Source organism: Dinoponera quadriceps, unplaced genomic scaffold, assembly GCF_001313825.1.
Source record: "Dinoponera quadriceps isolate SergipeBrazil2010 unplaced genomic scaffold, ASM131382v1 scaffold717, whole genome shotgun sequence".
Lineage (NCBI taxonomy): Eukaryota > Metazoa > Arthropoda > Insecta > Hymenoptera > Formicidae > Dinoponera > Dinoponera quadriceps.
The window spans coordinates 397,549-464,842 of record NW_014555639.1 but is presented as its reverse complement, the minus strand read 5'-3'; the positions used below and the strand labels follow the sequence as shown (position 1 = coordinate 464,842).

Here is a 67,294-nt window from a genome sequence, read left to right as displayed (position 1 = left end):
AGTTATTTCTTTTTTTCTGAAGCAATGTTGTGCCAATATGATTTCAAAATCATGTTCTACACATTCAAACCCCTAAATGTATCTTGTTTCAATCACTAATTCAATTTAAATCTTTAATATAACGAAATATCTCATGATGAGAATATTCGAAAAATTCTCATTTTTCTGACAGCCGTATCTTTTTTTTCGGAGGCAACATTTTATAAATCAGATTAAAAAATTGTGTTCAACACACATGAAAATTCCTAGTTACAAAGTTGATACGGGTTATATTATTAACCCGCTCTGTATTACCAAAGTTTAATTCATATGGTAAAAACTTTTTACCATATGAATTAAATAATCATGCAGTTTGATTTGACAACTGATTCATGTAATATGTAAATTCAATTCAATACGTATTCAATATTAACATTTTTGAATCTTCTACAATACAGATGCAGGAAAAAATGCACCACGTTCAAACAAAAATTTTTAAATTATATTAGAAAATTACATTGCATATTTGTACAAATATTTTCAAAAGAATTCTTCTCATCGTGATAGCACTCTTATCATCATTCGTATTGCCATGCTTAAATGCAGGATACGTCAGCCGTATTACGATTAAACAAATTTAATCGTCTTCCAAGTAATACATACACGTTTCAAAAACATTTTATAAGCGTTTTTCCGAAACGTTTTATAACTGACATCTAGATACGTTTCTTACGAATTAAAATATCCATTCGGAAAACGTTCACTGAGACGTTTCTTTCCCGACAAAAGGGCGTTTTAGAAACGTTCTACCGTCCATTACTAGAAACTATTTTAAAATTATTTTTCTTAAGGATGAAAAAAGCTCCCAGAATTTCCAGAGACAACTGCAATCTATTTATAATACAACAAAGAAACAAAAGAGTCACTTCATACATTTACATCGCTCTGTGGTTTCGATCCCGATCGACGGCTGGTCATTGATTTACTTCCTAACCACGGATCTCCTCGCCACTTTATCTCGGTGGTCGGACGGATATCAATAATTCCAATATTTCTGACGACACATCTGTAATTCATATGATGTATCCTTACTTTGCTCAAGTGATAAAAGTGAGTTGAGGATATAGGTCGTCGAAGGAAAAGGATTAAGCAGAGATTTAAATGTAAGCGTCTTGAGACTGCACACTGACGCGGTTTTAGCTATTTTATAGTACAACATAGCGGTTCGTAAACCTTGTTTCGATCGGCTCGAGATGTATCTCGGTTAGGTTATTACTCGGCGTCGACAGCCGACTATTCCAAAGAGTCGATTATGATCGAGGTAAGTATGTCGTAACAATATATTTGTTTTTCCGCTGTTTTCCTCTCCGCTTCAGCGCCCATCCATCTACCGCGATACCGGCGCGACATCGTCGAGCAACTTCCACTTTTGACACTGTCGACGATTGAGACTCACGCGACCCACTTACTACGTTCCTCGTGCGCTTCGTTTTGAGCACGTTCGGCAACGTACGGTGCCGCGTAACGGACGTACGCGGGACGTAAAATTAGCCATATTGAGCGAAATCGGCCAATAAAAGTCGTACGATAGACATTGGCCGCGATAATTACATCTAACAGTAGGGGAATGCTATTCTTCGACCATGTAAAGCGCGTGCCGGCGGCATATTTCCGGACGCGGAGTGCAAACCGGTAGTCAACAGTCGGCATAGGAATATCTGGACGCAATATTCTTTATGAAGGGAAGGTGGTATTACACAATTAATAGAAAAAGTCTCTGTTGATGTAATCGAACAAGAGTCAGGCGGAAATTCGACCGTGACCGAAAACATTCGTCTGAACGGTCAGCTGTGCCGAAACTCGGTAGTTCAAAACAATCGACTGAACGATAATCACATATAATAAAAATTCTCCCACGTCTAAATCTCTTCGTTCCCACGATCGAATCTTCCGTCCGGTCTCTGTCATTCCCAGAATCAGCCGAAAATTCAGTTGCACTAACGGTATTATTTTCCCCGTGCGTGGAAACAATCTCTGTTCGGAGATTGAATAGGGGCGAACATTCGGTGAGAAATACTTCGTTGCTTAAAAGAAGACAAGTAAACTGAGTGTAATCGCTTTAACAATAGTAACGGTAGTTTCCTTTGAGCAAAGAAAACGGGGAAAAACATCGTTTGTCTGGCCGGCAGGTCTTCCACGAGATCCCGACGAGCTCGCTCCTCCTCACGAACTACGACCCGTTCTACTCGCCCTTGCTGTCGCGCCTCGACGCCGTGTTCTCGCGCCTCGGGCACAACACGGAGGGCTGCAGGGAGTACGCGGTGTGCGCGATGTATCGGAGCCCGGCGCGGTACGCGCCCTACTCGAACCTCGTGTCGGCCCAGCTGTCGAGGGAGCTGAACGAGCTGAGGAAGCCCAGCAGCGACAATCCCGATGTGCTGCGCTTCTTCAGGTACATGAAGGCCGCCAAGGACGGTCAAGACGGTGTCAAGTGCGAGGAGCTCTACGCGAATTGCGCGAACGCTCGCGAGGATCCGAGCTTGAAGCAGAATCAGGCGATGCTGGCGACCTACCAGGACATCAACAAGCTCGTGCAGGCTCGGAAAATCTGAGAAGTCGCGCGCGGATCTTCTCTTATTCGTGTCTTCGATGTCCTCGAGACGTGGATGTGACGAAGAAGAAGAAGAAGATGAAAATGTGCGATCGTTTTTCCCGCAGATATCCTCTGTGTATGATAGTCGGAACGATCGGATGCGCTAGCGCAGTTGCTGAGCTACCTCAGCGTCTGCTCTAACGATTCAGCATCCGTCCGTTCGTAGACGTTCGCTCGCGCGAAGCGGAAGTTCACAGTGGTGGGTCATCGTGGAGTAACTCGCTCGAGCCGCCGACCCTCAGGGTGGAAGAGAGACAGGCATCGATCAGAGTGCGTTCCAGCTTTTGAATCCGTCCTAATCTGCTACTGTGCGAGCCTTCAGTTTCCGTGACCGAATCTGTACTCTTGATGTATCGCGTACAGTTTTCTAAGTTATCGTCCGTGGTACGGAAGAATTCCTTCAAGTTTCAATACTCAGCTGGTATCAGGTTCCGCTTGAGATTCTAAGAACTTTTATTGATCTTCTTTTATGGAAATTTAGCGATTAAATAAGTCCGTATGAATAATAGTTGGAACACGTGAATTCGCGCAGGTTGAAAATTGCCACCACGCGCAAGCTTCCCGAGGCCTAAGAACTTTTATCGATCTCCTTCGCGAAAATCTGGCAATTAAATAAGACAGTACAAATAATATTTGGAATATATGAATTCGTGCAAATTCATTGAAAAATTAACCTCAAGGTTTGTTCTCAATTCGAACTTCCTTTTCTAGAAACACGGTTAAGAACGGATACGCTTGTCATATATAATTTAGTGGTTGCTAATAGTAAAAGGACGACTAATCAAGCATATCCTGTACATTGCATCCTGTGCAGAGAAGTCAGCCGATGGTGAGCGTGTCAATTATCGTTATCATTTTCTAATCACAAACCTGGACACACCAGCGGGAACTGTATCGATACGATCTAAAGCATCGCGATTTATCAAACGTTCGGTTTTGAGCTTACGAGAGGGATATGTGTGATTCGATTTAATTATGTAATTCAGTTTTCATGTAACAAAGCGACTTAAAAGTGGAAATGAGATCTAATTATCGTTCCGATGTGGTAATACGCAGCTGAGGGGGGATCCATTCCCTTCTGGAGATATGTTTCCTAGGAAATTATATCACGAACGCTCGGTAATTGAATTCTATAGAATATTTATGCGGCGAGCGTATTCTCTGCACAAGATCGAACCGAGGAAAAAGATTCCCCGAAGGAAAAATGTACTCCTTTAAAACCCGATATTCGTGCGGACGAATGAACGGTTAATAATTTAATGACGTAAATCAATTAATATCGACAAGTCGTGTAGATATGGCGGATAGAATTATGAAAGTACTATATATATTTAATTAATAAATTTATTTGGGTATTTTATTCTGTATATGATCAGCCATAAAATAAGTTGCAACTCTTTTCTCTTTCGATGAGTCTCGCAACGCATCTCGTGTCCAATAGGAAAATGTATCTTTTGAGAAATTACGAAGAAACAAACTCTTACAGTTTCGAAGGCTCAGCAAAAATTCAATTCTTTTCCCATTTTTGCCGGCTAATTTCTTCGGTTTCCTTCCCAAGGGTGGAAAATTTTATTTAGATAAAACGCACGCGTGTTCGGTTAAAATCTGTCATATTAATTCTTTTCGTAAAAGAGATAATTGCGTGCACTTAACTAAAGTTAAATGAAGTCAATATGTTGTATGTTAAATGAGATCCGCGGGAAGATAAAAAAATTGTTTTTTTGTACAAATTCTCTTATCGGCCATGGGAGTACGAAATTTATGAAAAAAGTATTGCAATCTTTTTGTGACGGACTGTATACAAACATATAGGATTTAATCTTGCGTGACGAGTGATTGATTCCGGATATTATTTATTTTGGTGTGACGTGTGAGAATGCAAATATATTAATTTATTCAACGCGAGCGAGAAACGCGTCGCGCTTGTGGAGTGCATGTATACTTGGATTGAATTCGATTTCATTAGTAAAAATTGCAATTTCCGTTGCGTTCATGGTTTATCTGTGAATTAATGTACAGCGTGCGCACGTCAATAAAAGAAGAAATGGTCCATGACGTCAACCACGAGGGTTTCTCCAGAGTGAGACTGCGCGTCGTGTCACGGCACATATATTATATAATCGTGCTTTCTTCATGGAAATCTTGTAATTTCGTTTGAGTTTCGAGGCTATGGATAATATAGCGTATTGTAAGTTCGAATCGCAGCAATCATACAAACTCGACGTCTCCGAACCTGTCGAATTTTTTAACGAGTGAAGTCACATGACACTAAAGTGTCCTTAGACTACACAGAGAAAGATTTCTTTGGATTTAGTATACATGCTTGTTTGATTTGTGTTTGTTTAATATAAACAATATAATAATTTAATATCAAATATCATTTTGTTTGAGTGAAAAAGTTGTTGTTTCATCTAAATAAACTAATTAAATAATTTAAGTAACCTAGTGAAGTTATTTGATAGAAAGATTTTCATTAAATAAACTTATTAGTAATTAAATAAAATTGTTTGATAGCAAAAAACAATATTATTTAGAGGAAATAATATTTGTTTCGATGAAGAAAAATGATTTCATTATATATTAAAGATTATTCCAAAAAATAAAAATCTTTAATATCTTTCTAACATAATGTTACTTTTTTCAAATAACTTATTATTTATGACAATTATTAATCATAATGTTAATAATATTAATTAATGTTTGGGTGAAAATATGAAAGAACTCGTCAAAGGAGAGGAAAGAATTGTATTACTTGACGTAAAGATATTTATCGTTTGAAAACAAAATCAATCAACAATTCTGTTTGTTGAGTCAAATATCCGTTTACTTACTCCATTTCAAAAGACAAATCTGTTTCAACCAAATAGATTTTATTCAATCCAAAGAATCTTTTTTCTCTATGTGTGGGTGTCTCGAGATAACGTTGTAAAGATACTTGAATTTAACGATTACATTAACAAATGAACAAAGGACAGATCGGGTATGTATGAGAAAGTAATTTACAGCGCGAGAGGGCCGTATCAAAAAGAGATCGGCGAAAGAGATGCGGGGAAATAAATCTGGTGTGTAAGACGATGACGCACCTCGGGTCGCAAACCGGAGAGAGAAGTACGTTGACTTCCTCTCTCCTTGCGCTGATACAACCCGTCTTTGTCCCTTCGGCTGGTTCCGGCTCTTGTTCCGGGCACGCCACTTTCACTCTCAATTTTTGTATATCCTCCCATTCGCCATTCATGGGATAACTTGCGGATCCTTCCCCTTCCCTGGACAAGGTGGTACGCTCATATAAATACGCCGATTGTGCGTGGGTCAAGGCGTCACATCTCTTTCGGGTCGAACTGGAGTGTTCGATTCCTGACGACGCGTTCCACGGTATCGATCAAGTTTTAAGAAGCGTCCAATTTTGCAGTAGACGAAAAAGTAATTTCTCCTTCGTGAGATTTCATTTCTAATCGGCAAGGTAAGTTGCGCCCCTCTCTCCCCCCCCTCTCTCTCTCTCTCTCTCCCTTTTTTAGTCTATACGATTTTCCGTATTTGTATTTTTCTGTAAAATATCTTTCACGTAATTTTCGATAATTTCCATGGTCATTTCTGTTATATTTTATTCATTCACTTTTACGATATTTTCACTTATTTTCCGGTCGTCCGTATTTGAAGACCCATCATTTCCGCGCTTTTAATTCCGTTCCGTTAGTTCTTACTCGAGTAATTTAGGGTAATAAAAATAGAGCCTCATTCGGGCTCCGGTCTATTCATTGTTTACCCGAGTGAGTCGATCCTCGTCGGTTTAGCCGAGAAAATTCACGGCCATTACCATCGTGACCGTTTCGCGGAGCGAGAATTGCCCTCGCAATTTCGCAGTCCGGCGGTTCGGCGGAAAATTTGCGGTCTGGCCGATGATTAGAAATGCGAAGGCGCATATTAACCGGGTATCCATCGGGTGAAATGCGCGCGCGCGCGATCAGAATTCCGAATCGGGAACCTGCTTCTCCTCACGTTTCTGATTGGTGCGCTCATCTAACGGCACTTGGTGAACCAGCGCGCGCCGACTGCCAACAGTCGATCTCGCAGACGTCCGAGCGCTGCTCGAGGATCATCACCACGAGCACGTTTTTTTTCACAAGGATGTCTCGTAACGAACCACTAATCGCGATTATTTGATAGTGCTTGGTGAGAAAATATCATATTTAAGGCCCTCGCTGTTGACAAAGAACCGTGTTGATCGCGCGAGCGTTACATTATTGCGCTTTGTCACGATACGGCTCACGTACGTGCGTGAAAAACGTGTTGACGCGCGTCTTAATGTTATCACACTACCGAATGAAAATTAATATAGACCCAGTGTCGTTAAAACAAGAAGGTAAATTGAGCGTAACGCGATTGGACGAACAGTTCGCCTCTCGAAATCCCGCGGTACGTTGTCCGACAGACAGTGAATCACGCTGTAATGCGGTGCGTTAATGAATAAATGGTGCCGCGATGCGCGTCTCCTAATGTTACGTTCCGTCGTAAAACGCGAATCGATAAGGACGAGTGCTTACAGGTGCAGAGTACCTAGACGAAGAGGAAGGATGCAACTGCAGCGATTGTTGGTAATTCTAGGAGCCGTTTTTACTGCGTCGTCGCTGGTATGCTGTCAGTCTGCCGGCAAAGTTACGTTCCAGGATGTCGTTCCAGAGGGCCAACCGGATAACCAAGGTACGATGTTTCACATTCACGGGTTACTTACACAAACTGATTTTTTAAACTAATTTTTAACAGTTATACGTGTTATAAGGGGAGAAATCACTGTGACGGCCGAAAGAATGGCTATTTTCGTGAATCTTTTTCCGCGGAAAATAATAAATAATAAATTTTTTTATTCATGTTTCGGAGTTCACTTGAACTCTCATGAGAGAGTGGCCCAAATTGCGTGATACATTTCATCCACAGAATTCTGATGTCTGCGGATGACTAGCCCATAAAAAATATATACTCAAGAATTCCTAATATCTATTCTATAACTAGAGGTATCCGAGCTACAAAGAATCCAGCTCACCACAAATCGGATCTTTTGTAGTCTTATCGGGACATAATAATCATAAAACCAGTTGTCCCGGCAAGCAGGTAGGCTGGAGCGCCGAGCATCTCCAGGCGCGCGGTCGGGTGCGCTATTCCGTCACAATTACTATAGTGCCGTTACGAATTTCAACATAATATTTTAGGAAAATATTTTTAAGGCCCGAAGCATTACAAAAATGTAAAAAAGGAAAAGTCGAAATTTTAAACCCGTCTCAGTAGTTTCCCTCCTTAAATCACTTGCGTATTCGCAAAAATAGGTTTATTCCATTTTTTAAAATATTATTTATGTTTATAATTTAATAAGCGAAGAAAACGCCGCTCTCAATTACTAGTTTACTGAAAAGTTAATGTTGATTCGTGAAAAATGATAAAATTAGGAGAAAATCAGGTGAAATGTAAAATTGTGAGAAGTATAAAATTATGTATAAGAGAAAGATAAATCATTTCTTGCGCGTTTATTTTGTCAGCTTTTAAAGTATCGGTATTTAATTTGACATATAATTAAAAATGTCAAATAAGGTTGCCTAACTTGAATTTACAATTTCAGAGGGTCCCGAAGAAGTTCCGTCGCAACAGAGGGGATTTAATCCCGCTCAACACGTGGGAGATTTATTTGAATATATCGGTTTCGGAACAGGACGAAACACGGATCCGTATTTGGCGAGAGTCAACGAACGTTGCATAACCGGCGACCTGGCGGAATGCTTCAAGTCCCGTGCTTTAAGCTATTTTTCGGATTTTTTCGACCATGCCGAATACTCCCTGAGCGACTACGTCCGAGTTAAGCGGATGTCTCACGACGTGGTGACGGAAGTGTACCATCAGCCGTACGAATATTCCAACGAGCCTAGGTATGTCGTTATTTTCGTAGAAGTAGAAAATAAAATGCCTGTACGCGCGTAGTTATACATTTTCTACGTGTGAGAATGATTGCGCGGTTGAAAAAATTGCCAAAATTCCTTATCAATTTTCGAATGTTGGAAAAAGCGTAGCTCGAATTGTTCGACGAAGATCATTGCGCGCTTTTTGGATTAAAGTATGTATCCAATACAGGTCTCAGGAATCGGAATGGGATCAACTGGTGAACTTTATGAAAAGGAAAGCGGAGAGATTTATCAAAACAATGTCCTTTGAATTAATTATACCCACCTCAGAGACTGGTCGCAACGGAGCTTACGAGCCGAGATTTTTGGACGAAATCGCTGAAGAGATTAATACTCTTGAAAACAAGAAGGATACTCTATTTTGTGAGTATCTATGATACTCTAAGATGACAGCATAAAAGAAGCTTCCCAAAAAAATATCTTAAAATTTGAAAATCGCCCTTAATATCACAATATGTATTAATCTCACGACTTATTTTCATTTAATCTCGACAGAGCTAGATTTTTTGCCAAAGGTTGAACTAAATCAAGTCTAAAGAATTCAATGAAATTAGTTAATTAAATAATTTTGATAACTGTTTTTTGATAACTGTTGATAAAATCTTATTCTACTTGCTAAGACGAATGATTTACTCTCTTTTGCTCTTTTAGCTCGCCATAAATTCAGGAAACTCTTGATACCGATGCTGCTTGTCATAAAACTCTTCAAGCTGAAACTGCTGCTTTTCTTGCCGTTGATTTTGGGCCTGGCTTCGTTTAAGAAGTTCCTCGGATTCCTCGCGATCGCCATACCCGGTCTGATAGGTTTCTTTAAGCTCTACAGGCCGCAAAATTATTATCCGCCAGTTTACACCAAGAACGGTATCGGTCACCCTCAATACGGAGTACATCCAGATATCGATTATCACGAGGATCATTACGGAAACGTAGGATCCTATGGTCAGGATTTGGCGTATCAGGGTTACCAGCATTATAAGCCGTAATTAACTTATTTATTTTGTGTCATTTTCATGTTAGAGAAAGAAACGACTAAACAGACAGTCATATTTTCGGGTGGTTCCCAAATAACATTAAGACATTGGAAAGACGTTTTTTGACCATAAGTCGTCTAAAGGATGTCTTCAAGATATCTTTTAAACAGACGTGTTGTTTCGGTTACGAAAATCACATATAAATATGACGTACAGTTTTATCGTTTCTTACGCGCGCGTGAGTTATTATTCGGATATGCTATTTTAAGTATACTTATTTGTTGTATCTGATTGACTCGAATGTGTTGTACATATTGTTAAAGTGTGAATGAGTAAATTCTGACGTCCATTTTTTTAATACAAATTTTTAAAATAAAAAGCGCAATTCAAAGAGGAACTTGTTGCTTTTATTCTGACTCACGTTAATCTTACATATAGACAAAGATTTGGTTGTAACCAGATATTCAAAGACCACTCCGGTTTATATTGATTCGATGTAAAAGTTAATTCCGTTCTTTAATCAAAATATAATATTTATTTATTTTAAAATACAATCAATCAGTTAAATGTGCATCGTTTTATTCGACGACCTGCCACCTTTTTTGGTAGCTGTATGATCTGCGTCTGTATAAATTCAAAAATTTGTGAGCGATGAAATAATTAAAAAAAAATGGAACGAACTTTTGCGTCAATCCAATATTTGCGCCTTATGGAAATGTTTAGGACGTAATGATGCTTGCAATTTAAATTAAAATTTCATTGCGTACATTCATACATAGTATCGTATGGTCGACCTTGCTATTATCTTTTTCTCTGCTTATCGTTTTCGTTCCACTTTTAACGTATTATAGATATGTGCGCTCACAATTTTGCGAATTAATATATAACATGTTCACGTGATATAACAATAATAATAATGATAATAATATCAATAATAGTACTAGTATGTTTTTTAAAAATCCGCTTTTCCATTTTTGCCTGGAAAAAAATCGCAAAAGTTCGTAGAAAATTGAAAAATCCGATTTTTTTTCCTACTTTTTTCATTTGTCGAATGAAATTTGTCTGAAAGAAACCAAAAAAGTTGCGAAAAATAAAAAAATCCGGATTTTTTCGAGCTTTTAAAACTATAGATACCAGTAATAATAATAATAAAAATATAATAAAATTATAAAGAATATTAAAATGGAAGAAAATATACATATTCCCATTTATAATGGTTCTGAAATTGTAGTTGACAATTAGCATTCAGTTAACCAATATAATAAAAAAATATAAAAATAATCATAACAAAAACAATCATAATAAAAAAATCTTTGCTCTTTTTGTTTTTATTAACTTAAAACTTATAACTTAAAATGTAATATAGTTCGTAGTTTTTTCAATGGTAAAGGTTTTTGATATAATTTGATGTGTGCTTGACAAATCAAATTTTATCAAAAACAATAATAATAATATGATAATAATACGCGGATCCGCCAGAGAAAAATTTTTCTCAACCATACGGAGAAAATATGCAAATTACCACAAAATTTTACAATTCTGTGCCATACCAGAATTATGACTGAAATTATTATGTGTGTTGTAATTTTTAATGATGTATGTACAATGAAATATATCACTAAAGATTACGACACATCATACTTTCAGTTATAACTTTAATATGGTCCAGAATTGCAAAATTTTGTGGCAACTCTTACTACAATATTTTCTCCGTTTACGAATTTGCCGAGAAATCAGCGGACGATACAATGTTAAGCCGCGAGGGTATGCTGTGTAATAATTTTTAACACTTAATTCGGGTGAACCGGAAATTCTGGAATAGAAACTAGGATATGCGGCAGTTTTCGCGAGGAAAGATTAGTCATAATCAACGATGTTTATAGCTCTTACACGACTTTCTACGCGCATCGTCGGTAACTCAAGATCGTTTAGACATTAACACATTTTATTATGCCATTACACGCATTTACCGTAATAATCGCCTTCATTTTGGCTAATTAAACGGATAAACTGCTGCCGAGCTGCTAATAAGATTTTCCACGTCGCAGGAATGTGTGTAATTAAGATAATATATTGCTGATGCAATTACATATCTGGGAAGGAGATTACAGGTATTTTTTCTTTTTTCTAAATTATTTATGCGCATGATAAAAATTAAAGGGGGAGATTGTCATAAGTATTTCGTAATTTTGAGAAGAAAATTACACAATTTCACGAGAAAGAAATTTAATAAATTTAGGCGTCACAAACTTGGTCGGGAATTCTGTTAGATCGTTGCTTCAACGCCGATGAAGTAACTCCGAAATTCGGAATCCGGAAGAGGAATCGGAATTGCGCGATGACATAAGAAATGTAAATTTATCGTCCACGCATCTCTCGATGCGGGAGCATCGTTTGGAAATACCGGTCGCATTCCTGACCATTCGTGCGACTTCCCGCGGACCCCTCACGAGATATCCGCTTATTGTCGCAGCTTCTCTCTTAATGGCGTGAAAATCCTGTGAGTGAATCCCCGTCGCTTCTCTCTCTCTCTCTCTCTCGATGCGCAACGAGGAACTATCTTATACACGAACCGGTCCGATACGATTCTCACTCGCGATCCGGAGAATCGAACGGAACGGACCCGTTGACCAAGTGGCCTCCTTTGCCGAGAAGACCGGAAACGGCCTCGCGGCGATACATGGAAAGCAACTCGGCGGAAACCCGCGTTGCATGCAGCATCTGACCCTTCGGCCGTCGCGTCGAGTTGCTTCTGTGAACGTTGACGAAGAGGAAACACGATGTGCCGCTTTCGTTATTTTTCGTTGAAATCGATATTATGAATTTATCAAGACTGCTATCTGCTATTTGCATTTCATACGGAATGAACCGATGACTGTTACCGCCTTGGATATCTTCGAAATATGATATTAAGAGGTACATTTATCCAACCGAAATTGTATAGACGCGAGCTATAATTTTATTATCGTTACTTATTATCGCTTGTACATCTAAATACGCTTACAAGAAAAAAATTAATAATCAATTATTATTGTTAGTTACGTTACAGTAATTATTATTAGTCACCTAATTTGATAGATATTTCCATATAATAAAAATGTTTCGACGATTCCTTTAGATGAATTCGTGAAAAAGCCTCAATTTTGATTTTGTGAACCTGAACATTCCGCACCGATCTGTTTTTAGATACGATGTGGCTTTGATTCTTCGAGCTATCTGATATGATTTCTGGCGCATCTGCGTGTGTAAAGCTGCGGTTTGACGGTTGAGATGAGGAAAGAAAGAAAGAGAGGAGGTCGCATCGGGAGAAACTCTTTCGTTATCCGGCGAATTTCCGTTCGCACCGCGCCCATAGATGCTTCTAGGCGACAGTTGATACATGATAATAAACGCAATTAATCTTTCTCCTTGCGATGACCGCAAGTGAAAGGAAATTCGAGCCGTGACGTTACAATACGACCGTTTGACCGTCTTGCCGGCGGAGAAAACGCAATAGTGCGTGTGAACTGGTGCGTTTATAATTACATGATTTCTTCTCTCTCCCTCTCTCTCTCTCTCTCTTTTTCTCTCCCTCTCTCTCTCGCTCTTCCTCTCTTTATTTCTTTTCTCTTCTTTTTCTCTAAAGACACACGCACATTATTCACCGAATTGCCGACGATACGGCGATTAGTCGTTCATGCCAGCTGGTGTAGCGAAAGCGAGGACGATGCATAAAAATGAGCCGTTCGACTTTTCGGCTTTTCTATACTTTCTATTAAATGGCCGGAAGCACGCGGGACACCAACTCGGATACTTTCCTGCGTGCGTCCGTTTCTCGAATTTTATCGATTCCCTCTTGAATTGATTTCTCATTTATAGTCAAATTCGATCGCCTATATTTCATCGGATTAGTGCGCGTTAAAGACCGCAACACATCGAGTATTCAAATGCAATGGCATAACATAAACACTTTCCGAGTCGAAATTTTGATCCTATGTTAAGCCTTGAATTCTTGAAATACAGTTGGAGCTAAAATAGCAAAATAAGTTCAATTCCAATGATATGATTTACTTCGGTGATGTTTTGAATTTTCACACAAAATGCTTCAATTTACACTAATCTTAACAAGATAAGCGCGAATTAAAGCACTCTAGGTGTCGCTTCTGCTTTGATACGACGAATTAAAAATTTCAGTTTTGTCTACAACTTTCATCTAAAGGTTAAACTAAATTAAGGTCGACGCAATTGGGCTTGAGAGCATGAAACATCCGACTGTTCTGCCTAAATGATAATTATAATTATCGTATATTTAAAACGCTCGCATATTTGTTTCCTTAAATAACTGCTCCGAGCCTTCAGCGCGCACCGATCTGACGCAGCGCGGGTGATCGAATTCGCTGTTGGTTGATCGCGCGGCCGCGCACGAATTCCGCGCGTCGTCCGTAATCACTCGGGCCGTCCTCTTTTCCCCGGTAGAGTCGCGCGCTATCCGTTCTCTCCATCGCGACGCACAACGGTGCTGAATTAATATCTCGTAATATGAGTGTGGGATCCAGCCGGCTGATTCGCGCTACGCGTACATGCAAATTAACGCAGCCAAGGAAGGTGGGCGCGTTTGCGCCGAACTCCATGCTTCTTTCCTTTACCGGGTCGTCTACCTCCAGGAATACCTCGCTGCTGCGAAACGTCGAATATCCGCTGCTATATCGCGCACACGGTAACTACGTACGCGGAAAAAAGTCTCGGTCCCTGCAACTGAATGGGGATCAGACGAAAATTTGGTTACGAGGAATGGAAATTCGATTGACAAGGAATGACGTCTACGTTACCGCGATTGTGTAAACATTCAGCTGCGTTAACTTTAGTAGCAACACGTCAACCCGGGAATAGTCACTCGGAGTCTTTTTAGACACTTAGTGGTCAGGAAAGGAAGTTCACGTCGCAGTGGGTTTTCTTTACTGATCGAGAATGAATAGTTACTTTTCATTTCGACATTTAGAGACCTAATCTGTGCAAGAAAAATTGTCTGTGATTCGTTTTATTTATAATATAAGACTGTAAAAACTCGCTGGGGTACAAAATGACCCAAGGTGATCGTTCACGTTACGAAATTAGTCAAGTATGATAAGAGTTGCGCGCGCACTTTCCTTCGGCTTGATTGCGCTAATTTGCATGCGCGTGTAGCGTAGCGCGAATTAGCCCATGTGTGACGCTGGGCTCTCAATGAAAATCGGTGTGTCACACATATGTAACGTCGGTAGCGAACGTGTTAACGAAGTTGTTTTTTTCCGTATACAGAGAAAGAAAGATTTCTTCGGAATAAAATATTGTCTTAATAAAATTTCTTCAATTAAAACCAATCTTTTGAATTTCTTTAATTAAAACAGGTCTTTTGAATTGGAGCAAACACGCGAATGTTTGATTCGACAAACAAGATTGTTTGGTTTCTCAAATCACAATTTTTCTATATCTTTATATATATCAAATAATATATTTCTTTTGTACTTTCATCGAAACGTTACAATAGTTGTCACAAGTAGTATATTATTTGAAGAAATAACATTATGATAGAAAAATATTAAAGAACTTCTTTGTTTCAGTGAAGTGGAGGGAGGAAGAGGATAGCATTTAAGGGAATTTTCGAGGTTTAGAGTGATCAAAAATCGATTGTTCTCCTTTTTTACATTTTCTGAACCCTTTATCGAAAATAAAAGAATTTTGTAAAATTTAAAATATTTTTAGAGCTATAAGATTTTGGACATAGCGAGGCACAGAATGAAAACATCGGTAAGTTTGTAGCGCAGTTGTAAGACGGATGACTTTCTCGAAAAAAAACGTTTATCTCGAGAGCTTATGATAACATCAAAGTTATTCCTTATAAATATTTATATCTGTAGATTGTGTATTGTGAGAATCATGCTTGCACCGAAACACTTACACTGCGGGAACCAAGTCGTTGAAATTGCAGCATATTTGGTATCATGTATTTTTAACCCTCTCGGTACATTTGACGAGTGAGACTCGTCATCTGCTTACTTGGGCATAAAATGTATTACTTTTACATATTAATCCATATAGCGACAAATTAAATCCGTCCCGTAGGCATAAAAATCTTAAAATAATTCAGTACTCAAAGGGTTAATGGCGGATTCCTTGCAATTTTAAAGATAATGAGCATCTCATAATTGGGTCGCAAAATTGAGGACACGGATTGAAGTGAACTCAAATTAATGAATAAATTAATTCATTCTTCGTCCCTGTTTGTCAGGGACACCCTGTGTAAAGAAATACATTTTCTTTTCTTAAAAACCAAATATTATTTCCTCTAAATAACACCGTTCTTTTTTATCAAATAACATGATTTGCTCTCTACTAAAAAAACAATATTTTTATTTAAACGCAAGATGACGTTTGATATTAAATTATCTCGTTTACATTAAACAAACCCAAGTTAAACACCTAAACTAAAATTGAAGATACCTTCTCTGTGTACTCGATACAAAGTGTCCGCGAGAGGAGATTTCACATTGCAATTTTCGCCAGGATTGCGCGCGTGCGCGCGGAATTTAGGTAGGACAGATAAGCGCAATTTCACGATTTCTCTCGAAGCCTGTCCGCGCTAGCTCGTAAGGTCTCGAGTTAGCGTCTTTAATATAAAACGTGATGTACGCTTCGATCTGAGTTCCGAACAAAGCGTTACGTCACACTACATCCTCATTTGCGAGGCGCGTGTGCGTTGGTTATCCTGACAAAACGCCCGTCCGGAATTCGACGTAACGGTGGGCAACGAGTTTACGAAAATGCTGGTCTCCGTGTCGTTCCTGCGGAGTCTCCGGCCTCTCTCTCTCTCTCTCTCTCTTTCTCACGGATTGTGTGCGGTCACTGTGCGCGCGGACGAAGAGATCGGATGACGAGTACGGAGCGAGCTTTCGCAACGCCGGGTCATGACGTTAACCTCTGTGCCTGGCTGGCTGGTTGCCTACCTACCTACCTACCTATCCACCGCGAAAGTCAGCCGCTCTTGCGAGAAAACGCGCTGAATTCATGAACGGGAGAGGCGGATACACGGTCATTTTCCTCGATCTTCTCTCCACGCCCAGTCATATCCATTAGTTAATGGTATGCGTTACAAGAGGCACTTGGCGCGTTACAGCCGCGGATACCTTTCACGAGGACGCGTCGGACGCGCGAACCCACCTATCGCGGCTATTGTATTTCCTTATTTATACATAAATGCGACGCGAGCCCAGGCAAACGAGGCCGTGAACCGGAACGCGTGCGGTCGGAATCGTGAAATCTCTATCGGATGTTTCATACGTTGGGCCCAATGTTTCCGCGCGATTGTCAGGAAACCGAAACAGACGCGGTTTGCCCTCTTGTTTTCCCGACTTCTTCTCATACATCAGCTATTTATTTATTATTATCCCTGCGAATCCTCCGGAGGAAGGAAGTAGTCTTTCTTCTTTATTTTTACTTTGTATCTTGCCGCACTTGGAGGTACTTGTCTCAAGAGGGCGGAGAATAAAACGCATCTTTCTTTATCATTATGCATCCACAAACTTTATTGCTATTTCTATTATATTCTCAGAGATTTGCCATTGGTATAAATTAATTTGACGGGTGTTCCTTGCAAAAAAGTATTAGTAGTCGTGATAAATTAATGACTGAAATTACCGTTGCTTAGTATTTTATCACTCATACGTGTAACACTTTTTTGTAAAGGATGTACCAAGTCATAGCAAATACCTTTTTTTTATTATCGACTATTTTTATTATGTTATATATTATATTTTATATTAACAAAATATACTCGTATATGATAATATTATATATTATATATTTTATATTATATAAAATATATATTACTACTACTACTACTACTTCTATTATTATTATTATCGTTATTCTTTATTGTTATTGTTATTAATATTATCTTTTCGTGGACTTATTCATGATTAATTAGACGAAATTCTAACGTGTTCACATTACGGGCGTAAATTGGTGCTAATATCTTTTCATAGATCGCACACAACTTCGGTACCAGTTCGATTCGACGTGGAAACGTTGAAAGATGCGTTCTATCAGGCAGATTTGTAGAGAGATTATTCTACGCGTTACGGCTTAATTAATCCTCTTGCTTAATTAATCCTCTTGCTCCGTGTCTCGTCGTTAATCAAACGATACCGCGCGTACGACTTGGTTAATCGTCGGTGTAACGATATTAATTATTTATATATAATTCGGCGAGCTTAAGTATTTCATAGCTCCGTGCTGCATTATTAATTAATACATGTTGTCTACCGCGAATTAACCGATCAAGAAGGATGGGTCGTGACTTACGGTTAGATGATGAATAGTTCTGCGGAGAAGGCGAACGATTAGTCGATTCTCCTAGCATTCATCAAAAGCGTGAAAACGCACTTTGGATTAATCTTTACAGCGCTCGAGGCGATCTTAATTGATTTCGTCGTAGCTGTAGCGCGATTTCAACGCAAGTACAAAATGTTTTTTATTGGTGTAAGTAATATCTGAGTAAGTAAGTAATATCTGAGAGTTTACTTGATATTTCAGTCAAAATACCTTAACTTTGCTGTGAAATATCACTTCACAGAATATAGTTGAAGCTACCAACTCATTGATTTCCCTTTGTTTTTCTCGTTAATTTGTCTAAGATGGGCGAAAAGAAGAGGTCAGGGGATTTCTTTCGCATAAAGAACGCGACATACAACGCAAAATTTTTCAAGTTTTTAATAATATATAAGTTTAAAGACAACATGTAGGGATGTGTAATAAACGTACAAAACAACGAAATTTCAATGTTTCTATTATTTCCTTTCCTTCAATAATTTCATATAGATATCGCGGGTATGTCGATTTTGGGAATTAATTTCTATAAGCATCAGTCCTCAATCATCTAAAGGAATAGTTATTTGCAAAAAAATATGTAATAATTTTTCACAACACTATCATACATCATTTTAGAGAAGTGTTATTAATTCACACCCATACAAACATACACGTAAATTGTAATTTTACGCCTTCAACGAGGCTTTGGAGCCTAAAAACAAACTGGTATGTCGGTTTTGGTGTTTCCCCTCGACATCTCCGTTCGCTCGCTCACCTCTTCGCCTCCCTTTACTTTCCGCGGGATTTTTGCGAGCAGCCGCGCTGCCGCTTTCTACAGGCGAGCGCCTCGGTGCGCGTCTTTTTCAATCGAGTGACGTAGACAGATTTATCAGAGAGCTAATGAATGACGCGTGCACCGGCCGGCCGGCCGATAGTAGTATTCCTCCCGTCGGCGCCTCCTCGGCGTAGATACGCGCCGCGATATCGGGAACAACGGAAGCGACATAATCGTCGCATCGAGAGTCGCTTGATTGTGCATCCAGATCGCGGTAACGTGTGATTAGGCGTAGCGTTGTCTGCACTTAGGCGCACGCACACGACGACGTGCGTACAACGTCAGCCGGCGATACCGGCTCGCCGAGAGAGTTTCTCCGTGACACCCTGAATCCCTGTCATTCTGGAGCAAACGCGCATCCGGTGCATCGGCCGATCGTCGGTCATCGAAGTATGTTAATTCGACGTGACGTCGCTGCCTCTACGGCCGTGACCGCGTCCCGCCGTTTCGCGACTTCGCCATTCAGTTTTTGGAAAATTAATACTTAGGACTCGGATGCGAGGAAAGGAATAAGGAACGAGGGATTAAATCTAGGGAATTAGATGCAAAGAATTAAATTTCTACGTAGGGACAATCATGCTTCAACCCACAATGAAGGAATGGGAAACTAGGATCAGGAACGTTATCGAAATGATATTCATTATAGTTTGTATATTTATCGAACTTAGAGATTTATTGAAAGTTAACTTTGAAAATGTCTAATGATTATTAGTGTACAGATAAATGTCAGTTTGGATCTCTCGATAAATATCGAGAAAATGATAAAAAGTATTAATGATGGCAGTAGAAGTTCGTTAGAAAATATAATAAAAGTGGCCGAACTCGTTTTGAAAAAAAAACGTTTTTATATCTTATACTTTATTCCTTTTATTGTTCTTGAAGCTGTATCTTATTTCTAATATCTTATTCTTAATTCTCTATATTAATTCCTTGTTCCTTATTCCCTTTATTGTGCCTGAATTCTTAGACTGCCCCGTCATTCATATATGGGCGAAGGGTTTTAATAACTGAAATAGGAATAATTTTATAAACTATTTATGTAAAGATATTGAATGAAAAGCGGAAGAAATGTTTTGATCGAATTGAGGGTTTACATCGCGAGCAACCATAAACGTTAGATTTACTTTAATTACGTTCGTATAACAGTATTTTTTAGATATAGGACATATATAATTATATATTATTATATATGAACGTGTATAGACAAAATTCATATATAATCATTTTTTCCCAAGATGTTTGCTTACAACGATCAATTTCATCTGTTATTCTACGCACAAAAGTGTTGAGGTGATGTTATCAAAAAACGAACACTTTATGAGATACTTCGTATCTTTTTATATCGAAAAATATCAGGAAGGAAAGTGAAATATCTCGGAAAATATTCATTCCTCGATGATTTTACTCTAGTTTACTTTTATATAGAATTAACAGAGAGAAATCCATTTGTGTTAGAAAAACTACATAATTCCATTAAAAAAAGAATGAAGGTGACTTTGAAACGACTTTGAAATCACCGAGTATACAACGAAATTATAATCACCGACTTATGTATAAGTTTTGTCCGAAATATTTCTTTCTATTTCGCATTACTTTTTATATATTTTATATATTTATTTACTTTAAAGTTAAGTGATTCACCTTATATACAGTTGCGTGCGTTGCGACTTCGGGCCTCATTGGCTTTACGCTCGAGATTAGCTGGCCAGTTTAAGGCTCGGTTGCACCCAACTCCGATTAAGCTGACCGGCGATTAACTTACAGAGTCATCAGTTGGAATTTCTGTTGCAGAAAAAAATGAAAAAGGAAAGTAGTTCGAAACTTCCCCTGCAATCCCGCAAGTTAATCGTCACTTAGCTTAATCAGAGTTTAGCGCGACCGGTTGAATGTTAATCGGCCGACCAAGCCGATTTCGTGCAACGTTAAACGCGTCTCTTTAGCCGCTTAAGTTCCTTCGCTCCACTAACTCCTTCGGACGAGCGCTGTAAACACCGCGTCGGTATTATTATTATTATCATTGCCGTTCATCATCATCATTCGTTTGTCTTACAGCAGCTTTCCCAGCGGCACCCCGGCTTTCCCTCGGGTCGTTTCCGCCGAGCCGTGTCTCACTACCCTAAAAGTCCACGAGCGTGTAGAGGAAAGCGTCTGTGAGAAGCGGAATCGCGCATATTAACGCGAGTCGCACGCTCGCGTATAAGGTGGCTGCTCTCGTGCTCGGGGATGGATAGACGGATGGTTGAGTGAACGGACGGACGGGTGGATGGATGGATGGATGAACAGACGACGGACGGGTGGCGTGAGTGCTCCACATCCGTGACACGGTTCTCGTGGCGGGTCGCGGATGGGTCCACCACCAGCGCGAACCGACGATAGTGTCGGCTCTCGCGTGTGTGTATCTGTGCGATCGTTCGTGAATTGCGGTGCTACGTGCATACACATACGCACCTACACAGGCGTAGGGCCGTGAGCGATGAACCCGCTACTCGCGGCAGGCAGGCTCCTCGTCGGCGTTTACGCGTTTACGCACACGGGCGCGTGGCTGGGAACCAGTTTGCCGCGCAGGAGGACGACGCGTTCTCCTCCCCCTCGGAGGAGGAGGAGGAAATATGATGGGCGTTCGAGTTGCTCTCTTTGAGCGCTTCGACGACGACGTTATCGTGTCGTGTTGTTGTGTCGCGCTGCCGCTGGGTAACCGCAGACGGCGAATTTTTCTAGAACGCTCCCGAATCGAGAAAGCAAAATGATCATCTCACCCGGCCAGGATATACTTGTAACGCCGAAATCTTTTCGAAGGCAGCACGGGACGTGTAGAAACCGCAGCGAACGACACGGTTATCGCACGTCGCTGCCCAGAATGCACCGTCCATGCCGCAAATACAACGAATATCCCGTCTTTCCGCTTTCCTAGACGTGCATATACAGTTGTACTATACGTTACACTGTAGTTGCTGTCCGAGATAAAATTCTCTCCTATATCAGCGTCAGAAATAACGCGCCTTATCTTTTTGGATATTTCCTCGTACAAATTTATATGTACAATCGGGCTAAAAAAGATATTTCATCAAACTACTTATCGATGTCATATGTCAATTTTGGCTTCGATATGAGTATTCCCAGTCATGCAAGTCTAGTAAATTATAAATTATAAATTATACTCGTAATTATACTAGTAAATTATAAATTATACTCTTAGTATGCTACATTATTGACATTTATCGCAAGCTGATAAGATGAGATTGGCTGCTTGTAAAATAGGTAAATCAATTTCCATTATTTGTATAATTATTATCTTCTCTTATACGACCGAAATTTACATCTCTATTAATTAAAAGAATGCGGAAGTCTCTCCCTCCCTCTTATTCTTTTATTCTAGTCAATCATCCATATTATTATATTTTAATATTAATTTATAATTTATTTCTTTATTTTGGGGATAGGTGGGATATTCTTCTTTCGTATGCTCACAAGTCCAAGACTATTTCGTAATCAAGAGTTACTTTCCCTTGAATAGAAAAATATTATTATTATTATTCAACAAAATTGTCCCATAGAATTGCGCATAGAGTTTTCTTAACAGAAATCATTCTTTCGGAACATCGATAGTTTTTACTGAATTAAAATTATCAAATTAGAATCATTAAATAATAGGCGAAAAAGGAAAATAAAAAAAGCTCCTATTTAATATAAAAATCATTTTCCCTCTTCAGTCTTTTTTCACAGAAACAACTAAAGATTAACAATTTTCTTTGCTGAATTAGGATGACCAAATGAGAACTATTAAATATTTGGTAGAAAAGATAGCGCGCAAAGGACGACGGGTTATCCTCCGCAGCTTCGCAGCTCCGGGAAGCTCCGGTCCTCTCTTCCGCGCGAAATCGCGCGTACAAGTCATGCGCGCGATCCCACCACCTGCGCCTCCGACACCGGTGGACCTACCGCAGGCCCACCGTCGGTCCCTCTCAAAGCCGTATCAAAGGCAAAAGTGGGCACCACTACCGCTCGTCCCTGGCGCACCACCCGCCGCTGTCGTCGCGGGCTCCCATATACCTCCTGCGGGAGGTGGTGGGTCGACGGTACAACACGTCGCGCACACCTAGCCGCGTCTAGGAAGGTGGTGATCTACGTATATAAAGTCGTCGAGGGCGAGACGCGGGTTCAGAAGCTTAGTACTGCTCCTCGGTTCGCGCGTCGGAATCGCGAAGAGCGAGCGCCGAAGGGCACTCCGGTACACGCGACACCGTGTCGACCAGCTGATCGAAAGCGAGCCGAAACAGCGAGAGAAAGAGAGAGAGAGACAGAGAAAGGGTCACCTTTTCGCCGTAAACCGCGCTCCCATCGCCGTAACTCCTTCTCACGCCTCCTGTAACTCCTTCGTGGCTTCTCGGGCCCAACAGGTGGGTCAATTTGTCGTTTCCGTTATTCGCGAATTATCGAACACGCCGACCTGCGCACGCTCAGCGTCGCAGGTGAACTTCGCGCCTGATTTCGCGCGCGGTCTCCTCGCGTTGCTCATTGGGTGCTTCCGTGATCGTAATTAATCTGTTATCTGTGATTAAATTTCATCGAGGATTTAATTTCGAGGAGATCTTACGCCGAATGTCCGGCGCATGTTGAATTGCTCGATCACGTGATCTTTTAATTAAAATTAGTCAAAATAGTTTTTGTCGAAATAAGTCCCGTTCGGATAGATTCACTCGAAACTTATTGGTTTTATCTTTCAGAACTATTTCGACTAAACTTTGACTTCGACTGAAATTATATCTCAACCAACTTATTTCAACTGAAAACTAATGTAATCAAACCATTCAGTGATTACCCTTGTCAGTTTTGTTTTATATTTTTCTGTTCGTTTTTAGTCTCTTCAGTTAATCTAAAGATATTAACTGTGTTGCCGAATGTTGGAACTTACCTTTAAGTGTTTTTTTGCTTCTCGTCGCCCTTATCTTGATGATTGAGAGTCGTTGACTGATATCGTGGAATGTTTCAGAAGAGCATCATGAAGGCGATCTTAGTGCTGGTGTTATACGTCCTAGGCGTATGTTTGGCCAATCCGGTGGAGAAGAAGGAGAAGATAAGCGTCGTTGAGCAGCAGTCCGCGACGTTGAGTCCGACGGATCGAGTTAAGTACGAGGAGGAGCTCCTTCGCAAACTGAATTCGAAATGCTCCCAAAACGACATGAGCAGCTGCGTGATGCTGAAGCTGGTGACGTATATGAACAAGTTGCTGAAGAAGGCGTCGATCGAGCTGACGGACGACATCGAGATCCGAAAGACAAGTCAGACCTCAGAGGACGTGATTACGTTCGAGGCTGGCAGGAGCAAGGATGACGAGATTCAGGTGCTCGATCTCGTCGCGAATAAGGTGTATGCCTTCGTCAAGTCGAGGAGCGTCAAGTGGAGGATCCTGCCCGAAGATGACATCGTCGTGTCCGCGTCCGAGGACGACACCGGCTCGTTGAACTTGGGCCTGTCCATTGAGCGCGCTGACAAACCTGTTCAAGACGGTAACTATTTTGCGTTTTTTTTGAGGGATTCGTCAAATCTTGCCGACAGAGTAAGACAAAGTTAATATTATCAGGATATTTGTTAATTGTTGACGCATTTGCTGAATATTGCAATAACTTTTTAGCAAAAATTGAAGTAATCTTTTCAAAATCTGATTCGTCAAATTCTTTTTATTTTAATTCTAATTTAGTAGCTCTAATTTGATAATTCCAATTCAGTAAAGCCTATTGATATTTCGACAGAGAGAGAGAAAAAGAGAGAGAGAAAGTAATTTCTATTAAAAAAGAACGAAAAAGGAGAAATGATTTGTGTATGGAACAGAAGCTTTCATTATCTTTTCTACCTAATATTTAATAGTTTTAATTTGGTCATCCTAATTCAGTAAAGAAAATTATTATTCTTTAGTTGTTTCTGTTAAAAAAACTGAAAAGGGAAAATGATTTTCATATTAAACAGAAGCTTTTTTATTTTTCTTTTTCGCCTATTATTTAATAATTCTAATTTGATCATCTTAATTCGGTAAAAACTATTGATGTTCCGAGAGAATTATTTCTGTTAAGAAAATTCGAGAAAGAAAAAAATGATATCTGTATTCAAAAGCTTTCATCTTCCTTTTCTGGTGGTTTCATTTCGGTTATCCTAATTTTATAAAGACCGCTGATACTCGAAGAAAATTATTTCTATTAAAAAGAGGAGAAATGATTTCTGTGTCGAGCGGAAGTTTTCATCTTTCCTCTGCTCATCGCTCGGTAATTCTAATTTGGTAATTGTAATTTAATAAAAATTACTGACGTTCCGAGGGAATTGTTTCCGTTGGAAAACTGAAAAGGGAGAAATGATAACTGTCTCGAAAAGAAGCGCTTTCATCTTCCTCTTTCGCTCATCGTGCAAGTCCGCCACGCCGAGACGTCAACCCGCACACTCCTCTCTCATTGAAATGACACGTCGGTTTTAGTTTCGTTTCAATTTTCGCTCGCGCCAAGTTGTGTCACCGGCTGCATAAACAGACGGCTTTCGCCGGCCGTAACTCATTCATCTGCTCATCACCGCCGAACTTGACTGCTTTCTCTGTGGAAAGTACAATTACGCGCCGCGGCGTTCTTGTTCCTTTTGTCGTCTTCTCGGTTAGAACTCCCGCCGAGAGTGAGCGACAACAACGGTTTTACGGTACTCCGCCGCTTCTGTCTCGCAGGCCGCGGCAAGAAAAACAACCAGCTGGGTCCGTTGATCGCGGCCGCAGTCTTGAAGATCGGCCTGATCGGCGGCCTCGCGTTCAAGGCGCTCGCCTTGCTGGTCGGCAAGGCTCTCCTCCTGTCGAAGATCGCCCTCCTCTTGGCCGGCATCATCGGCCTGAAGAAGCTCTTCTCGCAGCAGAAGCACGTCACATACGAGGTGGTGGCGCATCCTCACCACGGTGACCACGGCGGCCACGGCGGTGACAGCTACTCCAGCGGCTGGGCGAGGAATTTCCACGGATCAACGCCGATCTCCGGGCAACCGGACGCCCATGAGCTGGCTTATTCGGCGCATGTCAAGTGAACGACATCCGCCACCTGCGAGGAAAAAGGGTCCGAGGATCGTCCTGACAATCGGGACGCGTCTCCCCTCCCCCTCCCTCCCCCTCACCCCAACGTCCTCGGATCGGCATCCGGGAAGGTGATCCTGGATCGTCGCGAAAAATCTACCCCGGTCGAGTATTTATTACGCCACTCTCTTTGCTGCTCTTCGTCTTCTCTTCATCCCACCCACACGAGGAAGAAAGACCGGTTGAGTTAATAATGTGACAATGAACGAACCAGACGTATTTTCGTCGGAGGAAACGGTATCTCTAGTTCTCACGCACCGGACTCGGCACCCACGCCGAGGAAAAAGGAAGCGTTAGAATCAAGGGAATTTGATTTGAACGAACGACATTCCTTCAAACTTTTAGCCCGCCGGAGAAATGATGAAAAAGATGAAGAAATTGTACATTTGTTTAACGAATTATACAGTCGCTGTAACGAGTCGCCGACTGATCGAACGATTCCTCCGGCGAGCGTCACTCGACGCAACCGTATTGCCGTGAAAAAACGCGCGATTCGTCCAATGGGCGCAACGTTTCTTCGAACGGGCTGGACCGTCGAATTTTGTCGAGTCAACTGTATTGTTTCCTTCTCGGTGCGAACTTTCCGAAGGCGTTCGGGTTCCGTTCGTCGTCGCGCCAATTCAGCCGATCATTCTTCTTCGTGCAGGATCGCTCTTCGTCCCCCACATCCACGAGCCTGAACCCTGGACGGACCCGACGCACGAAATGACGACGACGACACGCGCGAGACACGTCAGCGACGGTTTACGCGCGATTTCAACGGACAACAATCGACGACGACAACGAGCTCACCGTCGACGTCACGTCGCGGATTACAATGATACGTAGCCCGAGTGGATAAGAACCTCTCGGACCGCGTACCGTACGCATCGTTAGGCTCTCACCTACTTTCGCGACAGCACTCGAGCATAATCGCGGATTACCGCGAGACTCTCGGTCGTCGGGATATCGGCGGCGCACACGTGACGAGCGTTCATTGGCGTTCTTCTTCATTGTCATCGGCAGTTAATCATGCGGATCTCTGTGACAGAAGCTCTCTCTCTCTCTCTCTCTTTCTTTTTCTCGGCTAGCGTCCCGCGTCTAACGTTAAATCCGACTGTCCGAATTCCCGCTTCCGCATTCGCGTCACGTGTTCAACGTCGGCTGCCCGATTATCATTTCGCGTCGAACGGTGGTCTCATTCTGGAGGACTGTGCAGAATGAGGCGGTGACTATCGTCGGAAAATTGTACACAAAACGAAGCCGGGAAACGGATCTTCGAAACTGCCCCATCTGGCTGGGAAGAAAACGTTAGCGTGAAAAAGGGGAAGTTTTTACGATCACGCCGAGCGCTTCTGCACTGTGCAATTTCTGTCGGATACTTCTTTTCCCCGCTCTCGCTCACACTTCGAAGATACTCGAGGTGACGCTTGTTGTCGCCTCGCTCTGTGCGTAATTCAGTACCGGAGCTGTATTTAGCGCCGATGGTGGAGCTAAAGAAAAGAGAGGGAGAGAACAGCGTACTTCGTTTTTACACTCATGCGATTCGTTGGTAATTGATTTGTTCGCGAGATTTCGAACGTCTCTCCGGAGCTTTCCGTCGCTTCTCAAGAGTAAATGCGCCGCGATCGGGAGATCAGGTTCTCCGGGAGTCTCGTGCAATTGCAGACTGTGATAGAGGGAAATCGCGGAGCTGCGCCAAAACACGTGTAAATAGTCGAAAGATGATTGGAGAGTAACTCGCGACGGAATTATTACGCGGCCGTCGCGCGAGTAATCGGACGATTACACGGCTCGCGCGTCATTAATCGCGAATTAGGACGTGTCGTCCTCAACGGAGAGTCTTGCGGCGATCCGCCGGACAAAACGGACGGACGTATTCGTTACTGCGGACTGTGCACTTTGCCGACGGAAGGACGGACATTACGCCGACGTACTCTACGCTCAAATCTCTGCGATTGCAGGCCCTACACACACACACACACACACACAAACACACACGCATACACATATATACATACGTACAAGAAATGCGTGTAACTATGCTTTATTTATAATCCGTGTCTAACTTATCGTCCTATCCGATTAACGAGACTGCGAGAGTATATGATAATATTTTTCTATGTTGTTTTTTCCTTGTATAAATAAATAAATATTTATTATTTTTATAGAAACACACACGTAACTTTGTCGTTCGTCAGACCCGCAATGCAGAAATGCGCAATAATCGCAAATAGAAAAAGAATGCTAGATTCGAGTAAAGAATTATTCTAACATTCTTTAGCAAGTTTTTACTTTAACAAATAATAATCACTCGATCCAAAAGTAAAATGTTTCCCAAGTAAAATTTATTTAATCCAAGTAAACATTCACCAAGAAGTATTGGTGTAATTATTTACTTGAATTTAGCCTTTCTTGAATTTAGTTTTTTCTGCGCGAGAATGCACCACGAGTTAATTGTTTTTCATTCGGCTCGCCTCCTCATTAAGATAATAACATAGTTTATTTATCTTTTATTTTTATCATGCCGTATAATTTTTTTCATCCCATCACAACGATTGCTCCGTCTTTTTGCGTCCTATTTGCAGCCATGATACGCGATCGTAATTACTCGGTTTTAGTACGGATTCGTTTTAGATTGGATAAAATGGCGCTGAGCACGTTACAATGATAAAATAACGAGGTAAATAATGTTTACTCGATTTAATAATGGCTGATAACGTTAAGAGGGACACGTGTTTTCAAGCAAAAGTCGCCGAAAGGATGTAACACTCGACATCAAGCCCGAGGCTGTCCCCCTTTTTTTTAATCGTAATGAGTGACGTCTCTCCAGTGAAACAACTTTCGAGCGAGCCCGAGACGGACACGCTCGACTACGCGTCGTCGTAGCTAAACACAAGTCTCCGCGAACGATACGTAGGCGGTATTGTTATGCGAGGTAAGCATCTTAGCCGGCGATCGTTAGTTGTGGTCTATTTAAGGCGGCTTGTAGAACGGACAGGGCGGAACAACGCGTAGACGCGAGAATAAAAGTTCCTTCCCGCCCGTTTTCACATCCAGCCGATTCATTTCGTTGCTTCCGCGCTGAAGTCAAAACGAAGTCACGGCATGTACGCTAGAATTTTAGAAACGAGAGTTTCAGCTGCGTTCAGCCCGATATACTCAACCTTGAAAAGCAGCACGCTGTAAAAGAAAAAGAAAAACGAAAAGAAAACGAGGAGGGAAAAATGAGAGACCTTGCGGAAATTTTAGTTCGTCGAACTCGCAACTACCGAGTCCGATCGCGATCGAATTCCAATTCTGCGTGTAGTTTGAAACGACAACAAAAAAGAAAGAAAAGAGAACGACGCGCATGTACGCTTTATTACGTGAGATTCTTACATAAAGGTCGCGGTTCTTTCTTCAGAGACCGCGAAGTCACCGACGATATCGAGTTAAATGTCAAGTGCAGTGTTCCGCTTTGCGACTCTTAGCGGGACTTTAACGCCGGGCGTGTGATTATTCTAACCGGCTTATTGTGTATGGTGTAATCTGAATTCACGTCTTTCGCAGCCACGTTACCGCTAGTTCCCGTGACTCGTTGTGCACACTAGAGTAGAAAAACAACAACGAAAACAATTTATCAATGTACTTATACTGTTATCTATTATTATTATCTATCATCTATATATCTTCTTACTTATCGTTCTTCTCCTTTTCCTTCGTACACTGAGAAAAAATATTAAAACGTTTATTTGTAGGGTGTAAGATTCATTTAGTAGAAATAAGGTTTATTTCTGTGAAAACTTATTATTTATTATTTCACAGAAATAAGTCTTATATTCTACAACTAATTTTTTAATACTTTTTTTCCCTGCTTAGTCAGTGGAAATCTTGATTGCAATTTTTTCATCATCACGCGTCGATCTCGTTGATAATAACAAAATAAAAACTTTCGTATTATTATCTATTATTAACAATTATTATCTAGTTAAATATTTTTCTATTTGTCGTTTTTTCTCTATACTTTTTTATTCGTATAATCGGTGGAAATTTTTCGATCATCAATTTTTTATCGTTAATCCGCGCTTCGATCACGTTGACAATAACTAAAGGTTTTCCCGTTACTATCTATTGCTACCAAGCTATATGTATTTTTATTTATATGTCATTTTTCTTTCTTTTTCGTATAATTAGTGAAAGTTTTGATTGTCAATTTTCATTGTTAATCCGCACTTCGATTTCATTGACAAAACAAAGGCTTCCATTATTGTTTATTACTGCCAATTGTTATATAGTTATATATATTTTTATTTGTCGTTCTTTTTTCTTCGTATAATTGGTTGAAATTTTAATCGTAAAATTTTCATCATTAATCCGCGCGCCGACCTTGTTGACAATGACAAGACGAAGGCTTTTCCATTATTATCCATTATTACTTAGTTGTATATATTTTCATTTGACGTTCTCTCTCTTTTCTCTTTTCCTCGTGTATTCGGTGGAAATTTTGATCCTAAATTTTGGATTATAAACTTCTCATCGTAAATCCACGCGTCGACCTCGTTGTGTGACAATGACAAGACGAAGACTATTTCCAAGTTATACTTTAAGCGACGAAGTCTCGTGCATTTCGCGAGGAATTGAGCACGTCTATCATGATCGAAGGGAAAATCGACTGGACCACGTGCTGTACCCGGCATTTCTCATTCAAATAAGTCGACCTCCTTTCGCGGGGTCCGCTTTCTCCATCACGATCGGTAAAGGATCGGAAGGAAGATAACCGCGCGATGATAAGGGAGGTGGTGTGTCGAGAAGAAGGAGGGATAGACGGTGAGAAAGAGAGACAGAAAGGGACGGAAAGAGAGAGAGAGAGAGAGAGAAAGAACCGTTCATCCCGTGCCATTGAGGAAATCGACTTTCGATTTCCGATGTACGGAGCGACGAGGATCGCGGACTTGACCCAGTTTCCTTCCACCTTTCTTTCTTTTTCTGTTTTCGAAAACCGTTCGCACGTTCACAGGGAGGGGAGGGAAGAAATTGAAGTCCGGTATGTGTCCGAAACCTCGATCGTATACGGATATCGCCGTCATCGAGTGACCGACCGACCGACCGACCGATCAGACGGCAGGGCCGGCGAGGATGAAACGCGCTCTCGAAACCGTCTAACTCGATCGCGCTGTTTATTACGCAGAGGTGTCAACGTTATTCCCCGTATTCGCAGACGATGACACGAATCGTTCACTATCCGTGCCTGCGTGCGTGCGACCAATTAATGCCGCCGATATCGGGAAAAGAGACCACGACGGATCTGGAATGAACCGTTGATTTCCGATATGTGGGCCGATCGTCGCCGGTAACCTGAATTCCCGCTTATTCGAGGAGGCGCGATCACCTGCAGACCGCAGAGATTAATACCGGAGCGAAACGGTGAAAATCGGCTGGCTCGTCGCCGTAAAAGAGTTATTATCGCGCGATTATTGCGACGGCTGCGGTGCGAACTCTAGATTATATTATATTAATTAGTTATATTAATTAATCTAGATTATATATATTAATTAGTCCCGACCGACCGAATCGGTTTCGTCCGTGAATATCGATTCGTTACAGTCGCCTGAAAACTTATTTTTTAAAAGGCGTTACCTTGATAAGGGACTGAATTTTCCGAGTATTTCGGAATGACTTACCGATTTAATCGGCGTTTCCTCGAGTTTCGGTAAGATTAAGTGTAACAGGTTGAATGAAACGCATGAAGCGCAGAGAGAAAGACAGCGAGAGAGAGAGAGAGAGATAGAGGAAAGAGGGAAGAGAAAAGAACAAGTATTGGAATATACGAGAACCTCACACACACGCGCGCCAACTTTTTAACGCAATGATAATATAATCGCGATACTTGGATACTTGTTGAAGCCCTGATAACCGTCCACTGCGAGCTGCGGAAGAGACTCGCGGGGAGGCCCATAAGGATCGAGCATGAAGCGCGTTTGTACGCAGGACGGGCGAAGTGATGGAGTCGCGAAACCTCGCCTCGAAGTAAGCAGAGCATAGCTCAGCGTTCACTGCTAATTGCGAGCTGACACGTTCACTAATTAAAACTACCATTCCCTACGCGTATTGTGCGTATATAATATCAATACCTCGCGGGGTTTCGAACCTTCGGTGCTCTCGCGCAGAAATAGACAGAGAGAGAGAGAGAGAGAGACAGATAAATAGGTAGATAGATAAAGGGAGACAAAGAGGGAGCCCTTCTCGCGCTTCTTCTAATCAGCGCGAGCGGAGCTCATGGCGGAGGCTTTGGCAGTTCGCGAGCTCGGATTCAGGTTTATATAGTCGACGAGACTCGATCGTCGTCGATCGGCTCGAGGAACGGGAGGATGGGGTTTCCAGCCGTAGTTATACCTCGAGCGGGCCTTCGGTTGTTCGCGCGTAACCACGGGGCGTCGGGCGTGCGAGGGGAAGTGGAACAGAAGAGAAAGGCGCGCGCGGAGATGAACTAGATTCGGCTAGTCATCTCTCCTTCCCGTCCACGTTCCTCGTCCTCGTTCTCGCTCGCGTTCCCTCTACCTCCGTCGCCTTCCGCCGTCCCTTCGCGCATTCCTCCGACGCATTCCTCGGGCGTGTAAGGCGGCCCAGGTGTTCCTCCTCACCCGGAGAGCGCGTGCCACCTGTCGAAATAGCATCCGCGTCGACGACGCTCGGCGAACCTCTCGGCGGAGCCGACGCTTCCTCGGCGCGCCTCGCTCGTCTTCCGCTCGGCGGGCTCCTCGCGTCTCTGCGTGTCGGCACGTGATCGCTATTCGAAATCGGCACGTTCTCTTCCGCTCCACTAAAGCGCGGAAGGAGAGAAAGGAATCGAAGAGCGGAGAAGAGGGCCGTATCTTCGCGCGATCCGGGATTACCGAGACGTGATCTAGAATGGCGCGAAGAATTTCTTTCTCCTTCTCTCTCCTCTCTGTCTATCCATCCAGCCATCCATCTCGCTAAACGGCGGATCGCGCCGATATACCGGAGAGAGAGAGAGAGAGAGAGAAAGAGCGAGCGGAAGACCGGCGTGCGAGAAGGAAGGCGTCGCTCTCGGCTCGCTCGCTGACGGAACCGATCGGCTCCTCTCGCGCGCGGACCGCGCCGTAACGCTCTGAAACGCTGCTCGGAAACAAGAATTAAACGAATCGCGCGAGTGAGCGAGCGTCGGAGGAGACCGTCTAGGCCGTCAGGCGGACGAAAAATTCACCGGCTAATGCACAGCAAGAGCAGAGAACGGCCAGCCACCGTACCAATGCTCTCCTTGCTTTTTTCCTGCTACAATCACCGACCGTCACGTAGATCTATATAAATGGCAATTGCAAGCTCGTACGCTGCAGCACTCGGACCTCCGCCGTAGGTTCCGCAGCTACGCAACCGCGCGGACTCGCACCCTCGCGCGCATTTTGCGACCGGCGTTCGAGTCAGTCGAGAGGGAGAGAAAGAAAGACCACACGGGGTACCCGGTGCTCGTCCGCGCTCGGTGCCACAGACGTCCGGCCGCGATACAGAGTTCCTGGTAATCGAAGAGACACGATGCCGAGGGTAGAGGACGATGCCCGGCGGCGCCCGCTCGTCCGGCTGATCCTGCTGACGATCTGCGCGCTCTCGCTCGCCGACGCCGCGGATAAGGACGCGTGGACGAGCGCCTCGGCGCCGTGCGAAGACGCGAAGAACATGTCGATCTCCTGCCACGGCGTGAGAATCGTCCGGAAGATCGTGCAGCAGATGCTGGAGAGCACGGGCAAGGAACGGGACATCGAGCTGTTCGACGGGGTGACCCTCGTCGAAGTGCCCAGCGGATCAACGCGCAAGGCCAGGGTGCTCAAGAGCTTCGGCACCCTCGGACCGTTCCTGCAGTTCATGGAGGGTAGAGAGCTGCGAGTCAAGCTGCCGTCCCTACTGCCGGCGAACATCGAGACCGCGCTGCAGGAGAGTCTGCCTTCCGAGTCCGAAGGTGGGTAATCGCGTCGCGGGAGAGAAAACTCCATCTTCGCTGGAGGAAAGTGAGTTCGGTCCGATATTCCTGACGGAACGCCTTTCGGAGGATGTGAGATTTCTAGCTATCGCGAACGAAATTCGCCTCCCGGAAACTCGCTTTCCCGAGATCAATCCGTTGCGCGTCGTCAGATAGATAGGACTTAATATATTTTTTGATGTTATGTAATAATAACGATAATATACTTTATCGGACGTTAAAGCCATATTGAAAAGGTGGACAGGTGGTATTCATAAACAGATTTTGTGTTTAAGATCGTCTCGAGTTTATCGAAGCTGCACGACTCACTTCATTGATCACGAAATACCGAAAGATGAATCTGAGACAGCCTTAAATACGAGATGTGATTATGAATAGCGATCGGAGTTTCCCGAGCGAGAGAATATAGTTGATAGAAGGGATCAAAAGCCACACACGAAGAAAAATTAGTCTTAAATCAAGAAGAGATGTTCTCACTATAAGCAAGAATGTTAGAATCTTCTTAAAAGATTTTTAGTCTTGAAATGAGTTCAAGTAATATTTGCATATTTGCATTCAATATAAATTTTATCGAATCGAAACTAAAAATCTTCTAAGAAGATTATGATATTTTTGCTTACATACGAGAATATCTTCTTGATTTAATTTTTTTTCTGTGCGGTGACGGTTGTACACGGAGTAAATATCGTGTAAAAATTACCGTGAAAGTTTGTAATGCTGAATTACACCGGAATTGTTATCAAAAGTATTACGTGCGTTGCAATCTTTAGAACTTTGACGTGTACACGTGACACGTATCATTAAAGATTATATCACACGTTATAATTTCACTATCAAATTCCGGCATGGTTCAGCGCTCTAAAATGTTGTGATAATTTTTACTACGATATTTTCTTCGTGTAGAAAATGGTATTTGGTGTCGACAGAATTGCTCAACAGCGCCGTCATTGGAGCGAATCCTTTCGATCCGATAGCGATATTATCGAAACCATCATACTTTGATTCTTAATAAGTCAAATGTTGGTTTCAACGATGTCATTATTGAATCAAGAACATTTCGTCCGATTACGTTGACCGATCATGCACAACAGCATTTTTGTTCCGTGTGAAGTCGCGGATGTCGGTGATAATTCGCGATGCTTATCGCGAGAATTCGGTCGGCGATCTCTGAGAGTTTGTATCTTGCAGCGAGGGGAGACAATTTCGGCGGCTTGGGCGGTGGCGGCGGCGGTTTCGGAGGCGGCAAAGGAGGTGGCGGCGGCAAGAAAGGAGGCGGCAGCGGTATCTTGATAATGGCTCTCATGATGGGTAAGTGGCCGCAAATAATCGACGTCGTACAAGAGAGTGATTAATGCGAGAAAGTAATGATCACGCGTTGCTTCGTATCTGCGCGGTCATGTCTCGTTTCGTATAAATGTTCTGTGTTTGCACATTCAGCCAAATCGCTCGAACTAATCTCGTATTATTACAAAAATTACGCAATGTTGGTCAAGCATATAAATCTAATTAACTAAAATCAAGATGAAAAGGAGTTGATCAAAAATCTTTATATGTATCCTAATATAACAAAAATTTCGCAATATTGATCAAACATTCAAATTTCATTCATAAAAATCACATCTGGTCAAAATAAAAGAGAGTTAGTTAAATCATTATATATATTTAAAAAATTATACAATGTTGATCACATACACATAAATTTAATCAATAACAATGAAATCTGATTAAAAAGAGTTGATCAAGTTTCTATATGTCTTACAAGAAATATTACAAAAGTTACGCGCAATGTTGATTACATACACATAAATCTAACCAATGAGAATCAAATCTGATCAAAATAAAAGGGAGTTGATCGAATTTTTACATATCTTATTATTACAAAAAATTTTGCAGTTGATCACACACAAATTTCATCAATGAAAATCAAATCTGACCAAAATAAAAGTGAATTGATCAAATCTCTGCAGGATCAAATATTTACAGGAAAAAAATGCTGTTGTGTCAACAGCGTTTTTTTACTTAGAATGAATCCTGATTCAATAGAGCAGTATTATTGAAACTGATACGTCATATTATTATTTTAATAACTATTGTTATAATAACTCTATTAATCTAATAACTCTGTTATCTGATAATATTATTTTAACAACTCGAGTCTCAGTTTCAGTAACATTGCCATTAAAAGAAGAAAATGTATTGCACAGAAGAAAAGATTCGTTGACGTGACGACGAATGAACCAAACGTGTTTTCGTTGAAAGAAACAAAATGTTCAGTTTTGTTGAACTAAGTCCACACAAACCCAAGTTTTGACGAACTAAACTCGATTCTCAGGACCAGATAATCCGTTTCCTTCGGTTAACTCCATGTCACGTGAATCCAATTAATCTTTTGCCTCCGTGCAATCCGAAAAGTGCTTCGACATCTTCCTTCCGTGTGATTATCCCGTTTAATTTCGCATATATAAGCTTCCCCGTGAACAATCCTCGTCACGTCACGTCGATCTGAAAGCACCGGTCCAATTAAAAAATCCCGTTAACGAACCCGCGTGTTCTCCCGACGCGACCAGGTAAAATGATGGCGGCGATGGGCTTCGGCGCGCTGGGTCTGCTGGCCATGAAGGCGCTGATGGTGTCGGCCATGGCGTTGATGCTCTCGCTGATCGTGGCCGTGAAGAAGCTGGCGGGCGGCGGCGAGGACCACGGCGGCGGCCACCACGTCGTGTACGCGCAGGAGGTCGGTCATCATCATCGCAAGAAGAGGTCGCTCGGGGACGACGACGAGGACCGCACACAGTTACCCTACCGAGGATACGCGAACCTCTACGCCAACCTGCGGGCGTCCTGATACCCTTCTCGTCAATCGTCAGCATCCACCGCGAACAATTCGATCGAGATCCCACGGGCTTCCTGACTCCCTTCTCCCCCTCCTCCGCGCGACCGGAGCTTTTCTCGCGATGATCAGAGCGAGACGCGAGCCACGTTGACGGCGGCGCGATTTTCATTTTCCCTCGCATTCTCATCATCGCATCTTCATCATCGTATCGCTCATTCGACTCCGCCCCGACGTGGCTTCGGTATCCTCTCGGTTATCGCGAGTTAGCCGCGCGAAGCTGCACGGTCGCCGCGGAAGGAGAGCCAACAGACGTCTGGAAAACGACCGACGACGACGACAGTGACGGTAACGACGGCGACGACGCAAGATCAGTGACAGTGACACATATACATACATACCGACGAGACGACAGTGTCCGAGAAACTAATTGACAGCTACAGAAGAAAGTGACGTTCGAACAAACGTTTGCCCGTGCGAAATTCGCGCGCGGCGGCCCAGCCAATCCCCTCTGGGCCGCCGCTCCGGGGCCTTCTCAGTGAACGAACAATCCAGGAACGCCGAAGGAACCGAAGAAACCAAAGTACACATTGTTCGATTATGTTTTTTTTTTTACGTATTTATTTTTTTACACATGTATTTATTGTTGTGCAACGCATGTTAATAAAGCATACGTGCTTGGAAGCATACATACACGTGAGGGAGAAAGAGAGAGAGAGAGAGAGAGAGAGAGAGAGAGAGAAGGAGAGATCGTGCGTCCGCATTTCTTGTCGCAGCGGAATCGAAGTGGCCTCGATGATACGTCGATCGTCGGCGCGATTAACCGAGTTACGACGGAGCGATATCATCTCTCAATTGCACCACGCCGAGTGCGGCGTCTAAGCGGAAGTCATTTGCAGCGTTTAGCGCGCGCAGGACGAAGCGGAGACGTAACGGCGTTGCCGTGAGAAATTAATAAGACGCACAGGGTTAACCGGCCTGTCTCTCTCCGCGGAAACGCCGGGAGCTCGCGTTTCCCCGTTCGCTCGCGGCATTGGAAAATCGCCGGAACGAGGTAACGCGCGCGAATCGAGCCAATGAGGAAAGTGTGCCAGCTCGACCTGCGCGCGCTATCGCCGCGCTGCATATATTCACCTGCTTCTCCGTCGGATGCGCGTTTATTCGACCGGCTCGTCATGAGCGACGCCGGGGCTAATAATAGCCCGAGCGCGCGCGGACGTCGCCTAAGTGGATTAACGGCGATGGCGCGAGCGCGCCTCAAATCGCGGCATGAGACGAATTAATAACGCGCCGGCGAGAGCTCGTTAAGCTCGTTTATTTACCCGCGCGTTCTCCTTCCGTTCGCTCGCTTCGAGATTCATTACGCCCGAGCGTCCCGAGGAGATCGCGCGAGAAGAAGCCGAATTCCGGCTCGACCGTCTCGCGATTCCTCGCGTCCCGGCTGACTAATTTCCGATCTGCGCCCCTTGGACTCGAAGACGAGCCACCGGGATGCACCGGGATGCATCGAGGAACTCGTTTTCTTCGTTCGAGTAAAATCCTCGTTTGAACATGGGAAGAGAAATGTTTCGGTGGTGGGAATCAGAAAGGGCTCTCTGAAACGGAAATGAAAATGATTCGTAGAAGTAAAAGTTGGATTCTCAGGGCTGAAACCGTTCGTTTGCCCAAACAAGAATTTCGTTTGAGCCAACAAGTGGGTTTCTCAGCGCAGACCAGTCCACGGTGTCTTTTAGCCGTGGAAACGAAGCGAATTCGAAAGTTCAGCGGAGCGGTGGAGCGAGAAATATCGGGAGGAGGGGAAGGAAGGAACGAGATAGATAGATAGATAGATGGGCTGCGGTTCGATTCACGCTCACAGCGTCGTCATTCTATCTTGATTATTTATCACGTGCCAAAGAAAAATAGAGTGACGTTTACAGCGCTACAAGTGTGAAGACCGCTGCCATAAATAGATAAGTAGATCAAGATAGATAGATAAAAAGAGAGAGAGAGAGAGAGAGAAAAGTGGAGCATAAATATCATGGAAAGAAAACTTCGGCCGAGCAAGAGAGCAAAGTTTAAAAGAAATATCTTCCTTTCTCTCTCTCTCTCTCTCTCCTTGTTTACCTTAGTGCATCTCGTCCGTGCGTTGTATTCCTCCCACTGCAATTGTCNGGAGGGAGGAAGAGCTCGGCTGAGACCTACTGGCACACATACCGATCGTGTTTCCTTTTTTACGTTTCGAATATCATAAAACGCGGAGACTCGCGCGGAAAGCAACTCAGACGGCGGCGCGATCGCGCGCGGATCGCCTCGCGGAACGAATGGACACTCTCATGACTCATTGCGGATCGACGATCGGAGACGCCCGACTCATCTTCCGCCACCCGCCTGCTAATCGATACTCGAGATCGGATCTGCTTCCGAACACTTTCGCGTTCGTAGAGAAGTTCCTCCGATCGGTCGCTTAAATTATTATTAAATACGCAGTCGATCTTCGAGCGATATGTTGAGTTATGAGATTCATCGACCTAAGCTTGCGTAAGACACGTAAATTCACCCTCGCAAGCGATCGTGTTCGTTCTTCACGCGTTCTTTTCCTTCCCGCTGAAGAAGCTCCCGATGAAGAAGCGAGGAACAGCGGGCGCTCGAGGGCGTATTTCAGGCGGCTCCGGAGGAATGATATCGCGTTTTCTAGCACAGCGAGGAGCGCACAGGAGGGAAAAGTACCAGGAGGAGAGCACACTGGGCAGGAGCGCCCCGTTACATTCCGCGCTCATGACGAATCTCGCGAGGGGAATTTGAAATTCAAATCCGAGCTGCGTCCCGATCGATTTTTTCCTCCAGTAGGTCGCAGGCGTGCCCTGACGGTCGCTGGCAGCGCAACGCGCGTCGTCGGAGCCGATCGGAGTTTAACATAAGAAATTCCTCGTACGTACGTACGTACGACGGACGTTAAACTAGTTGCTCGCACAAGTTCGAAAGCTGGAATACTCTCCGCGGAGAGAGAAGCGCTCTCACCGATTTAGGCCGGGTAACGACACGATCGACCGAGCGACGTGGAGCATCTCGCCGTGGAACGTTTCTTCCTTCCTGGCCTTAATCGACACGCTTTTTGGAAAGCTTCGCCCGTCACGAAACATGCCCGAGCGCACGTTATCGTGGGAACCGGCGAGTTGCGAGCGCAACCCATTGACCTATCGCCTGGAAAAATACCGTGACCTACGAAAGCCAGCGAACATCCCCGCCCCGAGGCCTTTTATTTTCGAGGATTCCGTAATTCGAGGCGGGGGTATCAACGACAATTTTACTTGGCACTGGTGTCGCTTAATAGTTGCCGAGCAGCTACTAAACAGTCGCTAAACTGTTGTTAACCTGTAGCGAAACGATGAAGATCTTACTTTGTAACCATTTTTAAGAGGGTAGTTTAGTTTAAAGCGCGAGAAAATAACCTGTTTTCGAGGATTTTTTTTTTTTAATTACTGTATATATTACTTTACGTTTTTACACATGTATTCTTACATATTTAGTAAATATTTACACATTTTTTATAGCTAAATAGTAATTATTTTTCATATTACGAAAGAATTGCGTTGACAAAAATGTGCGTCGCTGATGTGCATAAGTGCCTTTAACCGAAACGAAAAATTGAATAAGATATCTCACTATTATATACGTGGTTGTATGTATTAAATACTTTATATACATATGTATAAAGTTGTTGACGAGTAAATTTTTTTATGTACATATTTTAGCAATTTAATATCATGTTTCAGAAATTATTATTTAGTATTCTTGATATCGCGTTATAACTATAATTAATGGCTATTTACATATTTTTTGAGATTGAATATCTAAAGAGCCATTTAAATTCCTATTTATTCCGCCAGTATTTTCACTAAAATCTTCTAGAAACTTATCTTTGAGACCTTAAACTTTCGAAACGTGTACAAAAAGAAAATTCGATTTCTCGGAACTTCTAGACTTAGACTACGCTCTTTTATAATTCGTCGTAGAAAATAGTTCAGGTTCTGAGAGGATTCAAAAGTCGCCGATAACACCGTAGACTTTTCGAAAATGTCACTATGGAACGACGTAACCATGGAAAGTGGGACAGACCTAGCTGTTCTTTTACTACTGTCTTGCACACGAAATATATGTTATCGACGCGCGTTTCATCGTCAAACTCTGTCGCATAATAAACACGACAAGGCAAATTGAAATCTCCCCCTTCCCCTTCCTTTTCCCTGATCAGCTATTAGTGCTATTTGAATCCGCAAAAAGCTCTTAATAACAGGCCGCGTGATAAGAGCGAGAGTTGGCGTAATCCGTTTAATGAGGATATCCGTTTTTAATTCACGTTTCACTGAATCGAGCGGAATGATACGTCGGATCCGCGGTGCAGCCTCGTGTTAAGTATAGTGATTTCGCCGATGGGCGTGCCCGTAGCTTAACGATCGTTGTCGTTAAGCGCAAAGGAGAAACCGAGTCTTTGGTTTTACTTTTTAAGGCTCGCTCTTCTCCGAGACTGGGAGTGAAGGATCGACGAAAGGATTCTGAGCGCTCTGCCCGATGACCGAGAAAGGATGAATGGCGTATATACTGACGTAAGATCAAGTATCGCCGTTCCGAGCTCGCCTCTCGTCATTGAATCCCTTCTTACGGATCGAGATCGAGCGCGCCCCTTCGTTACTTCGTAATAATTACGCAGGCGGATCGACGAAGAGACGGGCGTGCGACTTCTTTCGTCTCTCCCTTTCTTCATCGCGCACAATGTCATTTTCTTCGAATGCGCGAGCGACGAAAGAAAGTAACGGCTGTGAACGACGCGACAGAGTCGACGTCGCGAGACTATTTGATAAGTTCGCGATCGAAAAGCAATCGTATCTCGCGTGTTAGAAAAGTACGAGACGTTTCGTCCCTCGGTCTCTTTTTCGCACTGTAAAGCGAGTTGATAAGTTTCAGAGAGTTGCCATTTTGCGGCGGTGTTCATTTTAACACTCATTATCGGACAATTTTTGCCTGTCGTCGACGGACTTCGAAAGCTCGCTTGGACCATGTCTGAAGAGACGAACGAGAACTCAGCGAGACAATTTGTTAAGAGCGCTAAATGTCATTTGCTGGGTTATTTTGCTGAATCTACGCATTACTTTGTTCTAAGAACAATAAGATTCACGTGAGAGGTTTCTATACAGTTGACTCAACCGAGTTTTAATACAGCTGAACGTTCGGACGAATGTTCTCAGTCGTGGTAACAGAGATATCATTACTTCATGTCGTCGAGTTTTCACTTCTTGTCGCTGAGTTTCCACTTGGTCCTTATTCAGCTGCAGAAACTTTTCTGTCTTTTCGTGCGGATATTTTCCTCTCGTTACTTTCAAATTAAATCATTTCCTTCTGACTTCGATCAAGTAATGATTAATTTTTATTTATGGTGACTTTATAATGATAAATCAATGATTGATTCCGACAGGAAATTTTAAATTTCAAGGTCGCGATCATACCCGCGGTTACCAAGTGGGTCTTGCGCACGAGCTACAACGACTCTTCGTTCCGTTAATCTTCATTTCCGCGTTTCTCGTGTCTTCGAAATCCCCGAAGACGGGGCGGAAAATTTCTGCCACGCGCTTTCAATCCGGCGGCGGTTTCACTTTCTCGAAATTCGGATCCACGTCGTCCTCCCATGCTCATCGCATACGAAGCTTCTCTCGCCGGATATTGCGTTGGTCATCGATGCGCGTCCGCTTTGTGCGAATCGCGAGGTCAAGAGGAGCGAAACGAAAACGAGAAGACAGAGAGAAGGAGAGAGAGAGAGAGAGAGGTAAATAGAGAGAAACGTTATCGTTGGTCCGTGAGAGTCGCAGGGTCAGAGTAGAAAGTGGTGTCGCGCGACGCACGCCGGCGCGATGAAGGTCGGATCCGGGATGTTTGAACCTGATCTACGCCAGTTTTCTTTCATTCATGTCGATCGTGCGGCCTGTAAGATCCGCGTGGCCGTAGACATACGGTCGCGCGCGCGCGTGCGCGACGCCAAAAGGACGAGCGCCGTCTGCCAGGAGAGAGAGTACGATCGTTTCGCAGATTTTCCTTTTGAACTGCATCACGGCCACGATCATCGTCGTCATCGGCTGCCAAGTAGCCAGTTGAGCCACTTAAGCGTGCGCGATGGCACGGTAGAAAAACGTAAGCGGTAAAACTTAAGCGATAGGCAAATTGGCCAATTACATTGGAGAATTGGTGAGAACGCGAGACTGTCATGTTGAAATTCTCGACTGTGATTGGCCAATTTGTTTAAGTCCGGTCGCTTACTGTTTTCTGTACACGCGGTGATACACCGAGAGAAAAAATATCTTAAGGATAAAAGACATTCATTCCGTTAATGACATATTTATATTTAATCTCTAAAATCTGTCACTTAAAAAGAATGAACAATTGCTTCTTCAGGAAAAGTTGCGGCTTCGAGGACATGCGTGTTTTCTCGTCATTTGAAAGAAATGTTTTCTCAGTGTGCAAATATTTAGTTTTTATTATTTATATTATATATCGGGGTTGTAATATGGAACTCGCATTTGTGCTAAATTTGTGCCATTGCTTGAAACTCAGTAATTATATTACTCATTAGAAACATTAGATTCCGTTTGGTTCACTTGAAAGCGCTAGCGTTAAAATAAGCGTTTCGCCCGTGTACGAATATTCCGTTTCACGAAAGTGCGGTGGAAGATTTAACAATTTTTTTCGTATATATATTGTTAAATGTAAAATAATAGCTTTTATGCGTCGGATAATACCAAGATTAAGGTGTGAAATGATAAGTTAATTATTTAGAAATACGTATGCTATGTTTGGTTGAAGGAGACGAAATTTCTTGTTCTCACGAGCCGAATTTGGTTCTTACAATCAGAAATTTGGCTCCTTTCAACCAAAGCGCGTTCGGCTGCCCATTGTTCGATAAATCCAACAAGGTTCACTTTGCAGTGCGCACAAATTCCGGGGAAATGTCAACAAACTAAAAATATTCGGTAGATACTGATATAACTGATATAATATTTATTTATACCAGCATACAGACTTTCGGTTGTCCATTGTCAGGTAGATCCGGCCAGGTTAATTTTTTAGCGCGAGTCCCGTGCAACGCGTAATCGCACGAATGAGGTTTTCAGTAATAAAAGACGGCACGTAATCGGACGCAGACGGAGGTCGCGCCGTTTTCACGGCCGTTCCGTCGGCTCCTCTCCTGTCGTTTCTTTCCCTTCCCCCTTTTCCCTTCCCTTCCTCACACGCGCGCAATAAACGAAGAATTGTGAGCACCGGGTTAATTAAACGCGGCTCGTTTGTAGAAACTATGCATATAACGAATGCGTTATCGTCACGCGAGCTTCGCCGCGACTGGTTCCTGTGGATGTTAATTCAGGCGTGCGCGCTTTCCACTCGTAGAGCCGTAGCTTTCGCGTCAACGAGCGAGCGTATTCGTTGATCGATCGTTTCTTATTGCAATTGCGTCCCTCCATTGAAGACGGATAGGCGACAACGAGTTAATAGGCGATGCCGCACCGGCCACGTGCCGGAGCCGGTTAGCATTCATACTCAGGTATCTGGGATCGCCGTTTTGGGAGAGCCTTACCGAAGGTTTGTTTACACAAGATTTAACACATTCTCGAAATTTAGGTCCCATTCGGTATTCTCGTTTTTGCATACGTAAGTATGCAAGGTAATTGGGACAGGCGAGAAACCTCGATGAATGGAAATATTAATCCTAACAGAGAGTTTAGCATTCCTTCACACGGAATACATGTGTGTGATATGAATTATATGCTCGCACACATGTCGATGCAACTATCGCGCTCACATCGCCGTTGAAATGAAGAGGAAATGGACATTCAAGTGTCTCATTTATTAATGTTTCTTAACGTTTATTTGACGATTTATTTATTTATTAATCATTCGTTAATGTTTATAATACTTTGTGATGATTTGCTTATGATCATTTATTAATGTTTATTAAGGTTTTCACTAATTTATCACTGTCTCGTTATTAAAGTTTAATAAATATTGCAACGTGCAATGAACTCCCCAAAATAAAAAAAACTGATCGTATTTCTCGTCTGAAAAGGTTATTTCTGTCATAACACGCGCGTAATTAAAACTTAAATTATTTTACTATTATTGAAGTTCAACCGATTATATCCGGTAAAATTTGAGAAATATAATATTGTCCAAAGTTCTAAGGAACGTCCTATACGTACACGGAAGAAACGATTTCGTCGCTATAACGAAATTTTCCGTTGCCTGGGGATTAACACGCACAGACGAAAAGTCGGTTGTAGGAACAGAAACATTCTTGTAGGCGATTTCTACTCAGTCCCAATTATTCTCAGTTCAGTCTTAATCTGTTTTAATGCAACTGAATATTCCCAGTCGCAGTAACAAAGATATTATTCCTCATCACTGCAAAGAGATTAGTATCGCAATAAAAAAATTAATATCCATTCAAGACTTATATTATCACATATAGGATGTTCCAGATAAACATGGCCTACAAATAGTCTACAAATAAACGGTTGTTGTATCTAGCAATAGATATCAATATATTGAAAAGTTCAAGGTTCGAGATTCAAAGTTCAATATATCGATGATACAATGCTAGATACAACATATACTTGTAGATTAGGTCATTCTGAACAAAAAGTCCTGTATCATTTTGCAAATAACACGCAAACTTTTTAGTTATTAATTAAAAACTTATATACATAGCCATTTTCGATAATGAATAACTCGAATTTTGCGTGTGTTATTTGTAAAATGGTGAAGGAATGTTTTTTTACGTCAATCTGTTGTCATGTCACGAATTTTATTCATATCATTCCGTTCTACGCCCTTATGAGGTTTATCTCTATTGGTCTGGGACACTCGAAAATTTCTTCTAAGTGCGACCAAGTTTTATTTTCATATGAGATTATGTATTCTTGCTTATATATGAGAATACATGTCTTGAATTAATACTAATTTTTTTTTCCCGCATGAGTTTTCACTTTTTGTCACGGAGTCTTCATCTGGTCCCCATTCGGTCGTAGAAATCGAACTTTTTTTCTCCGTGTAACATATACGATATGCTTCACTTTTTACGAAATCCGATACCACATTCAAATATCATATTTTTCTTATTCAAGAATAGTTTTCATGAAATGAGAGGAAGAATATTACATTGAAAGGACGATATCTTTGAACTACGAGTCTTAACAGTTTGAAGATATTCTATCTAATATTTTTCTCTTAATTCATGAAAATTATTCTTGAATGACAAGAATATGATATTTTTCGTGGAACTATATAGAATTTCACATCTGAGCAATGTTTATCTTCCTATGAGATTATATACTCTCGCTTATACACGCGCGAATGAACTCTTGGATTGATATTAATTTTTTTTCTATTCGAGCTTCCATTTCTCGCCGCCTAGTGTTCATCTGGGCCCCGTTCGGAGCCGAGTTTCTTTCTCTGTAACATACGATACTTTCCACCTTTCGATACCTTCCGCAACAAACCTTTTACTATCTCGGCGTGTACAATTGCGTCAATCTCCACCGTCTCATCAGTTGTGCGGTTACGTTCGCCTCGAGAGAGACGGGCCCGATTCAAGATCGCTCTCTTCTCGCACGCGGTGCACCGGTGGAGCCCAGTCGGTGCGGCGCGCTCGGGAGGAGCGCGCTGTTTGAAGAAAGCTTTTTTTTTTCCTACCGCTTGAGGCGTCGTCCCCACAGCTCGCCGTGTACGCCCCTATTTACACAGTCGTAGGCAGGTCGCAGGTCGCGTCGCGATAGGCGGCGTGGTCGATGCCTCCTTGTCGCAGGTATGTACGTATGAGCCGACGGTCTATTGGGCGAACACATTCATACGTCGCTTTAAACGAACGACTCGCTCATGTATTCACGCGTGGCAAACCGGCGGAAAAAAAGGTGGCGGTGGGGCGTCGGCGGTGGAGACGGTCGAGGAGGGGTCCGCCAAATATAAGCTAAAGAGATGGCCCGATGGACCATACGAAATTTCTCACTACGCACGCGACACGCTAATCCCGCGGCACCAAGTCGTGCTTGACTCTTTGCGGCTCTGCAAGCACGCGCGCGATCTGATCTGCTCCCTCGTATCTCTCACGTGAAATCCGACGCGAAGTCATCATGAAGAAGACGTTGACCGTCGCAGTGATCTTGACGAGCGCGTTCGTCCTCGCCGCCGGCCAGACCATCGACGAATGCCTCAAGCAGGACAGCATATCCTGTGTGCAGAAGAGCTTGTACAGGAGCGCGAAGGAGTTCTTCGGCAGGGACCAGCTGGAACTCGTCAGCGGGGTCAGCCTGGTGAAGAGCAAGGATGACGGCAGGAGCTCCAGGTCCGGCAAGGAGCTCGCGCACGATCAGGAGATGGACGTCGCCGCCGGCGTCGTGGAACGACAGAACGCCCTCGAGAACTTCCTCGGCGACGAGGCCACACACTTCCTCACCGGTCGCAGTCTCAGGGTAAATCGAGAGTTTCTCGCATCTAGATAAGCATCCCTAATTATCGTAGATAATTATCGAATAATCATCCCTGGTTATCCGCGGCAATTATCCAACGATTTAATATCTATAAATCGGATAATTATCTACGATAATTATCGAGCAAATTATTACCTTCGAATTTGCTAATTGTCTATGGTAATTATCGAATCAATATCTACGAGTGAGATTAATTATCTACGAGAATGATTGGAGAATCGTCCAACGACAATTTAAGTCTCCTTTTCTTTTCTTCGCGTTTACACACAGCCACATCCGGAAACGCAACCGGGTTGAATTGAAATTTCGAACTTTTTGCACAGATTAATCTCGCATCCGCCTTCGAGAAGATGAATGAGTCGGCTCGCGCCTTTAGCGAGTCCATGCCTACAGAGATTCGCCAGGCTGTGGATGAAGTGGTCGAAGGTAATTCAGCGACCCGGAGTCGAAATTCTGATTCTATTGTTGAACCTTTAATTCTGCAACACAGCAGGAGCTAAGATAGCGAAATAGGCTCAGTTTCAACTCTAATAAGTGGCACCTAAAGCGGCCCTCCGAAGAAATAGTCATCCAGGTCCATATTTTTGTCTTCTTCTTCCTTTGGCGCTGCAGCCCTTTGTAGGACTTGGACCTATCTTTCTTTCTCATATACTTGTGGTGCGCATGTAGATTATGCATAAGCATATAGGACCTATAATAACGCCGATTCCGAACGACAACAATTCTAATAATATAATTCACTCCTATTTTGATGTCTTAAATTCCCCTTTCCGCTATTTCAGCGTCAAAATAGATTATTCCAGATAACATGACAATGAAATCTGTAGAATTAAAGGTTCAAGAGAGAAATTAATAAGCGTCAGTATCGCCAAAGATTAGATTTTTATCAATCTATACACAGTAAAAAACATTTCGTATTTGTGTTCTCAGTCCTTGTTAAAATTTTGTGTTAAATTTCTATCATTTATATCAGTCTAATTTATATCAGTCCTTGTTAAAATTTTGTGTTAAATTTCTATCAAACACGTATATTAATTTAACGTAATTTATTTATGCTATCTCAACATTTTATGTTGTGTCGATATTCAAAACATGTATAAGTGTTAAAATAACACATTTCATACTTCAGTGTCAAACATTAATATATTAATTTTGTATTAATTTTTGACATAATATTTGTATTATTTTTTAATATATTCACCTTGTGTTAGATAAACACAAAAATTTGAGTCGAACGTATGGAGTGTGTGAAATATGTTAAATTTAACACAACATTTTTTACTGTGTAGGCTATCTATATAGAAAAAGCAATTCGGTCGAGTTTACTTGAAACGGACCGCCGCGCAGTTTTAGTGGAAGAAGGCAGAGTCAAATTCGCTTCTTATAATCAAAGATTCTGTTTCCTTCCACCAAAACGCGCGTTTGATTCGTCTATTTTAAGTAAACACAACCGTTTCATTGTAAAACTATCTTAGAATTACAACATGGTAAGATCGCGATAATGTCGATTCGTCCACGATGCACGGAAAAAAAAGTAAGTAAGTTTAGTTGGATCTACCTGATTCACAGTTTTGGTTCAAGGAAACAAAACTTCTCATCAGCCGAATTCGATTCTTATAACCAGAAATTCCGTTCTCTTCAACGAAGAGAATGCGTTTAGTCATCCATCGGGATAAAGTTCTCATTTATTAGAATAATTTCTGCGCGGAAGAAAAGTGCTAAATTCAAATAAAATCATTACTTCACTACCGTTGATGCATTTTAAATCAATTCTACTCGGATCAAGTAAATATTTTACTCAGACAATTTACTCGGAAAATCTTTTCCTCACTCCAAGTAGATATTATTCGACCCGAAAATTTGCCAAGGAGTATCGGAGTAATGATTTACTTTCACTTGAATCATTCACTTTTTCTTTCTGTGTGCGCACCGAGCGCTAAGATCACGACGAGGCTCATCCACGTGACTGATCATCATCATCTCTCCTATCATCTTTCCCGTTGCAGGTCGCGGCAAGAAGAAGAAAATGGGCAACATCTTGCCGCTGTTGATCGCCGCGAAAGTGAAGATGGGCATCTTGGCTACTCTCACGTACTTCATCGCCGGCATCCTGGCGAAGAAGGCGATCTTCGCGTCGCTCCTCTCGCTCGCCATATCCGCCTTCGTCGGCATGAAGTCGCTATGGGGCGGCAAGGGCGGCCACGACGTCACCGCATACTCCAACGGCTGGACATTGCCCATCGGAGGCGGATGGTCCGGCGGCGGCGGCGGCGGCTGGTCCGCTCCCGTCGTCTCCGGCGGATGGTCCGGCGGCGGCGGCGGCGGCGGTTGGGACGATTCTCACGCATACGCGCACGGCCAAGCGTACTCCGGATACCACCATTAGCGATCAGGGTCATCGGCGCACCTTGCTCTTGACCCTTTCTCCTCTTCTTCCTTCTCAATGAGCCACGGGCGACGCGGGGAACGGGTCGTCGAGCGCCTCGTCTTCCTCGTTGCTTCGCGTCGGCCTCGTTCGCGGCCGACATATCGCGCGAGGATATTTATTTCTAATTTATCGACAAAGTAGAGAGCGAACGTTCGGGGTGTCCGACGTCCTTCCGCGATGTACATAGGGTGTGTTATCGCCCGCTCGCGCGTGTGCGAATAGATCGAACAGGCAGAACCGAATCAAAACTGAGAGGCTAGTCGCAACGCATATCGGCCGGAGTAACTCGGGGGACATAAACTCCGGTGGCCGATAATAACGATACATTATAGGACACATCTCAGTCACGACCTCCCGCGAGCGCGAGCTGCCGCGCGCGAACGCGACTCTCGTAGCGGAACCCACGCAGTACATCTAGTCTGACACGATGTGTACGAAAATAGTCGTTAGCCTCACCCAGCGTGAGGCTACGTCCTCGATGAGATCCTGCGTATGCTTTGTAATATGCATCTTTGTTAATAGAATATTATTTGTACAAACAATAAAATAATATCGCAACTGTTTGCCGATGTCAATGTACGCGCACTTCTCTCTCCTCCCGTCCCCGTCACGGAGTAAAAGTAATCAGCTGTCCGTCTGATACGATTGAAATTTAGCTACCAGACCTTACCTGCTTTCCAGCTGTGGAGGCTGAATGCTATACACAAGGACAAGGAATCAGCTGAATTAACGAAATTTCAATTGCATTATACGAACAGCTACTTTTTACTTGTAGGGACTAGTTTTCATCCGTCAGAGCTACTTATTTTTTTCCGGAACTTCTCTGGGCAATTTGCACACGATGCTGCGACAGGTCGTTCGAGAGGAACTTCTCGTGTAAAAAGTATAGTTAAAGAACTGTTTTGTAAATTTTCCTCGGAAAGAAGCCGACAACATTCGCGGAGGAATCGATGAAAACGTTTTTCATTCCGACTTTTTCATTAATTCGTGGAAAGAAACGTGAAGAACCCCGCAGAAAATGGTAGAAAACCGGTTTCTCCGGGACCTTTAAAGCTATAGTAAAAAGTCGTGGTGTGTTCATTGAGCGAAAGATGTGCTTTTCGTAGTATCATGTTTATAGACGATGACACTTCTCCGAGGGAGACGCTCCAACGAGAGTCCTCTCGCCCAAGCGGCCGCCGCCGGTGAAAGTCTCGATCCTTGAATGAACGATTACGATAACCGAGCGCGAGTCCGTTGATTTAAAGGAGAGCTCCGTCCGGCGCGGTTATTAATAATACACGCTCGATTCTCGCGGGGCCGAATCCGCCAAATCATCCGCCTCGCCGGTATCTCGGAGCTTCGAAAAAGAGAAATCATCGTGACGACAACCGGCGGCGGCGGCAACTTTCCAGTCTTCCTGGAACGTCCGAAACATCACTTTTTTATTTCTCTCTTCACGAGCGAAACTCCTCGCGGCGGCCGCGTTGCATAAAGAACGCCCTCGAAATCGTTAATGCTGAGGAGGTGCTCCGTGCTCTCCTTGGCGAGTCATCATTCGCCGGCGATCGGCCCGAGCCGACGAGATGGAAACGCAGCCGGCTGACTCTCGGTGCCGGTCGGTCGTACAAGCTGAGGGGAAAGTGCACCTCTCTCAGGTGCATCCGGGCAGAAAGCCGGAGCCCCGATCCGGCGTGGTCGCGAAGGTCGCGCGTCATTCCCAATCGGGTCGAGAGGAAGACAGGCATCCCACTAAATCTCTTTCGAGACCGATGTCCCCTTCAGTCCCACATAGAAGAAAAATAAATAGCTGGAAAGGAGGTTGAGGCAAAATTGCCGTTTCTTCCGTGAGCGAGCGAGTGCGCGCTAAAATCTCACCGGGCGGCTAAGTAAGAAGAATTTTACGCCGACAATAGGTACGTACGCCGGCTCAACGTTTTCTAGGACGGACCGATCGTCCCCGACCGTCTCGATGATTAGCGTTTGCACGCGCCGGGAAAGAGGAAACGGTACCAGTGTCGAGTGGCGAGTTGGGCAAGGAACGTCCGTGCTCACCTTCTGACTCCGTCCGCCAATAGACATCGCGATGACGCGGAACTAACCGCTTCGTGAGAGGTGGAAAGAGAGTACAAGTGACCGTCGAGATGAATGCCGCGGCAACGTCAAAGAACTTTGTTCCCGATCGCCGGTTTTTCAATCAGCGTGTTATCTCGCGTTTAGGGGGAAGCATCAAAACTGACGCAGGTATGGTAAACTGACATATCTGTATTTCTCAAACGTCGTAAAATATAGTGACTTGCGAGGAAATATGTAATCATTTTCATGAGACTATTGTATGTTTTGGTAAAGTGTTCGCATCAATGCGCATAAATGTTAATTTTCGATCTCCAACGGGGAGACTTCACAAGCCAAAAACTCAAAATGATATGTCACTCTTGGTTTTCTCTTCTAGTAATTATTAGGTGCTTAAGCGTCTGTGTTAGAATCCCGCTGTCGAAAAATAAATCACTCGTGTGAGGCGCAGCGCGTGAGATAGGAGAGCGGAGTTGCGGCGAGGAGTGGCGCAAAAAGGAAGCGATTGTCACGCCTCGTTACGTTCAATAACGACGACCGCGACGCAGCCTTCGCGGCCGGGAAGGACAACGGGGAAAAAGACGCGACGTGACTTCGAGAGGAAGAGGAATTACTTTCGTTTGCGCTAAGGCGCGTCGAAGAACGCTGTATTGATACTGAAGAAGGACTGAAATATAAGAAGCACTTCCTCTTTTCATTTCTCTCTTTTTTCTTCTCCCACCAAACGTTTTCATATTCATTGTACATCCTATGTATGCACAAAGAAAAAAATTATATATATATATATATATATATATATATATTAAATATATATCACCGCATATATTTATTATATCATAATGTATATCTACCTCATATGTACCTGATATATTGTAACGTATATTTACCTTATGTATATAAAATGTGTATCCAATATACACAGAATATTATTTGCACATCATCCTATATACATAGGATACATAAGAGCACATATATACAAAGGAAATATCCAATATTATGCTGGTTTCTTCACAATTTCCGTCTTCCTCAGAACGCCGCGCTTCTTTTCGTCATCTGCGCGATATTCGAAACACTTTATCGCTGGCTAAGAGGAAAATAGTGTACCTCCGGTGAACGCGTACGTTATACGAGAGTGTGAGAGAGAAAGCAAGAGAGAAAGAAAGAGAGAGAGAGAGAGAGAGAGAGACGGTGCGTAGAGCGAATAAATAGGAAAAAAGTGTCATGAAAATCGACGCCGCGGCGGCCCGTCACGGATGCGCGAGCGGATGAATAGAACCGTTCGTCGAGCCGCACAAAAGCGGAATTTCTCCGTGCTCGCGTAGCGTCTCTCATTATTAGAGAGTCGTAAAGTCCCGATCGCGTCTTTTACCGGCATCTAAATCCAGGTACGGTTCTCACGTCACGATTAGGTTCGGCTCGAGTTTCTCATGCGTCACTGGGTTACTGGATTTTTCCTCGGCGATAGGTCGATTTCTTGGCTCGTTATTAAGCGCATGTCGTCCCCGTCGTCGCCTTGCGTTACGATTCGATCCACTTTGCATACGAGAAACAACATTTCTCCTATGCAACTCCGCGATTCAAGGCGCACCGAATTACCCGCATTTCCGCCTGCGATCTATACACCGTGAAACCGGCGATAATAATTCTCAGATTAACGAACCGGAAGCCGGTGCGAGCCGAGTGAGCCTGAATGAAGCAAGTCGACGTGTCGGTGCGATGCACGGAACTTCGACGCAGCATCGACTTCTTCGGGGAACGGTGGCACTTCATCTTTAAATCAATGCGTGCGGTCTCATAAATGTCCTTACATTTATGGACGGCATTCATAGTCGGATCTTATATTCAAGACTGTCTTAAGTTCATCTTCAGATGCTTCGTAGCCAATGAAATGAGCCATACGTCTGAAGATGAATTTAAAACAGTCTTTAATATAAAGCCCGACTATGAACCTACCTAAGTTTCTTTTTATCCGGAGGTGTTGTAATTAAATATTAATATTTCCCTGGTAGAGAAATGTATGCAGTTTTCTTAGATACCCATCGTGTTACTGTCTAGTATTAGTGCATTCTCATTAGATTTGTTCAATACTCATATTTACTATGCATTCTACTTATTATGCATTTATTATGTATTCTACTTATTATGCAGTTATTATGCATTCTACCTACATTTGTTCTGTCTTATCATATTTGTAACAGTGTTGCGTAGAAAATGAACAAGAACTCGATAAGATTTTATTCAGGAATACTTCCAGGGCAAAACTGCTTATTTCATACAAGAAGCAAGTTTGCTCATTTATCAATTGGATAATTTTTGTCCACCTATTGTTCTATTTTCGTTCAATAAATAGATTCATCCGATTTTGCGCATCTTTTGTACGTAGTAACTGCGCCGGAAAAGTGTGACATTTTTATCGGGATACCAAATAGTTTTACTCTTCAGTTATTAGACGGAAATAAACGGTCCAGTAACCATTCAAAATGTACATGAAATTTCTACCGGGGTTTTTTTATTTCATGTTCTCCATCTCGTGTATCCAATGCTAAATTCAATTTGATATCTCTTCATCTCTCTACGATTAGTTTTATATTAATATTATACACTAAAGAAATTTTCCCGTGGGCAGAAATTAATATACTTTTCTTTGAAAATTGTTTAATTAATTCTTTTCTTACTTTCTATCACCATTATTATTATTATTTGTTTAAAACGCCAATTCGTGCGCTGCGAAAGGCCGCGGGTAATTCATTCATTCATTCAAATTCAATCTCATGTTATCAAACGCACGATCTCGTATCCGGTCCTCTGCAACATTAATCCCCGAGATAAGTTTCATTCATGAAGCGCGCGCTTGTAGCCGGAGGTCGGTCGGAAAGTCTGTTATCTCGGCGAACGCCGGCCGTGCATTAACACGATGCGTGTACGCGGGCATTGGCGCACACGAACGGCACAGACCGGTGTCTGAGGTGGATACGCACCGTCTGGATACACCTTGAACTTAACCGACCGCCGCGCGATTTCGAGACAATCGCGGCGGCCGACCGTTACCTTTCCCGTGACTTTCAACGCCCGAGTCACGGCCAGGGTCGAGTTGTCGCACGGAACGGATATATCCGCCACGACAGAAATCTAATTGGCGCTCCGGCGCTTAATTGCCTTCGGCGGCCCGGCTAATTGGTAATGCAACGGACAGCGCTCCGGGTTTCTCCGGACGATCGCTCTCGCTCCAGCATCCCGATCGCCGCGCGGTCTCCTTCCTCCGGGAAGCCTTTGACGAGACGCACCATCTCTTTTGGGCGACTTTCTTGGCGATTCGGCGCAACCGAACCGCATGCTAATGAGATGTTTTAATATAGCCGGGTCCCGATGATCGATTTGACAGGGTTCACTGTCGATATCCGTGGAATTAATAAGTGTTATCTAACGAATCAGCTTTTATACGGCGGTAAAAGCCGATCGTATGATTTGATTACACATCCGTCCGAATCTCTCGCCTCTCTCTCTCTCTCTCTTGTACTTGGGAAAAAAAGCGCGTCATGTGAACACGAGGAAAAGGAACTCCGCAACTGAACGGAGACCAGACGCAAACTAGGTGACAGGATATGAAAACTCGGTGGTGAGAATTGAAAACTCGGCCGCAAGAAATGAATATTCGGTGACTAGAAGTGATATCTCTCGGGAGATAACAGATTTGTTACCGCGACAAGGAACAGTTCGTGCGAACTGAGAGCGATTTACCGAGTAAAAACCTCCGATAGGAATCTTCCTACTACTGTACGGAGAGAAAAAAATATCTAAGAGATAAAGCAATATTTGTTCGGTGGATGTTAAACGTGTTTATTTACATTAATATTATACATGTTTTTATACTGAAGGAAAGATCAGATTTAAGTAAATATATTATTAATAAAATAACCCCATTAATGCTGCTTCATTCCCTAAGCGTCGTAATATTGAAGATTTCCTGTCAAACGTAATATTTTCGAATATTCGTGCGTCTCATGACTGCTGCTTTGGAGCAACATTGCCGACTCACCGAATAATCAACAGTCATGACGCGCGAATATTGAAAAATAACGTGCCCGATTGGAATTTCGAGTCTAACCTCCCAGGCAACGGAAAATTTGGTTACATCAACGGAATGATTTCTCCCGTGTCACCGCAATCGCATAGCGATTGAAGAATTCTAGTCAGGAGTCATTGCCACTTCTACGTTTTTCAAATCAAAAGCAACAAGAATGTACAAAAGTTGAGGCCGAATATGACAGCAATCTCAATTATCCGAATCGTCCTTTTCTCCCTCATCGTCAGATTAATTCGGACACAATTTCCACAGTGGATGAGGAAGCGTCAGGCCAGGCGACGGGCCGCGGCTTCGTCGGGGCGACGTTGATTGTTCGCGAGCATTTGTCGCAGGCTGGACGATTGTCCAGAGTTAATCAGAACGACGATCGCCACCCGTTCACGCATGTGCATGCGTGTATGCGCCGAGGAGCCGTGCGAGACGTTCGCTTTTGTTCGAGGGTGTACGCGCGCGTCACTTCCCGGCTCACTTTGTTCTCGCGTCGCTCGCTTGAAAGAACCGCCGGGTTCAGCAGGCCGCGCGTCAGGTGTATGATTTCGCTCAAGGCGACATTCGCTCTCGCGTACCGGGGGATCTTGATCTCCGAGAGAAGTCGGGATCGAGAACATCGTTACCGTGGGAAGGAGCGAGAGAAAGAGGGAACGCGAGAGGGATAGACGCACACGCACAGAGTAGAGGGAGGCAAGAGTCCGCGGTGGAGAGAAAGAGATAGAGAGAGAGAGAGAGAGAGAGAGACGAAAACGATCGCCCAACTCTCGACCCAGTTATAAATAGGTGAGCGACCTCGTTCCAGGGATAATATCTCGCGTTCATCATACCCGAATTTTTCGGAGACGGACGTGTCCTCGACGACGATCGAGCCCACCGTCGTTCGCAGAGACGCGCGACGGACTCTGCGAACTTAGCGAGCGAGCGCGATCAGACGGACGCGCGCGCTTACCAGCTCCCGATGCCGCGTCGTCGCGTCCCCGACGAAGCCGTACGATCGGCCGGATAATGTCCATTGTATTCCTACGGCTTCGCGGCCGGGCGAGTAACGCCGGGAGGAACGAAAATAATGGCAGTTTACCGTAAGTGGTTCGACGCAGCATCTAGACTGCTCGCGCTACCATCGTGCCACTTAGAGCGGAGAATTAATCAAGCCGAAGTGGTGAGGCCGTGAGTCACGGCGCAAACACACGCGTGCACACACACGAGCCGTCGCTAATGGAGGTTGTAATCGCATCCGCCGACGCTGGATCCTTCTTCGGCGAACGCGGGCACCTATCGAAAATTACACGACCTCGTTGAGGCCCGGTATCTGGAGCGGTCGGCGCGCTTCTGCCGTCGCGCTTATTTGAATAAACCAAGAGCAGAGAGAGAGAGAGAGAGAGAGATCGAAGCGGCCGTGTGGTGAGCTCTAGAATTTCGTTCCGTGAATTGCACGCTCCGAGCAATACACACACACAGCGCAACGACCGTCGGAGGATCCCCCGGCGGTCGGAATTCCTTGATTAGGCGTCTCGAATCAACGTCATTAGGACACACATACGCGAATACCTGTTATACACCCTCCTCCTCCTCCCCCGTGCACGCGCGATGGTCATTCGAGTCGTCGCAACACTCTCGCGATAATCATAGGCGGACGAACGAAGGAACGAAGGAATGGAGGAACGAACGGGCCGGGTGAAGTGGTGCGGCAAATCATACGGGATCTCACATATACTTTTTCCGTCGTCCTGAATGTCACGGGTTTCCCCCGAGACCGCAGGTTTCCCTCATCGAATCTGGTCCCGATCGCCGGCTTTCTGGGGGGGCGATCTCCCCTTCTATCGGCGGTTCTTAATGCGAAAGCCGAAGTAGGTCCGTAGCGTGAGAATACCGCGTAGCTGGAAGTCGGCGGGAAGAGAGTAAGTAGGAGAGAATCGCGGGCGAGGAAGAGAGACGCACGAGCGGCGGGCCAAACGAACCGAGGAGTGTGCGTAATTTGAGAATGCATGTTAATTTCTCCCTCCCCTCTCTCTCTCTCTCTCTCGTTTGCTGCGAAGATCCTCTTTTCTAGAAGATCTCGCGGATGTGTATCCATCGCGGACTCTCTCGTCCTTCTGCACGCGCTCTACGTTGCCCCTCTTCTAGCTGTCTTCCTCTTCTCGGCCGGCCACTTGCCGGCCGTTCTTCTTGTTTTTCCGTGCGATTGATCAGCGAGGTTTTTGCCTTGCCGAAATAACGTCGGCGAAGGAGAGAGAGGGAGAGAGAGAATGAGGGAGCGACGATGATGAAAGGGGAGGAAGCGAGCGTGGGGAGGTCCTGGCGGTACACTCGATACACTCGACGGAGCAAGAGAGAGAAAGGGGTGGGGGGTAAACGAGAGAGGAGCAGCGAAAGGAGGGATACGAGAGAGCGTACGACGCGAATGCGGACCCTCGCCGAGAGGGCCCACCGGGGCTCCCCTCGTGCGATACTTCGGTATAAAAGCAAAGCAACCTCTTTTAGATGTAACACACGAGGCAGCATCGGCGGATCCCGGTCGTACACCTTCGATCGTATCGTCCGAACGACGAGAGAACCCGTCAGTGTCCGGCGCACGTCGGCCGAGGAGCTGAGGAACGCACGTGGAGGACACGAGGAGGAGGATCGTCCGTTCACGCACGATCGTCACGCGGCGAAGTAGCAGACGGTGTGTCGCAAGCATGGGCAAGCATCTCGCGACGTTACTGTGGACGTCGGCGGCGTTGGCCGCGGTGAGCCTGGCGCTGCCGACCAACGACAAGAGCGGAAGTGAGAACGACCTGATGGCGACCATATACGCCGACTGCCTGAAGAAGGAGTCCATCAGCTGCATCAAGTACAAGGTATTCACTTACGTGGACAAGATGCTGGCCGACAAGGAGGACATCACGCTATCCGAGGGCATCACCGTCGTCAAGACGTCCAACGGCGAGGAGGGTGCGCCAAGGTCGGTTCTCGTCCGCCGCTGTACTAAAGAAATTGTGTCGAAAGCGGATATTTCATTGATTTCATACGGGGAGTGTGTCCAAAAGTATACGAATGTTATGATCGTTGACTAATCGATTCGTCTTATCAACGTATTCATGAGGTAAATGTGTTAGTTCAACGTTGTATTTCTATGCTTTTCGATACATTCCCCGTGCTTGCAACGCAAAACTTTCAGCGTTCTCGACGGCAAACATTTTTTTTATCGCGAACACCTTGTGCGGACTCGCTTCTGCGGCGACCTGCGACTAGATCGGATTGAACTTTGACCTTGACTGAAGAAGGAAATCAGTCGAATCGCGGACGACTTCGTCGCAGGCTCGCGATGATCCACTTGCGACACGCGATCGCCGCGATGAGTGCGTCGCAATTATTATTCATGTCTTTCGGCAGATCTATCGAATCCAGCGACCTGGATACGCTACTGTTCGATCGGCTCGGGAGGTTCCTGAGGACGCACTCGGTGAAGGTCGACCTGAAGGGCAGCGACATCCTGGGGGCGATCGAGTCCGCCGGGCGCAGCTTTGAGGATCTGAGCGACAACGCCGTCGAGAGTCGCGGCAAGAAGAGTGAGTATTTACGAACCCCGGATTCTAGAAGAGCGCGGAGATGAGAGGCGGCGCCGAGCTTCGGATGCGCTTAATTATGACACGGAACCGGTTACGAGACAGCGGCAGCGTTCAATTATGTTTCATCGAAAGCCTTCTCGTTTTTCGCCGGGGAAACTTCCGTACTCGGCTCGCTCGCTCGTTCTCGCGTCCGCCAAATGGAGGAATTCGACGCCATGAAAGCGAAACTAGAGCAATAATCGAGCAATCCTCGATCAAGTTGCGAGTCGATTATTTCGTATGTTTTATGACTGATTACGTGCGATTGGAATATCTTACATACCTGTTATCGAATTACGTAGAACGCGATTTACATAAACTTGCGATATAGGAATATAGTGCGTAGGAATTTTTGCGAAGAATTCAAGGCCGATACTTTCTCATAGCTGGACATAGTTTGATTCGGTGAATACATTGACTGTTTTCTGAGGGCGGAAGGTTATTGGAAGAAACGTGAAAAATAAAACTGCTTGACTATAGGGATGTTGGCTTCGGGTTTTTCGTAAAAAGCCAACGAATTTTTACCGAACAGCCAAATATTTCTCTCGGCTTTTTCTGTTATGCCTATACATCGATTTGTACATTTTTGCGGTCGATACGTACAATGGATTATAAAAGATTTCATATATTTTACAATCGATCACGAGATCGCAACATATTATATACTCGCATTATCGCGTTACGTCCAACGGGATTTATATAGACTCGCGATATTTTTCTCCCGGATTCTCCCGTCACGTCTCTGCATGGCTTATTAATACATTTCGATCACCGATACGTACGATTGATTAGAAAATATTTCATGTATTTTACAATTTATCACGCGATATTTTGCACATTTTACAATTGATCGTGTGAGAGAGATTGCAACGTATTACTCGCATTGTCACCGTTTACTCATATTATCACATTCCGTATCAACAATATCGGCTGACGATAGCACGCTTTTTTCCTCTACCACTGCGAGTCCATTGATTCGCGCTCATGACCTCCCGATGGGAAGATCCGTGAGTCATGCGGCCGTGTAATAGGAAAAGAAAAGAGAAACAGACTTTTCGCATGCCGCGGGGAGATAATCGCGGTTCATCAGGGCCAACGTCAGCTGCGGTACGGGAGTTCTCTCGGCGTGTGAACAGCGACGACGACGACGAGGAAGCCGATACCGGCCGCAGACGTTGACCCACTGAGGAACTGGTTCCGCTTCCCCTTGAATCTCCTCCTCGACGGAGGAGGATCGGGAGGAGATCGCCGGCGATATACCGAAAGCTTCAGAGAGAGAGAGAGAGAGAGATTGTGGAAGAGAAAGAGAAAGAGATTGCGAGTGAGAGAGAGAGAGAGAGAGAGGGGTAACGATAGGAAGGAAGACGGGGAGAGACGCGGGATCCCGCCACGCAAGATTTTTGACACACTTTCCATCTTCTGCTGGTACTTCGCCTTGACTTTCGACTATTCCGCTTGAAAAATACGGGCATCTCGCACCGATCTCGCGCGCAATGAAGGACCCTCATTACGCCCACGTAATGTGACGTGTCATCGATCGATCGATCATGCGTGCGCGTGGCCGGGCACACTCGCGCGTGCAGGCGCGTGTTAACACGTTCATTGCCAAGCTGAAAATTGGAATTTCGTATTTTTTTAAATTTTTTTATTTAGTTTTTATTGTGCTCAAAATAAGTTAATATATTATTTATATGTTTTTATGATTATGTACATAGGATTTATGTACTCTAAATATCTATTACGCGATAACGCGTGATCGGCCGTTTGATGAGAACTCGCATCACGCGATATTGCGTGATTGGCAATGAACCGTGTTAATACCTCGACAGCTTACTCCCTGGACATGCCGGCCGATGATTAATATCAGCGTACGGGAACGGATAAATGACAGTCTTCCGTTGCCTCGATGTCACATTGTGCGCGTTCCCGCGAACTCGCGCGCGGATTATCTCGATACGAGACATCGCGACGTGTCCCGATTGTCGTGTTCCGCAGCTCGTTGTTCCGGACTCCTGCCGACGAACATCGGAATCGGGGATCTCCGAGTCATTCATAATTCGTCGGCACTACGAGTAGCGTTATTCTGGCTTCTCATTGAAATCGAGCCGCCGCCGCAACGGTTTCTCATCCCGATCGCACGCACACACGCGCGAGACCGATACCTTATTGAGTTATGTCAATACACGGAGAGGAGGCGTAAATAAGCGAGGAGCGGGTATACATTTCTGGCACAAACTAGTCGACACGCTATTTATTATTCTTTCCGGTCTCGAAGACGAGTATACCTTGTAATGCCACATCTCGTAATAAGGTAATCGGCATCAAGGAGTGAAAACATGTATTCAGACGTGCCTATTACACCGCATCTCACGGTTGTGGTGTATGCGTGTGTAGGTACGCGCGTACGTATGCGTGTGTACACGCGCCCGGATGCCCGTTTTCCCTGGAAGCGCGGAAAGAGAGTAACAACGACGCTGACCTTCCAAGTGCGAGCGGAAAGGAATCCAGGCGAACCTCCACGCGCATTCAAATCGACAAACCTCGGCGAAATAGCTATTCCAAATTTTCCTCTACGAAAGAAAAGGGAAAAAGGCGAATAAATACCGATGTTTGAAGAGCGTCCGTCGGTTAGAGCCGCCCCGTGTCGATGCCGAAGTATACGATTGTTTAAAATACAAGCGAATCCGCGAACGCGGATTCGAATTGATAAATTTCGAAAATAATTATTCAATACGTACTTTTAAATAAAAGGAGAGAAACAAATGTCGATGCTTAAAGAAACAAACGTCTGTCGCGTAGAGTCGTATTGATGGTCGTTAATAACTGTGGTCTATTGACATTTAAGGGAACTCGCGAACAAAAATCTGAATCAACAAATCTCGAAAATAATTATTCAAAATATACATTAAAATAGAAGGAGAAAGATTATCTACACTTAAAAGAACGAAAGTCCGTCGCTTAGAGTCGTCTCGTATCGATGTATTGCTAAAACGCGCGATCTTTTGAAACTCAAATGAATTCGCGGATCCGAAATCTCGAAAATAATTACTCAAAGCGTATTTTTAAAAAAAGAAGAAAAAAATGATGTACGCTTAAAAAAGATAAACATCTGTCGTGTAAAATCGCCCGCTATCGCTAAAAACTACGATTTTTGGAAACTCAACGAATCTGAATTGAAAAATCTCGAAAATAATTATCTAAATTCTTAAAAACGTATCTTAAGAAGAAGAGGAAAAAAGTTATCTACAGGGAGAAAAAATTTTCTTTGGATTCAGTACATATGTCTGTTTTGCTTGGATTTGTTTAATAAACAACATAATACAATAGCAAATATCATTTTGTTTAAATGATAACATTATTGTTTCACTAGAGTGAAACCGTGTCGTTTGTTGGCAAAACAGCATTATTTAGAGAAAATAATATTTGGTTGTCAACAATAGTAAAAACTTATTTCTCATACATCAAATATTGTTCCACTGAGAGAAACAAAGAAGTTCTTTAACGTTCCTCTAACACAGATGTTATTTCTTTCAAATAACTTATTACTTGAAACATTGTAATGTTCAATGAAAATACAAAAGAAATATGTCAGCTGACAGAGAAATCTTACTTGAGAAGCTAAACTATTTTGTCAATCGAATGAAACATTCCTTTGTGTTCGCTCCGTTCCGGAAGGAACGCAAATTCGTTTCAATCGAATAAATGCCATCAGATCCAAAGGAATCTTTTTCCCCCGTGCGCGCTTGAAGAAACGGAACGCGTGACGCGCGGAGTCGCGGCAAATCGGCGTCACGCTAAAACAATCGTTTGAATTGAAACATTTCAGAGAAGGCGCAGAAGATCCTGGGGCCTCTGATGATGGCGATGGCGCTGAAGGCCGCGGCGCTGCTGCCGCTCGCGCTGGGCGCGATCGCGATGATAGCCGGCAAGGCGTTGCTCGTGGGCAAGATCGCCCTCGTGATCTCCGCCATAATCGGGCTGAAGAAGCTCCTCGGCTCGCACCAGAAGCACGTGACCTACGAGGTGGTGTCGCACCCGCATCACAGCAGCAGCCACATCGTCAGCCACGACGACGGTCACGGCGGCTACGGGGGCGGCGGCGGCGGCGGTGGCGGCGGCGGTGACTACGGCGGCTACTCCGGCAGCAGCGGACACGGCTGGGCCAGGAGTCTGCCCCAGGACGCCCACGAGATCGCCTACCGCGCCCACCAGCCGCAGGCGCAGGCTGCCTGATCGCGTCCACCGCGCGACCTCTCGCCTCGCTTCTCCCCTGCGTCCTTTTCCAACCCCTCGTCACCCTTCTTTCATTTCGCTCGCTTCCTCCATCGCGTTTCTTCCTTCTTCCGGTCCCCCCTCCGCCCTGTTGTCTTCTCCTCCTCTCCACTTGTGTCCCGCTGCAATGTGTAATATTTATTTCGTTTCCCGTATCTACTACTGTTACTACTGCTGGACTTCCTGTTCTGGTTCTCGACGGCCTTCCGGCGACGCGTGACTCCCCGAAATCGCCGCGCGCGAAACCTCCTCCTCGCAACATGTTTCTTTTCTCTCTTATCGTCATCTCCTACGTCCTCTCGTCTGTCTCTCTCGCTATTCCTCTCATTTCCTCTTCTCCTACTTGCTCCATCCTGCGCAACGGTCGGCTCATCCTACGGCCAGTCACCAGTACCTCTGGGAAATGCTCATTGTTTTATACATATATGTAGATTTGTGCGAGTCCGTTATTTATTTTCTCTCGTTGTATCGTATTATTATTATTATTATTATGATTATTATTAATATTTATTTGACCGTTTGACTGTGTGCTTCCACTATACACCCGCTGTGCCCGTGTGTCTTCTTTTGTTTTCTTTTTTTTTTCGTAATAAAAGGACGACAAACGTGAGACGCAGCTCCGTCTTGCCCTGAAAAAAAACAAAGGAAGAAAGAAAGAAAGGAAAGGAGGAAGAAAGAATGAAAGACTACGACGTGTTAAGGTGGGTACACACCGAACGAACGAACAGCGAGCGCGTGATACGAATGTGTACATTCGCGTCTGAAGGCGTACGGATTTCTCTCGACAAATCACCTTGCGAGCGAATCAGCTCGGAACGATCCGTCCGAATTAGTTGTGACGTACGCATCTTCCAAATACTAATAACGAAAACTCGCATTCGCTCCTCGTTCGTCCACTCAGTGTATACCCGCGTATGTCTGAAAGACGTCTGAAGAACGTCCTTCAAACGTCTAATCTAAAAGACGCCTTACGATATCTCAGGGCGTCCCGAAGTTACCCGGGTTTTACCCGTCCCACCGCGTCAGGGAAGGTGCAGCCCCGGCAGGATAGGAAACCCAGGGCGAAGCCCCGCCGGTTCCTCCTCTCCGGCGGAGGAGCGGCCGCTGTGACCGGGCGTTTCTATTTATACGATACACTTGCACTGACGGTCGCGAGGCGTAACGTCCGTGAAATACGGTCCGTCAAGCAGCAAACGGCCCGGTCGGCACCGGATACGCCGCGGTGTACCACATTCCGCGCGATCAGACGGACAACGCGATGGGCCGAAGTTCACGGGCGAAAGTAGTCGAGGAATGCGCGCGACGTTCACACGCGAATAATTAGCGCGCCCGCGGCCGCTCTCTTCTCGCGCTCCACTGCCTCGCTTCATCGTCGCTATTATCGGAGATACGGAGGATAGCCGAGGCGTTCCGAAATCGCCGGGGATAATCGTTCGATATTACTCGTGGTCGCATTATCAGACGTGCGAGCGAATATCGGGTATCGGGGAAATCGGCACTGAATTGATTTCGACGGGGGAAAGGAAGTGGGATAAATTCGCACGAAATAGCGCGGCAAGAGGGAAAGACAGAGAGAGAGAGAGAGAGAGATACCGTTAAGCTGCACGCAGCGTTAATATCGAGTATATCGAGTATTTCTATACCGTAACTGGCCACTAACCCGACTCACTGCCGCGCGGGGACGCGGCTGCAATGAAAACGCTCGTAAATCCGGCGCCGACGGTATTTCCCCCGGGTCGGCGACGCGCGATACGCGCCCCCTCTCGTCCTGGCGCGCACGATCGTCCTGCGAGAGAGCACGGAGCGGGCAGAGCGAGGTATGCGCGCAACTGGTAACCTGCATACCGCGGCGTGGCTCGACGCGTCGCTCCTTCTGCCTCTGCGTGCACACGCCGGCCCCGGAGGGAAGAAAAAGAAGGCACAATGTAACGACAGTTTCATTGGCCGCGAAGCCACGCGTATCGGCGCAAGGAAATCACCGTACGACACGCGGAACGGTCTGCAAAATGGAATTCAGGATCGCGGCCTCGCGAACCGGAAACGCCGCGAATCCGCCCCCCCCCTCCTCCCCGCGCGATTATATCAGCTCGCCTTGCTCCGCGAGAAACGACGAGGTTAAGAGACGAGGATGAGAAGATGAGGACGACGAAGGAAACGATGTCTCGTGATGAGACCCGTCGCTTTCGCCGCGGCCGTCGGGGGGATCATTTTCACGGCACGTATACGCGCGCGCTCACGAGAAATCGGTAACGCGACGTTTTATGCAGGTAAGTTCCGGCAGCCGTCTCGGAATCGCTCGCGACGATAGGCGGCGAGCCGCGACGAGAGGACCCAGAAGAGAAGCGCGTCTCCTTCCTCGACGCCGCATCCGTGAGCCGGTCGCGAGGCTTTCTCGCCTCGGCGCTCGTGCGCGCCTTGAGGATGTATCACCCACATCTCGATAAATAATGACGAAGTTGTTGATTTACTTTATCGCAAACGGGGAAAAAGTCCATTTTAGTAGAAATTAATAGATAACGCCCGAGAAATCGAAAGATCTGAAGATTAGGTGAACGGATAATGTTTACACAGGAGGGAGTGTTATTGAAGAGAAAATTCGTAAATACAGATCGCTGTTGAAAATTCGAAGGTGAATTCCCACCGGAAATCCAATGAAGCTCATGCGAATACATATGGGATAATAAAAATCCATGTAGGATTCCACGTGGAAATTCATCTAGGAATCCACGTGGATTCCTACATAGGTATGTAGAAGTTCATATAGGATTCCACATAATATTGGATTCCTATATAGTACTTGGGACTTGAGTTTTTAGCCTAAATCCTCAGAGGCAACCGTGGGATTCCGTATAAATTTCCTATATGTTTAAATTATATGTATGTTATAAGTATAAATACAAGCGATACACCAGAGCTGAAAGAATCCTTACAATATCTGATTTAAAAGATTTTAAAAACATATAATAAATATTTATTAATAAATGTTAAATGAATATTAATCGATAAGTATTCGCTAACAAAGATAACCTATTTATTTATATTTAATTAAATTTACTGTAAAGAGTACGGTGTAAACATGAAAAGATGGAAAATAACTAAGAGAGTTAAGGAGAACATGCTAGTAATGTGAATAATTATAATAATTTATAATTTATAATAATTTAATAACTATGTAATAAATAACACGTGATACAGAAAGAATATGTTGGGCCATGAGTAGCCAAAGCACGGATGTTACAGTGCTGTTTTAAATATTAATATTGTCAACATTAATATTATTTGTGGGAAAATAATTGTGGGAAGATAATTCAGCATGTAATGACGCATGTCCTGAATATTCTCAGACAACTGCAAGCAGAAAATTAATATCATGTTGTGAAAAAGTTATGGAAAAATTACAAATTGATCTACATTGTATTTAAAAATAACACCAAAAGTTTAATTCAGAAATTGAAAGAATGGATCGAAAGTTATTCCACTTTAAAGAAGGCTATCAAGTGAAATGAGTTTGATAAGAATTTGATGAAACTGCGTAAGTGCGAAACTTGCATTGCGTATATATTGAAATATTATCTAACCGTTTATGCGATTGGAAAAAAATTGATCAATCGAGAGCTGAGATATTTATAACTAAAGCTGACAATTTTACACATGTTCAATTTTATACAATAAAATTTTGATGAAAAACTTCTATAATATTAAAAATTAATTAATATGCAGACATTATACACAAATTTCAGAATTATTGACTGTTTTGTTTTGAAAATAAAGAAGTGCAAAGTTT

General features: G+C 44.0%; 6 protein-coding genes across 6 annotated transcripts in view; all 6 read left to right on the top strand.

The window, feature by feature from the left end:
* Positions 1-2,591, top strand: part of LOC106744992 — a 7,012-nt gene extending 4,421 nt beyond the window's left edge. Inside the window, exon 4 of the mRNA XM_014620185.1 lies at positions 2,169-2,591. Within this exon, the coding sequence (XP_014475671.1) occupies positions 2,169-2,591 (423 nt within the window). The remainder of the gene's footprint in view (positions 1-2,168) is intronic.
* A 4,126-nt stretch (positions 2,592-6,717) lies between these two features.
* Positions 6,718-9,623, top strand: LOC106744981. The gene is made up of 5 exons (XM_014620173.1): positions 6,718-6,802; positions 7,176-7,330; positions 8,241-8,544; positions 8,747-8,940; positions 9,229-9,623. The coding sequence occupies exons 2-5, from the start codon at positions 7,204-7,206 to the stop codon at positions 9,558-9,560; spliced, it is 957 nt and encodes a 318-aa protein (XP_014475659.1). The 5' UTR covers positions 6,718-6,802; positions 7,176-7,203; the 3' UTR covers positions 9,561-9,623.
* A 14,084-nt stretch (positions 9,624-23,707) lies between these two features.
* Positions 23,708-25,755, top strand: LOC106744986. The gene is made up of 2 exons (XM_014620178.1): positions 23,708-24,215; positions 25,409-25,755. Exons 1-2 carry the CDS (start codon positions 23,708-23,710, stop codon positions 25,753-25,755), a joined length of 855 nt encoding a protein of 284 aa, XP_014475664.1.
* A 7,558-nt stretch (positions 25,756-33,313) lies between these two features.
* LOC106744953 lies at positions 33,314-36,600 on the top strand. Its single transcript, XM_014620137.1, has 3 exons — positions 33,314-33,734; positions 34,944-35,063; positions 36,323-36,600. Exons 1-3 carry the CDS (start codon positions 33,314-33,316, stop codon positions 36,598-36,600), a joined length of 819 nt encoding a protein of 272 aa, XP_014475623.1.
* A 10,136-nt stretch (positions 36,601-46,736) lies between these two features.
* LOC106744952 lies at positions 46,737-49,479 on the top strand. The gene is made up of 3 exons (XM_014620136.1): positions 46,737-47,075; positions 47,417-47,519; positions 49,100-49,479. The coding sequence occupies exons 1-3, from the start codon at positions 46,737-46,739 to the stop codon at positions 49,477-49,479; spliced, it is 822 nt and encodes a 273-aa protein (XP_014475622.1).
* An 8,847-nt stretch (positions 49,480-58,326) lies between these two features.
* LOC106744979 lies at positions 58,327-63,760 on the top strand. Its single transcript, XM_014620170.1, has 3 exons — positions 58,327-58,592; positions 59,024-59,199; positions 63,065-63,760. The coding sequence occupies exons 1-3, from the start codon at positions 58,327-58,329 to the stop codon at positions 63,469-63,471; spliced, it is 849 nt and encodes a 282-aa protein (XP_014475656.1). The 3' UTR covers positions 63,472-63,760.
* Positions 63,761-67,294: the final 3,534 nt, after the last annotated feature.

Bases quoted from the DNA above. Each gene is read 5' to 3' on its own strand.
- LOC106744981 (XM_014620173.1), top strand. From the start codon at position 7,204: ATGCAACTGCAGCGATTGTTGGTAATTCTAGGAGCCGTTTTTACTGCG. The intron at 7,331-8,240 runs GTACGATGTTTC...TTACAATTTCAG, and splicing joins GGGCCAACCGGATAACCAAG to AGGGTCCCGAAGAAGTTCCG. The intron at 8,941-9,228 runs GTGAGTATCTAT...TTGCTCTTTTAG, and splicing joins CAAGAAGGATACTCTATTTT to CTCGCCATAAATTCAGGAAA.
- LOC106744952 (XM_014620136.1), top strand. From the start codon at position 46,737: ATGAAGAAGACGTTGACCGTCGCAGTGATCTTGACGAGCGCGTTCGTC. The intron at 47,076-47,416 runs GTAAATCGAGAG...CTTTTTGCACAG, and splicing joins TCACCGGTCGCAGTCTCAGG to ATTAATCTCGCATCCGCCTT. The intron at 47,520-49,099 runs GTAATTCAGCGA...TTCCCGTTGCAG, and splicing joins TGTGGATGAAGTGGTCGAAG to GTCGCGGCAAGAAGAAGAAA.
- LOC106744979 (XM_014620170.1), top strand. From the start codon at position 58,327: ATGGGCAAGCATCTCGCGACGTTACTGTGGACGTCGGCGGCGTTGGCC. The intron at 58,593-59,023 runs GTCGGTTCTCGT...GTCTTTCGGCAG, and splicing joins GGCGAGGAGGGTGCGCCAAG to ATCTATCGAATCCAGCGACC. The intron at 59,200-63,064 runs GTGAGTATTTAC...GAAACATTTCAG, and splicing joins CGAGAGTCGCGGCAAGAAGA to AGAAGGCGCAGAAGATCCTG.
- LOC106744986 (XM_014620178.1), top strand. From the start codon at position 23,708: ATGAAGGCGATCTTAGTGCTGGTGTTATACGTCCTAGGCGTATGTTTG. The intron at 24,216-25,408 runs GTAACTATTTTG...TCTGTCTCGCAG, and splicing joins TGACAAACCTGTTCAAGACG to GCCGCGGCAAGAAAAACAAC.
- LOC106744953 (XM_014620137.1), top strand. From the start codon at position 33,314: ATGCCGAGGGTAGAGGACGATGCCCGGCGGCGCCCGCTCGTCCGGCTG. The intron at 33,735-34,943 runs GTGGGTAATCGC...TGTATCTTGCAG, and splicing joins TCTGCCTTCCGAGTCCGAAG to CGAGGGGAGACAATTTCGGC. The intron at 35,064-36,322 runs GTAAGTGGCCGC...CGACGCGACCAG, and splicing joins GATAATGGCTCTCATGATGG to GTAAAATGATGGCGGCGATG.